The sequence below is a fragment of the Peromyscus maniculatus genome, chromosome 5 (genome assembly GCF_049852395.1).
Source record: "Peromyscus maniculatus bairdii isolate BWxNUB_F1_BW_parent chromosome 5, HU_Pman_BW_mat_3.1, whole genome shotgun sequence".
Taxonomy (NCBI): Eukaryota; Metazoa; Chordata; class Mammalia; order Rodentia; family Cricetidae; genus Peromyscus; species Peromyscus maniculatus.
The window spans coordinates 21,040,257-21,100,418 of record NC_134856.1 but is presented as its reverse complement, the minus strand read 5'-3'; the positions used below and the strand labels follow the sequence as shown (position 1 = coordinate 21,100,418).

Below are 60,162 nucleotides of genomic sequence, written 5' to 3'. Positions count from 1 at the left end.
AAAAAAAAAGTTCTAGTCTCTTAGAATGTAAGATGTTTTGTTTGCTTGTTTGATTTTTTTTTTTTTTAATGCAGGATTTCTGTGTAACAGCCCTGGCTGTCCTGGAACTCGCTCTGTAGACCAGGCTACCCTCAGAGATCTGACTGCTTCTGCCTCCAGAGTGCTGGGATTAAAGGTGTGTGCCACCATTGTCTAGGGAGAGGTTTTCATAATAATACATAAGGGGGGTGGGGCGCATGCTGTGTGATTAATTTGTTAGAGTGCCTTGCTTACATGCTCAAAGCTTTGAGTACTGTATAAACGATGGGGGGTGTGGGGGGTGTGGGGGTGTACACGACTTTAATCCCAACACTCAGGAGGCAGAGGCGGATGGATCTGAGATTCCAGATTCTTGGAGCCAGGCAGTGGTGATGCATGCCTTTAATCCCAGCACAAGTTCCCACATTAAAAAGCACACAGTGTGTGTCTATAACCTAGTGCCGGGGAGGCAGAAACAAGGATCGCTGGGATTCAGCAGCCAGTCGATCCAGCCAAGTGCGGTGCAGTCCAAACTCAATCTCAAAACATAAGGTAGAGAGGCTGGGTGTGGTGGCAAAGGCCTTTAATCCCAGGACGCAGGAGGAAGAGGCAGGCAGATCTGAGTTTGAGGCCAGCCTGGTCTGCAGAGCGAGTTCCAGGACAGCCAGGACTATACAGGAAAACACTGTTTTAGCAACAACAACAGAAAAGATTCTTAGCTATATATCAAGTTTGAGGCCAGCCTGGGCTATGAAAGACCCTATCTCAAAAAACAAAAACATAGTGGGGCCGTGGTGGTGCACGCCTTTAATCCCAGCACTCGGGAGGCAGAGGCAGGCGGATCTGAGTTTGAGGCCAGCCTGGACTACAGAGTGAGTTCCAGGAAAGGCACAAAGCTACACAGAGAACCCTGTCTCAAAAAACAAAAACAAAAAAAACAAAAACAAAACAACAAAAAAAAAACATGTTGAGTGGAAGGAGATAGCGCTGAAGAATTGTGTGTTGATGATTCTATGCCTTGGGAAATTCAAGAATAGGATCATTTATAGTGATGGATCTTTGGGACGAGGCCTGTGAAGGGCACAGCAGAATTTAAGGTAGAATAGGTTGAGTAAAGACAAAAGGGTTAAAAATTGGATCTTATGGAAGAACTCTTTTTTTTTTTTTTTTTTTTTTTTTCTCGAGACAGGGTTTCTCTGTGTAGCTTTGCGCCTTTCCTGGAACTCACTTGGTAGCCCAGGCTGGCCTCGAACTCACAGAGATCTGCCTGGCTCTGCCTCCCGAGTGCTGGGATTAAAGGTGGTGTGCCACCACCGCCTGGCATGGAAGAACTCTCAACCAGTGAATCATTTCTCCAGTCCCTGTTTTTGTGGTTCTCATGTAGCTGAGGCTGGCCTTAAACTCACTCAGTAGCTGAGGAGGGTGAGCCAAAGTGGATGATTTTTTTTTTTTAAGACAGGGTTCCCAGGGAGGCTATATAGCAAGGGGGACCCTAGGATGACTGTGGCTTATAATAAGTTTTGGTTTTACTCAGTTATTGGGCAAACCTCAATGAAACATTTCACAATTAGGATAAGAATTTATACTGTATCAAGCTGATAATAGAAAAATAAAAATTTTAAAAAAGTGAAAAAAAAAAAAAGACAGGGTTCCTCTGTAGGCCAGGCTGGCCTCGAACTCAGAGATCTGCCTGCCTCTGCCTTAAGGTGGATGATCTTGAACCCCCGACCCTCTGCCTTCACCTGTAAGTCCTGGGATCCGCCTTCCATCGCTTTCCATCTGCTCCGTCTCTCGACAGAAGCAGCTGCTGTGTCTGCTGCTGCCCGTCCCCATCTCACCATGCAGAGGCTCGGGCACCCGTGCTCATGCCCAGGTTTGTGCATGGGTGCGGCCCGTTCCCCATCTCACCATGCAGAGGCTCGGGCACCAGTGCTCATGCCCGGGTTTGTGCATGGGCGCGGGGACATGAAGTCGGGGCCTCACGCTTGCAGAGCAAGCTCTCTTACACATCAAACCATCTCCTTTTTAAAGACTTGCATGCAGAGAGGAAAGGGTTGATTTCTTTTAGGTTTATTTTTATTTCTGTGTCTGTATGAAGACCTCCTGGGAGCTGGGGTTACAGTCACTGAACATGGGTGCTGGGCATCAAACTGTGGTCTTTTCCAAGAATGGTCAAACTCTTAATCGATGAGCCACCTCTCTAGTCCCTGCTTTATTTGTTTTGTTTTGCTTGTTTTTTGAAACAAGGTTTCTCTGAATATCCCAGGCTGGCTTTGAACCAACACCGTACCTCCAGCTTCAGCTTCTGGAATGCTGGGATGACTGCCCATGCCACTGCGCTGAGCTTGGTATTTGGTTGGCAAAGAACTTTATCTCGGGAGCAATGCAACCTCATTCAGCTCCACCCTGATAAGAACTTTCTGTTTTTCACTGACTCAGAGTCTAGTTCAAATACCATGGCAGTGTCCTGGGCTATGTGGCACTGCTAGACGCTGGCCTCGCATGCATGAGGCTGTGGCTTCCTTCCGCCTCTGGAGGAAAAACTGCCCTGACACATGGAGCGGAGCTACTGTCTCAGGCACCACGGCCTCTCCTCTAACAGGCCAGCCTGTACCCACAGCCACACCTCCGTCAGACACAGACCGGATTCCAGCGTGTCCCCATGTTCCTCTTTCCAGTCACTTGGCAGCTCTTTTTATTGTTGTTATTTATCTTTTGGTGGTTCTGGGCATGGATTCCAAGGTCTTCCACATGCCAGGCAAGTGTTTTTACCATTGAGACATGTCCCTAGCTGGACTGGAGGACTCTAGGCAAGTGTTCTCACCTCTGGCAGTTATTGACTAAATTTCTAGTACATTCTAGACTTCATTGAACAAGATAAACCCTAATGTCAGAGAGACAAGGAGCAGCAGAGAAAAGTTATTAACCCTTGGTGGGTCCTAGTGGCACAGGTCTGTAGTCCTGTTACTCCAGAGGCTGAAATAGGAAGCTTCCTAGTCTACATGGTGAGTTCAAGGACAGCCTGCGCTAGGTAGCAAGACTGTCTCAAATAAAAGTTGGGGCCGGAGAACTGGCTCAGCAGTTACGAGCAGTATTCTTGCAGAGGACATGAGTTTGGGTCACTGCACTCATGTCACAACCACTGTAACTCTAGCCCCAGGAGATTCAATGCCCCCTCTGGCTTTGGTGGACACCTGTACATGTACACAATTTATGCGTGTATACATAAATAAATAATTCTAAAAACCTTTTTTTGCCGGGCGGTGGTGGCGCATGCCTTTAATCCCAGCATTTGGGAGGCAGAGCCAGGCGGATCTTTGTGAGTTCGAGGCCAGCCCAGTCTACAGAGCGGGATCCAGGAAAGGTGCAAAACTACACAGAGAAACCCTGTCTCAAAAAACAAAAACAAAAACAAAAAAACAAAAAATCTTTTTCCCCCCAAAGTCCTCATTATCTATCTGAATGCTGGGAAAGTGGTTCTTAGTTGTTTTTTTAAAGATTCATTTACTTATTTTGTATATAGCATGTATGACTGCAGGCCAGATGAGGGCACCAGCTCTCATTACAGATGGCTGTGAGCCACCATGTGGTTGCTGGGAATTGAACTCAGGACCTCTGGAAGAGCAGTCAGTGCTCTTAACCTCTGAGCCATCTCTCCAGCCCAGTTCTTAGTTTTTGTTGTTTTGTTTTTCTTTAGAGACAAGGTTTCTCTATGTAACCACTCTGGCTGTCCTGAAACTAGATTTGTAGATCAGGTTGGCCTTGAATTCATAAAGATCCACCTGCCTCTGCCTTCCAAGTGCTGGGATTAAAAGGGTATGCCACCACAGCTGGCTTTTTTATGGTTTGTTGTTGTTGTTTTGAGACAGGGTTTCTCTGTGTAGCCCTGGCTATCCTAGAACTCTGTAGACTTAGCTGGCCTCCAACCCAGAGATGCCCCTGCCTCTGCCTCCTGAGTGCTGGGATAAAAGGTGCACCATCACTGTCTGACTCATCAAGAGTTAAGAGCGCAAACTGCAGGGAGGGGAGCTGGCTGGATGGTTAAGAGCGCTGGCTGCAGCTGGGCGGTGGTGGCACATGCCTTTAATCCCAGTACTCGGAAGGCAGAGCCAGGTGGGTCTCTGTGAGTCAAAAAACCAAAAAAAAAAAAAAAAAAAAAAAAACTAGAAAAAGCACTGGCTGCTTTTCCAAAGGACTTAGGTTCCATTCCCAGCACCAACAGTGGGTCACAACCTTCTGTAAACACAGGTAATCTGATGCCCTCTTCTGGCTTCTGAGGGTATCAAGCATGCATATAGTACACAGATATGCATACAGGCAAAAAACCAGACATGCATGCAGGCAAAAACCCAGACATGTAAACTAATTTAAAATAAAACGTTTTTTCAGGAGAACTGAGGTTATAGCTGATCAGTAGAACACCTGTCCAGATGCACAAGGCCCTGGGTTCAGTCACAAGTACCACATATAGATGTTTGTGGGCACTGGAGAGGTGGCTTGATGGTTAAGAGCACTTGTTGCTTTTGCAGAAGATCCAGGTTTGGCCTCCAGCACCCACTTGCTGGTCCACAACTATCTATAACTCCAGTTCCAGGGGATCTGATGACCTCTTTTGACTTCTGCAGGACCAGACATGTATGTGGTACACTGTAAATGGATGTTTCCTGTCCTGAATGCCTGGTCCCAAATAACCACTCAGAGGCTTATATTAATTGTAAATGCTTGGTCCATAGCTCAGGCTTGTTACTAGCTAACTCTTACACTTAAATTAACCCATATTTCTATTTATGCTTTGCCACATGGTGCTACCTTTATTAGCATGGCACGTTCATGTCCTGCTCCCTCTGTGTCTGGCTGGTAACTGCCCTTCTCCTTCTTATCCTTAGTTTGGTCTCCCCGTCTGTACTTCCTGCCTGGCTACTGGCCAATCAGCGTTTTATCAAACAAATTCGAGTGACAAATCTTTACAGTGTACAAGGGGATTATTCCACAGCAGTACACAGACATGCATACAGGCAAAACACTCATGCACAGAAAAGAAAATAAATATATAATTTTCAGGGTAGAGTTGGAAGGGCGGGATGGGGCTTGTTCTAGGTGAAGGTGACAGAAAAGGTCTGGCTTAGGAAGTGGCATTTGAACAAAAGTGGGAATGAAGATGAAAAGGAACAGTGTTACAGATAGAGGGAAGAACCAGTTCAGGGTCCTGAGGTCAGAACAGGCTTGTCTTGCCCAAGGAGCAATGAGAGGCCCCTATGGCCAGAGTGGACTGATGGAGGAGAGAGGTAGAAGACGGGGGACAGAGGAGCCAATAATATCCCAGAACTTCAGTGTTTTCCTTAAGGATCCCTGCACCTCTCCCCTGTTACTCTTTTTTGTTTGTTTGTTTGTTTTTTAAGACAGGTTTTTTTTTGTGTAACAATCCTGACTGTCCTGCAACTTGCTCTGTATACCACGCTGGCCTTGAACTCACAGAGATCTGCCTGCCTCTGCCTCCAAGTGCTGGGATTAAAGGCGTAGGACACCAACGCCTGGCATTTTTTTTTTTTTTTTTTTTTAAGATAAGGTCTTACTATGTGGCCTGGCTGGCCTCTCAAATTCACACAGATCTGTCTGCTTCCACCTTCTGGATTCTGGGATTTTCTAACCATCAGGCACATCTCTGCTCATTCTTTAACACTCAACTCCAGGGCCAGCTCTGAGAACCCTGGCCCGGCTCATCCCCCACCATGGTGTGGTTGTCTTCAGGCCTCCATAGTGTTAATGTTCCATTGCTACCTCTCACTGTGTCCACTTCTCCATTCTACAATGGAGAGAACAAGGCCTGTGAGCTACTGTTCTGTTTATGAATAGACATCATGACCAAGGCAACTTATAGAAGAAAGTATTTAACTGAGGTCTTGTTTAGAGTTTCAGAGGATTAGTCCATGACCATCGTCATCATGGGAAGTGGTGCAGGTAGGCATGGTGCTGGAGCAGTAGCCGAGAGCTTACATGCTGATATACAGGTACAGTGCAGAGAGAGCAAGTCTGGACCTAGCATTGGCTTTTAGAACCTCCAAGCCCACCCCCTGTAACACATTACCTCCAATAAGGCCACACCTCCTAATCCTTCCCAAACAGTTCATCAGCTAGGGACCAAACATTCAAATATATGAGTCTGTGGAGGCCATTCTCATTCAAACCAACACAACCAGAGCAGAAGGCCTTTGAAAATTAAGTCAAACCATGTCAAGGACTGGAGATGCAGACTCAAGCCATAGGGGAGGACTGTGAGGGTCTCAGAATGGTGATATGTAAACAGTTGATTAAAACAAATAAAAAAATATTTAAAATAGGCCAGTGACAGGCTGGAGAGATGGCAGCAGTTAAGGCTCATAACTACCTGTAACTCCAGTTCTAGGGAATCTGATACCCTTTTCTGGCCTCTGAGGGGACCTAGACCCATGTGCACATATCTACACACAGACATACACACACATAAAAATACATTTAAATACAATTTTTTTTTTTAATTTTCCGGAGCTGAGGACCAAACCCAGGGCCTTGTGCTTGCTAGGCAAGTGCTCTACCACTGAGCTAAATCCCCAACCCTAAATACAATATTTAATGTAATAAGAATTTAAATAATAAATTATTTAAAAGAATTTAAATAATTGAGCACAGGGGACCAGCCTTGGGGAAATATGATGGAAAGACATTTTAGACCAGAGAACAGCCTGTGCAAAGGCCCTGTGGTTGGCAGCAAGAAAATGAACCAGAGTGGCTGCACAGACTACCTTGAAGGCCAAATGAGGGTGAGAAACCTTTTCTAAGGCTGCTGCAAAGACAGGACTAGACTTTCCAGCATAGAGAGGCAGACCGTGGTGAGACCTAATGTGTCTGAGATTTAATGTGTTTCCAGGCCCCAGAGTAGATTGGAGAGAGGCCAGGGATGTTTCAGGAATCTGCTGGGATTTTTATCATTGTTATGTGGAGCCATTCACAATGAGTTCTTTGTCCCTTTTAAAGCCTAGAGTACAGCTCTGCTTCCACTGCACCCAAATCCCTCGCAGACCGTGATAAAGACTCACTGAGTAAATGAATGCTGGAAGGTTGAAGGAGAATCTGGCTGGATTCCCAAGCTCCATCCCCAGAGGCCGCTCAGAACCTGGCAGGCAAGGCCCTGGGCAAGGGTTTTCCCTGCCAATCCCATGCCCTCCTCAGCTGTGAAATGGGTGGGTTCCTTGCACATGATGCAGGGCCCGTGAACATCCTGTCTTGATTATGAAGGCAAGGAGTTTCTCTCTTTTATCAGTCTGTAAAAAGGAAGCTAGATGACTAGTTTGGCAAGCTATTTAATTCACCCAGCCAACATCTGAGGTATAATTAGGATGTCAGTTTGCTGAAGGGGTGAGTGAGGAGAGGTGTAGAGAAGGCGAGGGCAGTGTCACACAGGCCCCCTTGGGCTGTGGTTGGAGAAGAGACAGTAGGAGGAGGCTGGGAGACAAGAAGGGTTCCACTCTGTCCAGAAAGATCAGTGATGGTGCACTAGGCCTGTGGAGGACTTGGGCAAGGTGCGGAGGGAGTGTTTCCCCACCTCTGTAACTTTCCTCGTCTCTGTTAAAATACCCAAAAACCTGGCCCAAAGAGAGACTCCACAGCTTTGTCCCTGGGAAGACAGAGACACGTAAGATACTCTTGTCCTCCTGTGCCAGTGCCCATTCCTGGAGGGCTCCCATTGCAGGCACTGCCTCTACCGAGTGTGTCCTGCCTGGAGCCCTGGGGACCAAAGTCTGGATCCCTCACCGGGTTTCTGCGTGAGAGGTCCTCACAGCTACCACAATACAAACTACCTGCATTACTCTGGTCCCCCAAGAGAAATCCTGCAGAAGCCTCTACATTCCATTTGGACACTAGTGTGCATTGATGGTGACCATCTGAATGCAGCATCCAGGAAAAAGAAGCCAGCAAAACTTCACTGAGGGCAAAAACTAGAGCCCTCGGGGATCCACAGGAGCCAGTGCATCAGAGGCCATGCTGAGGTTCAAATCCCTTAATCAATAGTGGCACATATATTAAAAGTGACCGATGTCCAGTGAGAAGGCTCAGCAGGTAAAGGCACTTAAGGCCAAGCCTGATGACCTGAGTGTGGGCCCCCCCAAAACGATAGGGCCGAAGAAGAGAACTGACCCTGCAAGTTGTCCACTGGCCGCCACACATTTGCCTTGGCTTGCGCATGCGCGCGCCACACACACACACACACACACACACACACACACACACACACACACACACTAAACAAATAGAATAAAAATTAAAATAGGGGTTGGAGAGATGGATCAGTGTCTAGAAGCAATACTGCTCTTGTAGAAACCCAAGTCTGACTCTCAGCACCCAGGTGGGGCAGCTCACAAACTTTATGACTTTGTTCTAGGGGATCCAATCATCATCTCCCCTACCTGGTAACTTTATGGAGATATTTAATCCTCCCTACCCAGTAAAACAGCCCCCCCCCCCCCCCCCCCGCGCCATTCTAGGAATTTGATGGCTTGGACCAGTGACCCTTTCCCCTTCCTCCTCCACTTCCTCTGCACCAAGTTTTTTCAGAATAGCCAATTGAATAAGATTGTGAGGTCACCTGAGTTAGAATAAAAACCAAATGTACTTCCTGTCTCCGTGTGTTCGCTTTTCCCCAGCACTGTCTTGATCAAGCAAATTTTGTCTTGTTCAGACATTTCAGTTAGAATGGTGGTCTCTTTCCTGGCCACCTCGAACTTACTTCTAACACACATAAAATAAAATCTTCAAAACAATGAACGTGACAGCTGCTGGCATTTTTTTGTGCGCTTGGCCCACTCTTCCTCTTTAAGTTTTACGGACATCCTAGCCCTGAGGGTACGGTGGTCTCCAAAGGCCCGGGCCCTGGGATTTGAAGTCCTGTTCTCCCAGTCGCTTGCCTCCGGGGAAACGGGAGGATGCGCCTGTGCCGCTAGGCGCTGGGGAGGTGGATCGTGATTTTTCTTTCGAGGGGTCCGAGGCGGGGAGCAAGGCCTCTGCAGCTCGCGGCGGCTCAGGCCTGTTCAGAGTCCTGCACGCTTCGGGCGGTGCAAGCCGCGCGGCACAGCGAACGGGACCCCACTCCCCGCTGCAAGCCCCGGGGGCCGCCGGGAGCCCCGCCCCCGCCCCGCCTCCTCCCCAGGCGCGGACCTCGGCGCTCACGTGACCCGTCCTGCAGCCGCTGGGGCCGGAGGGCGCAGCTCGGCGGAGGCCTGGCCAGGCCGGGCCGAGCGGAGCAGGCCGGAGTGCGCCGCGCGCCAAGGAGGGTCTGGGCATCGCGCCTCCCGCCGCGCCCACTCGCGCGCTCGCAAGCCCTCCCTCGGCACTGGGACCCCTGGCGGGCGGCCGGAGGACATGGCCGGCGACGCCGTGCAGGTAGGCGACTTGTCCGCACCCGCGGGGCGGCCGGACGGCGCGGAGGACCCCAGGCACGGGGAGAGCCCGGGACGAGGTCCCCATCGGGAGCCCGCGCGGGCCCTGGTAGCAAGTGGAGGCGCCGGCGTGGTCGGAGGGAGGGGTGCTGTTCGGGATTCTGCCACCGCACCCCCTCCTCCGGCCCTCCCCGAGAAGCAGCGGGCGCAGCGGGGGCCCCACCTCGGGGTCTGAGGCCAGCTGCGGGCTCCGGTGCCACTGGTCCCCACGCCCTGCTCGGCTGTGTGCTCAGCGTTTGGTTTCTGGCAGGTACCGCTTCACCTGGAGCAGGTGCCTGGCGCCCTGCCGCGGACCGTGCCCCTCCCCCGCACAACAAAGCCCGGGCCACCCCCGCCCGCAGACGTCTTTACGATGGTCTTGACGCCACCCAGATGGGCACCTGTTGGAGGAAGTGCCTAAGCCACTTCATTAGGCCAGAGGCCGGGTTCCTCCTCCCGCTCCCCCACTCCCCCCCCCACCCCCGTAGCCACCCTTCAGGCTGACAGATGGAGCTGTATCCCAGGTGGGGCGTGTCCTGTCACACAGGCAGGAAGGATTTTATGTCTGGAAAGCGACAGGGCTGGGTCACCACTCCCCCACAACAGACACCTGTGACTGGCATCTGCCAGCCACATGGCCTTCCCTGTGTGACCTGTTGGGCGTTACTGAACTCACCTTCCCAAGAGGAAGCGGGGTCGGGGTGACTTCCCACCCTCTAATTCAGTGGCCCAAAGCTGAGATCTTTGTATCTTTGGGGCTCCGTCAGTGCTTCACCGTGCAGTCCATTGTCCTGTGTAACTGGTTCTCATCTTCTACACCTGCCCCCATGTCTCCCCTGTACTCTTCTGTCCCTCTTCCCCAGTCCTGCTGATGGCCTGCCGGCCTTGCCGAGGAGCTGGGCGTATCTGGTGCTGCCGATCTCACAAGGTCAGACCTCCAGGCGTGATGCACTGGGTGCCGGCTCCCCTTCAAGCCCACAGAGGCTGTGTAGGGCTCTCCCAGTGCATGCATGTGCTTGGTGTGGCCCACACGGGGCACATACGGAGGCTGCGAGTCCCAGAATGAGGCTGGACCCACATCTCGGTCCCCTTCCTGTCTTCTCCCTTAAGTTCATTCCTGCTTGGACTTGTTGCCCTGTCCCACCACCTCCATGCCTGTCTGTCTGTGTCTGGCAAACGGATGTCCTGTCTAGATTCTGGAAACGCCCCAGGCATTGAAATCTCAGGATGTGGGGTTCTGGATCTCTAACTGCTTTGCCAAGACGGGTTCCTTGAGGTGAGGGTTCTTGGTCTGGTGTCTCCAGGTCTGTGAGGGCAGGTGGAGAGGCCCAAGTTCTGATTCTTCAAGACCAGGCCAGGCCTTTGCCCTGCTGCCCTCAAGTGACTCCTTGTCCCTGGGCAGAAGTGAATCACCCAGGGGAGGAGGACCCAGGAGGCCCTGCCTCCTTCCCTGCATGCTTTACATAGTCTCAGGCCTCCTCGGCTGGAGGGGGGGCCCAGGGCCTTCACTCTTCCTCTGCCTGTATGCTCCCCATTTGAGCTGGCCCTGCTCCTGGCTGTGTACCTGCTTTGCCTGCTGGTGGTGGGGGTGGTGGTGGGGGACAGTGGGTGGGGCCTGGTCACATCGGAGTGTTGATCAGTGAGGCTGGGTGTCAGTCCCAGTGCCGTCTGTCCCCCCTGACCAACTCTCGGGTCAAATGCCATTTTTCTTTCTGAGTCTTGTTCCTGTTTTGGAGGAGGGAGTGGGGTTGTGAATGGTTAGGAGGAGAGAGGCGGAGCCTCAGCCAGTGCTCTAAGGACTTCTGTGACATCTTTACCTGTGAGCTGGGAGCCCAAGCCCCTTCCCGAGGCCCCGGCAGTGGCGTTTGGGCCTGGATCGGTCATTTTGTGGTGGGGGGCTGTCCTGTGCACCTCAGGATGTCGAGCAGTAGTGGCCTCCACTTGACAGGTGTCCCCACAGACCACAACCCGACATTGACATGTATTTCTAGAAGTGATGAGAAAACAACCCCGCCTTCACTGAGAGCCAGCCTCAGTTTCCCCCATGGTGACCACTCAGATATATAAAGGGGAGGTGACAAGACAAGCTCTGGGCTGTCAGCCTGCAGTCCCAGCTACCCTCCAGGGACTTAAGAGCCTCAGAGGACTTGGCTCACGGGGCTGCAGGGTGTGATGGCCCCAGGATGCCTCCCGGCTAGTGTTGGGAAGCTTGGCCCTGTCTCCTGCTGGCTGTGGGGCCTTGGGCGAAGGGCCTCAGCTAGTTTCTTCCTTTCTTCCATTCTTCCTGTTTTTGTTCTTGGTGGGTTTTTTTGAGACAGGGTGTCACTGTGTAGACCAGGCTGGCCTGGAACTCAAAGAGATCCTCCTGCCCCACTTCCTGAGTGCTGGGATTAAAGGCATGTGGCAACAAGCCTTGCTGGGCCTCAATTTCTTCATTTTGAAGATAGTTTGATATCTGCCTATGTATCTATCTATAGCATCTGCATCATGCCATGCTAGGCACTAGCACTGGCAAGGGGGAAGCAGGAGGGTCAGGAGTTCAAGGCCAGCCTTAGCTGTGTATTGAATTCAAAGCTGCCCTGGGTTACATGAGATCCCAGCACAAACCAATATGAAGCAGATCAAAACAAATAATACCTTTAACATGGAATGCATTAGTTGAGACCTGGACGGGATTGTAGTAGCTGCTGTTATTGTTACTTTTGAGGTACAGAGCTTGTACATGCTACCAAACTCCACCTACTGCCTATAGCTGCTCTTATCACCGTTACTACTACTTTTATTGATTTTATTGTTTTTAATTATGTATGTTAGGGGGTATGTACATATGCCCACAGAAGCCAGAGACATCAGATCCACCTGGAACTGAAGTTACAGGCATTCGTGAGCCATCTGGCAGGGCTACTAGACGTGAACTCAGGTCCTCTGGAAGAGCAGTGTGAGCCCTTAACTGCTGAACCATCTCTCAGCAACTACTACTATTTTAAAACATGATTTTTTTAGAGCAGCGGGAAATAGCATGTTCTCATATACACCTTGTCCCTGATATGTACAGCCTGGCAACTGCTATCACCGATAGTTGAGATTTAGTGTATATTTGGCAAGCAGTTGTGAGCTGCTGTTTGGGGCCACTCAGGGCTGTCTCCTCCTGGTGTTAGCTTCAGGGAGCTACTACTAGGCCAGGTGGATCCCCTAGGCCTCCAGGCTGTGATCAGTGCTGGTGGACATCTGGGGAGGAGGAAGCAGGAAGTTGATGCTGCCTGTCTGCAGGAAGCTGTATGCGCGCATGCACACACACACACACACACACACACACACACACACACACACACACACACTCCGTCCGCTACAGAACTGACTGTTCTGATCCTTAAGGGGAAGTTGGGGACAAGGGGCATGACATGAACAGACAGTAGCGAGGCTGAGGGCCTGAGGGACCTCAGGGCTGCTGTGGGGGCATGGGCAGGCGGTGCACCTGAAAAAAAAAGGAAAAGAAGTGTGAGCATGTACAAGCCCTGCACCTCAAAACAAACAAACAAAAAGAAAAAATGTGTGAGCACACCCATGTGCATAAGCTTGTGGGCTGTGGCCACTTGGCAGGTGGAGTGAGTCTGAGCAGCTTCCAGGGGGATCTCAGACGCGCTCACGGCTGCTTTGTCTATAAGCGTCTGTGCAGGCAGGCATGGAGTGCACACACTTGTGAGTTTGTGTTCCACCCGAGTGCTCAGATGGATGGGAGTGCAGTATGTGTGGGGCTACTCTGTGTACACATGTATTCCAGGCATGCACCTGCAGGTGGAGAAGTGCATGTTTATGTGAGTCAGTATTCTGTGCACACAGTGAGCGAGGCACAGACCTGCAGAGCCAAAAGCTGCACACCCTGTGACCCTGTGTTCTACCCACGCATCCTGCAGGTGGGGATTGGTCTGGTTTGCTTTCTGTTGCTGTGGTAAAAGACTGACCAAAAGCACCTTGGAGAAGAAAGGCTTTATTTGGTCTTATAGTTCATTATAGTCCGTCATGAAGTGAAGTCGGGGCTGGAGCTCACGACAGGAGCTGAAAGCAAAGCCGCAGAGGAACGTTGTTTACTGCCTCACTTCCTCTGCCTTGCTCAGCTCCTTTTCTCGTACAGTCCAGGCTCACCTGCCCAGGGGTGGCACCGCCCACAGGAGCTGGGCCCCCTACATCAATTAGCAATCAAGAGAAGCCCCACAGACATGCCCACAGGCCAGTCTGACAGAGGCAATTCCTCAGCCGAGGTTCCCTCTTCACAGGTTTGTCAAGTTGACCCCTGAAACTAGCTGTGACGAGGGGATACATGTATATGAGCCTGTACTGTGTGCGCGTATGTGAGCCTGTGTGCAGATCTCACGCCTGCAAAGCTGGAAATGTGATCATATCTATGGTCCATACATATGCTGTGTACCATGTGAGATCCTGTCTGCTGCATACATACTGTGGGTGTATATGTCCAGGGTGTGCTCTCAGGTCAGGAATTGAGGGCTGCCTGGCCCTGGCTTGCCTCCAGAGAAGCAGGCATGGCCATTTAGGGGGTGATGTGGGAAGAACCTCTTACATGGCACATGCCTTTAATCCCAGCATCCAGGAGGCAGAAGCAGGTAGATCTCTATGAGTTTCAGGCCACCCTGGTCTCCGTAGTGAATTCCAGGACAGCCAGGGCTACATAGAGAGACTCTGTCTCAAACAAAACAATCCCCCAACAAAATAACAACAAAAAACCCACAACAGAACAAAAAAAAAAAAAAAAAACCCAGGCCCTAGAGCTGTCCTGGCGCAGAGGATGCTGGGACCTGACAGGAAAGAGGAAGTGGCAATCCAGAGGCCCTGGCAGGGCTGAGGTTCAGGAAGAGGGCGTGGCCCTCAGACCAGACCCAGGACCCAGATGGCTGCTGAATCCCCTTTGGAGCTGGAGCTGGAGCTGGAGCTGGAGGTGGGGGCTAGGGTCTCCGTGGGATGGGCAGAAGGAGGCCCCAAGTGGCCGAGGCTGGAGGTCCTGCTCTGGGTGCCTCACACTGGGGACTAAGGGTAGGAAGGAGATGGGGCACAAGTGAGAATTCTCAAGGGGAATTCTCAAGGGGAGGGTGAAACTTCTGGGTGCCATGTCAGCTCTCAGGTTTCGAGATGTGGAGGAGATGAGCGTTGTTCTTTGGAGTACCAGATAGAGAGGACAGGAAGGCAGGGCCGGCCCTTGGGACCTCCTGGTTTGGGAATACCGAGGAGAGAAGTCAGGATGTGTCTCTAGGGTTCTCCTGGATTTGGAGTCTGGCAAAGGAAACATGTAGCCTGCCCTTGGGACCTCCTGTTTAGGGGTGCAGGAAACTGGAAGGAAAGAGGGATCTTTTGGAACCTTCCTGCCAGAATCCCATTGTATAGGTCACAAACTAAGGGAGATAGGGTCCACCTGTGGCGAACCTGGTCCGTACAAACGGGAGGAAGGAGGCCTTGGTCTTGGTCTATTCTTTGGCCTCCTATTTATTTATTTATATCTATTATGCATATGTATCTGTGGAGGGGTGTGCACATGCACACCAGTGCTGCAGAGGCCAGAGTCATCAAGTCCCCCTAGATCTGGAATTAGAGGCTTGACACTGAATTCAGTTCCTCTGCAGGAGCAATACATGTCTTTATGGAGTCATTTCTCTAACCCCTATTTATTTACTTGTGTGTGGGGTTGTAGTGGAGGTCAGAGGACAATTTTCAGGAGTTGGTTCTCTCCTTCCACTATGTAGATCCCTGGCGGGGAGGGGGTGAACTCAGGTCACCGGTCTTGGCAGCAAAGACCTTTAGCTCCTGAACCATCTCTCTGGCCCAGATATCGCCATTTATGAGGGTCCTGGAGGAGGATCAGGCCCCTGTTCTTGGAATTCTAGGGTACAGTAGGCTGGTGAGGCCACCTGTCCTGTAGCCCCTGACCTGTGTGTCTGGTCCCTCCCCCTGCAGAGTGAGCCTCGCAGCTGGTCGCTGCTGGAGCAGCTGGGTCTGGCTGGGGCAGACCTGGCAGCCCCCGGGGTGCAGCAGCAGCTGGAATTAGAGCGAGAGCGGCTGAAGCGGGAGATCCGCAAGGAGCTGAAGCTGAAGGAGGGCGCCGAGAACCTGAGGCGAGCCACCACTGACCTGGGCCGCAGCCTGGGCCCTGTGGAGCTGCTGCTGCGGGGCTCTGCTCGACGCCTTGACTTGCTGCACCAGCAGCTGCAGGAGCTGCATGCGCATGTGGTACTGCCTGACCCTGCAGCCGGGAGCGGTGAGCAGAAAGCTGGGGAGCAGGCAGGGGTTCACTGACCTGGAGTTGCACTCCATCAGGATACTGTCCTGGGTCAACAGAAGCCATGGCAATTGCCAGACTCACAGGGCCAGTCACACCAAGATGTGGTGTCACCCAGATGCCACCCAAAGCTGTCTTTGGCATTAGGCATACCTAGATATCCCTACATCTAGATAACACTAAAGACCTACACACTGTCACCAGATCCCGAGGACACAGCTACAGCTATTCCCAGACAGCACCTGTCATGTGAAAACCCAGAGACTCAGTCACACTAACACCCAGACAGTGCACGCTGTCACTGTCCTCGCTTCCTGCGATCATCCTAATGCAACAGCAGCTATCGACTGTTTCTCTGTTGTTCTTTGATTTAATACTTGCCATCCGGGGAGAAAAAGAAAAAAGAGAAGCCACTCCGGATAAAAACATTCATATACGAATAAATAAAAACAGCCAGGTAGTAGTGGCTCACACCTTTAATTCCAGCACCCGGGAGGCAGAGGCAGTGGATCTCTGTGAGTTCTAGGCCAGCCTGTTCTACAGAGTGAGTTCCAGGACAGCCAGAGCTACACAGAGAAATCCTATCTTGAGAAATCAAACAAATAAAAACAAACAAACAAACAAACAAAAAACCAACAACAACAACAAAAAAAAAAAACCCAGAGCCTTACTGGGTTTAGTGGTCCAGGCCTATAATCTCTGCTACTCATGAGACTGAAGCAAGTCCAAGCCCTGCCTGGGCAACTTGGTGAGACTTTGTCTCAAAAAACAGGAAAAGAAAAAAGAAAATGAGAAGAGGACTGGGATATAGCCCAGTGGCACAAAGCCCACTCGGTGTGTAGCCCCGAGTTCCTGCCCAGGACAGCATTAGATTAAAATCTTTAAATGCTGCAGCAGAAGTCTGGGGCTGGAGGTGAGCCTCGGCTGGTAGAGTGCTTGCCTTGTGTGCACAAAGAATTGGCTGCCATTCCCAGCACTGCGTAAACTGGGTGGAGCTTACCAACCCGTAATCCCAGCCTTCCAGCTGGCAGGAGGGTCAAGAGGTCAAGGCCGTCCTCAGCTACACTGAGTTTGAGACCAGGCTAGGCCTGTCTCAAGTGGCACATGCCTTTAATCCTAGCACTCGAGAGGCAGAGGCAGGCGGATCTCTGTGAGTTTGAGTCCAGCCTGGTCTACAGAGTGAGCTCTAGAACAGCTAGAACTACATAGTGGGACCCTGTCTCAAAACCAAAAAACAAACAAGAGAGAGAGAGAGAGAGAGAGAGAGAGAGAGAGAGAGAGAGAGAGAGAGAGAGAGAGAGAGAGAGAGAGAGAGAGAAGAGGAGAAAAGGACTGGCAGTAAAGAATGCATGCTGCTCTTGTGGAGGACCAGGTTAGAGTCCCAGGACCAACATCAGGTGACTCACAGTCACCTATAATCCAGTTTCAGGGACTCCAATGCCATCTTCTGGCCTTCATGTGCACCAGACATATACACATAAAGACATCCAGGCATACACACATACACATAAATAAAAATTAAAATATGTTTTGCTTGGTTTTGGTTTTTAGAGACAGGGTTTCTCTGTGTAGCCCTGGCTGTTTTAAAATTTTTTAGTTTGAGAAACCCTATCTAAAAATAAATGAATGGATGAATAAGTGAATATTTTAAATTTTTAAAAGTTTTGATCATAGTTAAAGTGAAATAAAACCCCACAGGTTGAGAAACTGACTTAGCCAGTAAAATGTTTGCTGTGTAAGCATGGAGACTTGGGTTTGGAGTCCAGAGAGCCAAAGTAAAAGCCAGGTGTGGTGGTAATCCTAGTGCTCGGGAGGTAGAGAGGGGACTCCAGGGTCAGTCAGCCACACCAGCTGAGTCAGAGAGCTCCAGGCTCAGTGAGAGAGCCTGTCAAGAAGGGGAGGGAGGGAGGGAGAGAGGGAGGGAGGGAGGAAAGAAAGTGGGTAGAGAGCAATTGGGGAATTTACCTGTTGTTCCTCTGGCTTCCATGTATACACATGTATGCGCGCGCGCGCGCGCGCGCGCGCGCGCGCGCACACACACACACACACACACAGAACCCACAACATAATTTACCATTGCCAGAGTTCAGTAGTGTTATGTGTGTTTATGCAGCAATAATACAAGGCCACAGCTGCCTCCTCTTGTACAAGGTGCATGGTCACAGGAACACAGAGGATACCCAGAGAGTTCACATGCACAGTCAGTGATGCCTTCCGGGCGACACAGCAAACATGACTCGTGATCCCAGAGACAGTTCCATAGTCATGTCAGTATCCACTGTTTACACCTGGAGAGACACACCAGTGTCACCAGAGCTCGTCCACCTGGTCACACCAACCCCAGAGGTGCCTCACCGTTGTCCCGTCCACAGCAGACACTACACACAGCCAGCAGACTCAGCTCCAGCCCCTCTACATACAGCTGTGTCCACTGTTGGGGTCCAGTACCATCCATCAGCACTGGGTGGAGTCAAGCTGAGACTCATAAGCCCCTTCTGCAGCGAGTCCTCCCTGACCCCATACATCACTCTGAGGTGCAGACCTCACCTCTGACTATAACAGCTAAGCCTCCAACCAGAATCCCAAAAGGCCCTAGCGATCAGAACTGAGTTGTACCAACAGAAACAGTGACCGGAAGCTCACACAGACCTCCTGAGCCTGTCACACCCACATCTAGGGTACTACACTCCTGCCACCCCCCTGAGGCTTACAGACATAATCACACTCACACCAGTGGGCTTACACACCCTTAGGTAAATGGGGGCGTTTATTCCAGCTAACCCAGGTGACCTGCATACCTGGTCACTAGCCCGCCTTCCTTCATGCTGGCCCACTCCTGCACTGAGGGCCATGTGTCTCCTGCCTGTGACTGGCCCCAGGCTCTTTTCTGGGACAGCTCTGAGGCTGGGCTGGGGCAAGGTCTCCTGGGCACCCTGAAGTGGCAGGTGTGTGATTCTCTTGCCCCTTGTTTCCTCAGATGCTCCCCAGTCCCTCGGAGAGGGCAGCCCTATCTGCTCATCCACCAACCTGAGCCGAGTGGCTGGCCTGGAGAAACAGCTGGCCATTGAGCTGAAGGTCAAACAGGGGGCAGAAAACATGATCCAGACCTACAGCAATGGCAGCACCAAGGTGGGACAGTGTTCTAGAATATTCCATCGCTGTGACAGGAGGCTGTGTCCCAGCTAGCAACTACTAGTCCTCTTCCTGTCTGGTTTGGCCTGCTCTAGGCATCTTACATTACTGCAGAATACAGCCATTTGTCTGTGGCTCTGCAAACACCCAGATGTTCTGAGAGCTGAGGAGGATGTAGCTCCAGCTGGTCCGAACTGGACAGTGGAGATCCAGACTTTGCAGATGAGGGAGGTGAGGCCCAGAGAAGGGGGAGAGCATGGTTGAGGTCACAAAACTCAGCTGTTGGTGGCAGAGCTAGAATCGAAGCCCCTGGACTATCTATCTCACTGTTCTGGCCCCGGGACACTGGAGTATGTGTTCTTGTATGCACACACAAATGCTCTGTCTTACCCAAGGCCTTCCTGGCATGGCAGCAGGGTTGGTGGTCAGACTTGAGTTCCCTGTCTTCTTGCCACCTTGCATGTCTGTCTCCAGGACCGGAAGCTGTTGTTGACGGCCCAGCAGATGCTGCAGGATAGTAAGACTAAGATTGACATCATCCGCATGCAGCTTCGCCGTGCGCTACAGGCTGGCCAGCTGGAGAGCCAGGTGGCTCCTGATGAGGCCCAAGGTGAGACCTTCCTCTGGACATTCCTGGGGTCAACTTTCACCCCTTAATGCTTTGCTGTGGAGGGCAAGGAGGCAGGAATTAATTTCACTGTGAATGGAGCCTATTCCTGCCCATTTCTGACTTTTCCTTTTGTCCCATTCAAGGTTTGGGCTGGGATAGTTGTTGCCAAATGCCACCCTCAGGCCAAATGCGCCCACTGGTTTGTTTGGTTCTACTTTCTTCCTTTTCTTTCTTCCTTTTGTTGTGTTCAGCATAGAGTCCAGATTTCCTATATTCCAGGCCAGTGTTGTATTATTAAACCATGCCCCAGCCCTTCACTGGTAGATTCTATGTAGGCTCTACCATTCAGTCACACCCTATCCCCCCCTTTTTTAAAAAAATGAGTTGCTTATTTTAAAGAGTTTTTTTTTTTTTTTTTTAATGTGTGTGCACGCACATTATGTGAGCAGGTTCCCCAGAGGCCTGAAGAAGGCATCAGATCTCTGGAGCTGGAGTTACAGATGACTGAGTCACTCAGTGTGGGTCTGGGGAACCAAATCTGAGTCCTCTGGAAGAGCAGCAAGCTCTGCAATGATTAAGCCATCTCTCCAGCCCTGTCCTTGGTTGCTTTTAGTTTAGTTTAGCTTAGTTTTGAGACAGGATCTTTCTATATAGCCCTGCCTGTCCTGAAACTCAGTCTGTAGACCAGGCTGGCCTCAAACTCACAGGGATCCTCCTGCCTCTGCCTCCTGAGTGCTGGGATTAAAGGTGTGCATTACCATGTCCAGCCTGTTTTTGTGTTTTGAGACAGGGCCTCATTATATAGCCCTGGTTGGCTTTGAACTCTAGGTGTAAACCAGGCTGCCTCTAACTCACAGAGATCCACCTACCTGCCTCTGCCTCCTGAGTGCTGGGATGAGTGTGCCACCATTCCCTACGCTATCCCTTTTATTTTTATTTTGAGGAAAGGTTTCACTGTGTGACCTAGACGAGACTTGAACTTTCAGCCCCCTGCCTTCACCTTATGAGTGAATTACAGGCTTGTGCCAGCGGGCCCGGGTGTGCTTCTGTAAACAAAGTTTTACTGGCACACAGGTATTTTTTTCATGTTTGCTTTTCACCACATCCACAGAGCTGAGGAGTGGTGATCAAGCCTCCGTGAGCCAGGTGTAGTGACACAGGCCTCTTATCTTAGCATGCTGGAGGCTGAGGCAGGGGGGTTTTGAGCCCGACCTCAGCTTCAACTACACAGCAAGATCCTGCCTCAAAAAGGCTACAAAGTTTAATATATCTCCCGTCCAAGTCCTTATGGAAATGGGCGTAGGAGTCTGGGTCATGTGGCTCCCTTGTCACATTAGTCTGTGACACATCTGTCCAAAGCTGTATGTGTTCCCAGTGTGGTTGCATATTACTTGTGTGTGCAGGCCCAACGCTATATCTATTTATTAAATATATTTTTTAAATATTATTAAATACATATTATAAATGAATGTATACATATATGTTATGAGGGCCTGGAGAGATGACTCAGTGGTTAAGAGCGCTGACTGCTCCTCTAGAGCATGCAGGTTGAGATTCCCAGCGTCCACATGGTGGTTCACAATCTATAACCAGTACCAGGGGATCAGTACTTTTTTCTGGCTGATGTGGGCACCAAGCACATGACAGGGTGCACAGACATAATGCAACCAGAACATCCATACAACATAAAAATAAAATACAAAAGAAAGATTTTTAAAATATCCCAACAAAAGCAATTTCATGAAGAAAGGGCTTATTTGGCTCACAGTTCCAGGCTTCTGTCCATTAGGGACATGTTGGCAGCAGGAACCTGAAGAGGCCGGGAATCACAGTCACTGCCAAGAGTAAAGAGCAGGAACGACACACGCGTGCTGGTGCGCAGTGAGGGTGCTGGAGCGAACCCTCACACGATCCAGTCTCCCCTGCCCAGGGAGCGAGACTGCACACAGCAGGGGTCTTCCTGGTGATCAAGACCCCCCCATACACACACAGAGGCCATCCTTATCTAGACAATCCCCCTTGAGACTCCCTCCCTAGATAAGTCTAGATTGTGGCAAGTTGTGGGTAAAACCAACTTTATCAGCGCTAGGCACCTGGGTGTGGCACACTCCTTTAATTACAGCGTGCAGGAGGCAGAAACAGGCAGAGCCTTGTGAGTTCCAGGCCTGCCAAGGCTACACAGGGAGACAAAACAAACAGAAACAGCATCACAGATGCCAAGAGCGAGGCATCTGTCGTGGTCACTGTGAATACTGTGTGTCACTCCGACAGGCAAAGGAGCATCAGCTGCTGACGAGCTCTGTCGGTAGTGTCTGTCTGCATCACTGTGTGTACGCTGTGTGGCAGAGGATGTAATAGCCAGGGTGTGATTCTGTGTAAGGCGACCTGTCCCTGCAACCCTGTGGCTGTGTTCGTGACGATTGTTATATACAACTAAAGGCAGAGGGCGACTGTCTACACTGCGTGAAGACGTGTCTATGTTTGCCTCACCTGCCTAAGGCACTTGATTGGTTTTGTTTTTGGTTTTTCAAGACAGGGTTTTTCTGTATTGTTTTGGTGCCTGTCCTGGATCTCGCTCTGTAGACCAGGCTGGCCCGGAACTCACAGAGATCCGCCTGGTTCTGCCTCCCGAGTGCTGGGATTAAAGGCGTGCGGCCCCCACCCCCCCACTCCCCACCCCCACCCCCACCCCGCCCCCGCTACCTGATTGGTTTAATAAAGAGCTGACGGGTCAATAGCTAGGCAGGGGAGGTTAGGCAGGATTCTGGGTAGAGAGAGGAACTCTGGGAAAAAGGGACCAGTGAGACACAGAGGAAGTTGGATGTATATTATAGAGGATAGGTAACTAGCCACAGAAAGTAGATTAATAGAGACAGGTTAGGCTAAGTTATAAGAGCGAGTTGGGAACAAGCCTAAGCTAAAGGCCGAGCTTTCAGAATTAATAATAAGTCTCTGTGTCATTATTTGGAGGCTGGTGGTCCAAAGAAAGTCTGACAAGAAAGTCCAGCTACCAGTGACTGAGTCAGGGTGACAGTGGCTCTGTCCCCAAAAGGCCATGAATGGATGTGATGGTCTTATGTCTGTGAGTGACAGACAAATGTTCTATGTCTGTGTACAGCTTGTCACCCCTGTGCCACCAGGGACCATGCTTCACGTCAGGCTTGGTCCCCTTGTGCCTTCATCATGGGGATGACCCCACTTTCTCTACCAGTGACACTGGGTCCCCCCATGTTGGCACTGGGTCTGCTTCCGTATGTGTCACGTGGTCGCGTTTCCTGTCTTGGCCCTCTGCCCTGTCCATATGGCAGTGAGGTGGTGTGCCTGGGATTCTCCCAAGGCTCGAGTTAGACAACTCTTCCTCCTCCTCTTCCTCCTCTCGTCTTCCTCTTCCTTCTCCTCCTCTTCCTCTTCTCATCTTCTTCCTCTTCCTCTTCCTTCTCCTCTTCCTCCTCTCATCTTCCTCTTCCTCCTCCTCTTCCTCTTCTCATCTTCTTCCTCCTCTTCCTCTTCCTTCTCCTCTTCATCCTCTCATCTTCCTCTTCCTTTTCTCCCCTCTCCCCTCCTTTTTTCCTGTTGCCCCTCCCCCTTCCCTTCCTCTTACTGATTTATTTTATGTGTGCACATGTTTCACCTGCATGTCTGTGCACCGTACATGTGTCTGGTTCCTGTGGAGCCAGAAGAGGGCATCGGATCCCCTTGAACTGGAGTTATAGTAGATTATGAGCCACCATGTAGGTGCTGGGAACTGAACCCAGGTCTTCTGGAAAAACAGAAAGTGCTTTGCACCACCATCTTCTTTTGGGACAGTCTTTCACTCTGTAGCCCAAGCTAGCCTCATACTTGCTAGGTAGCCCAGGCTGACCTAGAACTTGTGGTCCTTCTGCCTCAGCCTCCTGAGTGCTGGTATCACCAACCAGCACAACTACACCCACCTTAGCCCTAGGACTTTGGCCACATTATGACTACGCCCATTTTCTTCTTTCTTTTTTTTCTTTTGTTTGTTTTGTTTTTGTTTTTGAGACAAGGTCTCACTATGGAGCTCTGGCTATCCTGGAATTCACTGTGTAGTGCAGGCTGACCATAAACTACAGAGATCCATCTGCCTCTGCCTCCTGAGTGCTGGGATTAAAGACGTGTGCCACTATACCCATTGGATTTGACCCTGTGCTTGGGCATAAGGGTGTGTGTGTGTGTGTGTGTGTGTGTGTGTGTGTGTGTGTGTGTGTGTATGGGCACACGCACGTGCGCCTGTGTATGCATGTGTACACATAGCTCTAGAGGCCAAAGGTTAGCATCAAATTGTCTTCCTGTATCAATCTCCACTTTAATTAACTAATTGATTTGGTACAGGATCTCTAACTGCCCTAAAATTCTTTGTTTGTTTGTTTTTTGTTTTTTTTGAGACAGGGTTTCTCTGTGTAGCTTTGTGCCTTTCCTGGAACTCACTCTGTAGACCAGGCTGGCCTCGAACTCACAGAGATCCGCCTGGCTCTGCCTTCCAAGTGCTGGGATTAAAGGTGTATACCACTACCGCCTGGTGCCCTAAAATTCTTTTTTAATTAAAAAATTACGTGTGTGCCCATGTGCCCATGTGCCATGTGTGTGGGTGCCCAGAGAACGCAGAAGGGGGCACAGATCCCACTTGGAGCTCTAGTTACAGACAGTTGTAACCTGCCCAATGTGGGTGCCGGGAACTGAACCCAGGTCCTCTGCAAGAGTAGCAAGTGCCCTTCACCACTGAGCCATCTCCCAAGTCACTATTCTTGATGTTTTGAGACAAAGTCTCACTCTAGTCCAGGCTGGCTTTGAACCTTTGGCAATTCTCCTGCCTCAGTCTCCCATGTGCTGTGATTATAGGCTTGTGCTACTATGACCATTTTTTTCTTTTTGTTCATTTTTTTCTATTTATTTTTGTGCATGTTTTGGCACAAGAGAATGAGGTCAGAGGTCAACTTTTGGGGGTCAGTCTCTCTCTCCACCATGTGGGTTCTGGCAATCAAATTCAGGTTGCCGGTCTTGTTAGCAGGCTCCCTGCCCCTTCCCCGCCCTTTGCTTCCTTCTTTTGCTTTCTTTTGTTTTTGGGTAGGGTTCATGTAGCCCAGGCTAGCCTCACTATGGAACTTTAACTTCTAAACTTCTGGCTCTGTATCCCAAGTCCTGGAATTACAGGTGTGCTCCATCACATTCGGTTTTTGGTTCGTTTGGTTTTTTAGTTTCTTATTTGTCGTTGCTGCTCGTGTGTGTGTGTGTGTGTGTGTGTGTGTGTGTGTGTTACACTGCTAGCTCTGTGGCTTTTTCTCTTGTGACCTCATCTAGCCCAGAGGCCCCATCTCCAAATACCATCTCATTAGAGTTGAACGCCACATGTAAACTGGTGCAGGACACACATTCAGTTCCTTGCTGTGCCCCCATGGGTGGCGGCTCACTAGGACGTGCAGGGGCCCCACATCTTAGGAATGTCTGAGTTATGTCTTGATGACAGTCCCTTGGTGAAAGATGTCAGGTATGGGTGATGGCCACTGGGTGTAGATAGTGTCTGCCCTTGTAAATTATAGTGTTCTCTTTGCCCTGGGAATGACGAGGGCCATTACAGTCTGTCTGTCCCTGAGTCTGGATTATCAGTGTGCCTGTGTGCCATTTCTATGAATGTGCTTGGGTAACCATGTCCCTAGGGTTATGGTGTTTGAGTAGGAGTGACTGAGTTTGGGTGGGAATGTGACAGTCCCTTCCAGTGGAGAAACCATGATGCACTTTTGGTGGTGCGTCTGTGTCTGCACATGGTGGTGCGATGGGATCAGGCTAGTCTGAAGGATGTCTCACTGTCACATGGCCCATGCCTCTAGGGGGTCCAGACCTGGGGGCGGTAGAGCTTCGAATTGAGGAGCTGAGACACCATTTCAGAGTGGAGCATGCGGTGGCGGAAGGTGCCAAGAACGTCCTGCGTCTGCTCAGTGCTTCCAAGGCCCCAGACCGCAAGGCTGTCAGCGAGGTGACACCGAGGGCCTCTGCTAGGGGAGGGGCATTCAGGAGAGGCGGGAGGATGGGGCCTGGGACATAGAGAGAGGGGGAATTCAGCAGGGCTTGGTGAGATGGAGCCGCCACCCAGATGGCCTGCCTCAATAAGAAAGAGGAGCGCATCAGGATAAATCCTAGGAGCAGGGCAGGGACGGGGAAGGGTGGGGACGAAACTGGGGCCTGTGAGGGGTAGAGCAGCAGCGAGAGGCGGGGCTTTAAGTGAGGTGGTGGGCACTGGTGAGAAGCAGACGGGCCTCCAGGAGGGAAAGGCTTTGGAGAGGATGGAGCCTCAGTGGGTCCTGGCTCTAGGAAGGGCAAGGCCTGGTTTTTAAGGCTCCATTTGATGGCACCGAATAGGTTTGAGGTTTAGGCCTGAGGGAGAAGTTGCTGGGGTCGGATGGGTTCTTGGGGATGGGCCTCTCCATGCCTGTCTTCAGCTCTCTGCCTTCTGTCTCAGGCTCAGGAGAAATTGACCGAATCTAACCAAAAGCTGGGCTTGCTGCGTGAGTCACTGGAGCGGCGCCTCGGGGAGCTGCCGGCTGATCACCCCAAGGGGCGGCTGCTTCGGGAGGAGCTCACTGCCGCCTCCTCAGCAGCCTTCAGCGCAATACTGCCCGGGCCCTTCCCCGCCACGCACTACAGCACCCTGAGCAAGCCCGCCCCACTCACAGGTGAGCTCCAGACTGCCTGCACCCTCGGGGCCTCCTCCCAGACGCCTTACCTGGGTCCCGGCTTCTCAGCCCCGAATGCTGCTTATCCCACTGTCCCCTTCTTATCCTGGTCCCCATCTCTGCCTCTGCTAGCCAAGCCACCCCGTCCTCTTGCTCTCTTCTGATTCTAGACTGTTGACCTCACCCCTCCCTCTTGGCCCTGCCTCCCTCTGCCCAGTCACCTCAGCCCCCCACCGACTCTCTTCCTCGGGCCTCACTTCTGGCTGCCCTGAGCATTTTTTTCCTCCCAGAACGTCAGCACCCTGAGCTCCCTACACCGCTTGTCCTGTCCTCGGCCCCTGTCAGGGCCCCACTGGCTTTCTCCGACGCAGTGGCGTGCGCCGAGGTCCTCTCCCTGCTGCCCTGTCTCCTCAGCCTGCCTTCCATGAACTTGCCCTTCCTGCAGGGACCCTGGAAGTACGAGTGGTGGGCTGCAGGGACCTCCCAGAGACCATCCCCTGGAGCCCTTCCCCCTCAGTGGGGGCGTCTGGGACTCCCGACAGTCGACCCCCTTTCCTAAGCCGCCCAGCTCGGGGCCTTTACAGCAGAAGTGGAAGCCTTAGTGGACGGAGCAGCGTCAAGGGGGAAGCTGAGAACACAAGTGAGTGGATGGGTGGGGGGTGTCTGCGTTTGCGGTGTTTATCACTGATTGGTCCATTTGTTTATCTAAGGCCAGGGTTTCACGTGGCCCAGGCTGCCCTCAGATTCTGGGCTCAGCTGGGACCACAGGGGCACCGACTTTTGTACTATTAAATGGGCACCGGAGAGGACCCCAACCCACATCAGGTATCTCCTAACTGCTATAACTGCAGTTCCAGGGGATCTGATGTCCTCTTCTGATCTCCCTGGTCACTACACTTATGTGCACAAACTCCCACTCAGATATACATATATATACATAATTAAAAAATAAAAATTAGCCAGGCGGTGGTGGCGCATGCCTTTAATCCCAGCACTCGGGAGGCAGAGGCAGGCGGATCTCTGTGAGTTCAAGGCCAACCTGGGCTACAGAGTGAGTTCCAGGAAGGCGCAAAGCTACACAAAGAAACCCTGTCTCAAAAAACAAACAAACAAACAAACAAATAAATAAATAAATAAATAAATAAAAGTTAGGGGCCTGAGAGGCGGCTCCGCAGTTGAGAGCACTGGCTGTAAAGGACCTGGGTTCGGTTCTCACCATCCATAGAGTTGCTCACAGCTCTTCATAAATTCAGTTCTAGAATCAGATCCCTAGAGAGGTCCTCTTCTGACCTCTTCAGGTACCAGGCACACGACTAGTACACATACATACAAGCAGGCAAAATATTCATACACATGAAAATACAAGTAAATAAATTAAAATTAAGATAAATACATAAAATACAAAATGAGGGTGCAAAATGAGGTGACATTCATTGGCATGATTTACCAAAACAGTAACAACAAGACAAAACAAAAACCCCACAAATGTAAGGAAGGATGTAGAGAAATTGGAACCTGTGTACATAGAGTGTGGGAATAGAGTAAAGCAGCCACTGTGGGAAATAGCACAGGGCTGGGGACATGGGACAGTGCTAGAGCTGCCTGGACTCCCCCAGTGGCCAGAGTGTGACTCAGTGGTAGGGCTCCTGCCTGTAATCCCCAGTGAGGGGATGGGATCACGGGCTGGGGTAGAGCCCTTGCCTAATATATTTGAGGCCTGGTTCCATCCTAAGCCCAGCAAACATAAAAAGGGAAATTAGCAATAACCACGTGACCTAGCAATTCAGCTTCTGTGTGTCCATCAAAGAATTGAATGAGGGTCTGAGGTGTTAGACACCCAGTTTGTGGCATTATTCATGATGGTAGAAGGAGAAGCCATGTCCATGGATGGAGAGGCACACTGTTTTATGCAAACAGTGGCCTAGGATTCAGTCTCAAAAGCAAGGAGACCATGTGCCATGCCGCAGCATGGATAGACACCAAAGACTGTGTGGTAAGTGAAAGAAGCCAGTCACAAGAAGACAAGGACCGCCTGATTCTACTCATAGCGTGTCACAGAGCCATCAGACCCTCGGAGACGGGAAACAGAATGGCAGGTGCTGGGGTAGAGAGTGTTCAATAGGGAAAGAGTTTACATCTTGTTAAACTAAAGCTCAGAGCCCGTCTGAAGGGAAGGAGATGAATGGTGTTGGCGGGGCACAGCAGCAGGCTAGGGACAGAGGTTGTGTGTGGTGCTCACCTAGCAGATGTGAGGTCGTTAGTTTGATTCCCAGCACTGGATAAACCAAGTATGGTAGCACACAGCTGTAATTCCAGCAGGCTTGGAAGTAGAAATGGCAATAAAAAGTTCATAACCAGCCTAAAAGTGGTTAGCCTGAACTACACAAGACTCTGTCTCAAAAACAAACTAACCAGACGCATGTCTGGTATCATATAAACCCCCCAGAATTTAGGAGGTAGAAGCAGGAAGGGTAGAGAAGTTCAGGGCCAGCCTGGGCTACATGAAACACTATCTCAACATAAAACAAAAATGAGGACTGACATGGTGGTGCGTGCCTGTAATCCTCACACCTGAGATGCTAAGGTGGGAGGATTCAAGGCCAGTCTGGGTGACATAGTGAGTTCTAGGCCAGCCTGGTCTTTGGAATAAGGTTCTATCTCAAAACACACAAAATGAACACACAAAATGAACACACACAAAGGAAAACACACAAAATGAACAATCTCTTCTCCCAAACCCACCATGAGTTGGAGGCTTTACTGTGCAAGGCCAGCTAGCAGAGTGTTGAGGGAGGTGTTTCGGAAGACACGGACAAGATGTGGAGCGAGCACTCCTCTCCCCCTCTCTTCCTCCCTCTCCTGCTTTCAGCTGAGGTCAGCACCGTGCTTAAGCTGGACAACGCAGTGGTGGGACAGACAGCCTGGAAGCCATGTGGCCCCAATGCCTGGGACCAGAGCTTTACCCTGGAGCTGGAGAGGGTGAGCTGAGCTGGGGGACAATGGGATTAGAGGAAGAGGAGTTTGGGCTTCAGACACCCGAAATGATGGCCCCATTCTTCTCCCTCGAGGCCCGGGAGCTGGAGTTGGCTGTGTTCTGGCGGGACCAGAGGGGCCTGTGTGCACTCAAATTTCTCAAGTTGGAGGACTTCTTGGACAACGAGAGGCATGAGGTGCAGCTAGACATGGAACCCCAGGGCTGCCTGGTGGCTGAGGTACGGCCTGATGACCCCTGACCCCTTACCCCTGGTCGTCCAGCTTGGGGAGATTCTGGGAAGTAAGGCTCCTGAAAACTGGGAAGGAGGCCAGAAGTAGCATTCTCCGCTAAGACAGGCTCAGCAGTCACAGACCACATACGTGATGTGTTCCCAGAAGGTTGCGCTCAGCAGATTACATGTTGATCTGGTGACGGGCTCAGTGGGTGGAGTACTTGCCTAGCATGCACCGAGCCCCAGGTCCCATTTCTAGTCCAGATAAAACTAGATGGGGGGCCGGAGGGATGGGTCAGCAGTTGAGGGCACTGGCTGCCCTTCCAAAAGACCTGGGTTTGATTCCCAGCACCTACATGGCTACTCACAGCTGTCTGTAACTCCAATTCCAGGGGTTCTGACACCCTCTTCTGGCCTCCGTGGTCACTAGGTACACATGTAGTGCACAGACATACGTGAAGGAAAAACACCCATACATGAAATAAAGAAAAAAAACCAGCTGTCATAACCTCAAGCCACATGGTGAGCAGGAATATAAAAGATTTACCAAAAAACAAACCCAAAGCCAGGTGGTGGTGCACACTTTTAATCCCAGCACTCTGGAGGCAGAGGCAGGTGGATCTCTGAGTCTGAGGCCATTCTGGTTTACTGAGCAAGTTCCAGGACAGCCAGAGCTACATAAAGAAACCCTGTCTCGAAAAACCAAGGAGAAGAAAGAGGGAGAGAGCCTGCCTTAAAAACAAACAGCTGGATGTGGTGGTGCACACCTTCAATCCAGCACTCTGGAAACAGGCAGGCAGATCCGAGTTTGAGGCAGCTGGATCTATAGAATGTGTTCCAGGCTAGCCGGGCCTACATAGAGAGACCCTGTCTGGAAAACAAAAACAAGCCCCAAACCCATGTTTTCTGCCACTCCAGCCTGGGCTATATAGTGAGGTCTGTGTCAAAAAGCCAAACTCTGTGGTGAAGCCTACTGTGGAGCATGAGGCTAGCACACTCAGCTCTGGCTTCCATCCCCAGCACGACAAGACAGCAGCAACAACCATCTAAACAGCGGCAAGGGGCTGCTGGCGGCCTAAGCGAGTGGAGGCTGCACCTCACAGAACGTTCTGGAGCTCCGTCTTCACCGAGCCTATCATGTTGAGTTCCCTTGTGGATAGAATGTTCTGTCTGAAGTGTAGCTAGTGTAAGTGGAAACCAAAGTTTTTACCTCACTGAAGTTTTGAGTAATTTAAATTTTGATCTCCACACATGGCAACTGTACAGGAACACTCTGAGTCTAGAATTCAATACCTATAACGTGTTGGAGTTGGGAACACTAAACTAAATCATCATGGTTTCCCTTCATGGGTGATTCTGTCATCCCTGGGGGCTTCTGAAACAAAGAGCCAGGCTCTATCCTTCATGTTTCTGATTCAGTCGAAGAGATATAGGGGCCTGAGAATATATTTCTAGAAGTTCCCAGGTCCATAGGCATTGTTCTGTCAGTGTGACAAATGCCTGAAATAATCAGAGAGGGTTTATTTTGGCCATGGTTTCTGTCCTTGGTCCCTTAGCCCCACTGATCTGGGCTCATAGCTCAGCATGTTGTCCAGCAGGACCAGTGCAGGAGGCCTGTGCACCTAATGGGATGCCGAAGCAGAGAGACAGGAAGGAGCTGGGCTCCTGATATCCTGTATGAGGACATGCCAAAGACATCACTTCCTCCCACTAGGGCCTGCTCTAAAGCTTACCCCACCCCCCAGCTAGAACCACAGGCTTGTGACCAAATCTTCAATACACAGGGCCATTTGGGGACATTGCTCAGCTCAACAACAGTGCCAGATGATGCCAGTGTGGCCAACCTGGGACCACACTTGGGAACCAAGTCAGTAGATGATGTACACTGGTTTCTGGACTGTTGGTTCAGACCCTTCCTTCCCTCCAGAGGGCGTCTAACTGCCTGCTCCCTCCGTTTCCAAAGTGGAAGCCTGTGATGGTTTGACTGTGAATGTTCCCTCTTAAGTACTCTTCCTGTGGCTGTGGTAAACTACCCTAACAGAAGCAATTTAAGGAAGAACGGGTTTCTTTTAGCTCACAGTCCATCATGGTGGGGAAGCCAAGACAGTGGGAACTGTAAGTAGCTGGTCCCTTGCATAGGAAGAAGTCAGGGAACAGAGGTGACTGCTGCTCCAGGATCCCCACCTAGGGAAAGCTGCCTCTCACATCGGGTGTGTCCTTCCCTGCCAGGCATAACCACCTTGGGCAATCCGTCACGAGTGTGCCTAGAGGCTGGCCTCCCTCACGAGTGTGCCTAGAGGCTGGCCTCCCTCACGAGTGTGCCTAGAGGCTGGCCTCCCTCACGAGTGTGCCTAGAGGCTGGCCTCCCTCATGAGTGTGCCTAGAGGCTGGCCTCTCTCACGAGTGTGCCTAGAGGCTGGCCTCCCTCACGAGTGTGCCTAGAGGCTGGCCTCCTAGGTGATTCTAGTCAAGTTGATAACTAACACTAACTATTGCAACCCCCACGAGGGCTTGTGTTTGCACACTTGCTCCCCAGCTGGTGGCTGTTTTAAGAGGTTATAGAACCCTCGGGAGGTGGAGCCTCACTTAAGGAAGTGTGTCACTATGGACAGACCATGAGGACTATAGTTAGGCCCTCCTTCCTGCTGGCTTTCTGCCTCCTGGTCCTCTGAGAAGTGTCTGCTTCAGTCTTGCGCCACTATGGACCTCACTGCCTGAGCTGCCATGTCTCCTTCCGTGACGGACTGTGGTCCCTGAGCTGTGCACAAGGACAGACCACTCTGTCAGAGTGAGGGGAAAGCAGTGAGCTGCGCTGATCCTCTGTCCTCAGGACAACAGACCTGAGGACAGAGACGCAAAGGCAGCAGGTTTCCTTGGGTCCGTGGTCTCAGGTCACAACCGCGTGACCCCGTTGCTTCTAGGTTTGTGGCGAAGCATGACATGGAGTAGAGCTGCTCTCTCTCATGCTGACAGGGAGACGGGGAGAGAAAGGAGGAGGAGGTCTGGTAGCGACGACACCTTTCCCCTTCCCACCAATCCATCGCGCTCTGAACGCATCAGGAGATGAATCCATGAGGGAGGTCATTGCCCTGTGCGTAGTCACTGCCGAAGGCTTAGCTTTACACGTTTGCTAGAGTCAAACCACTTGCCCTCAGAGACGCCTGGTGCCCTGTACTTAAGGTCGTGAGTGCCTCTGTCCCTGAGACCACTGCAGCTGAGCATGTCCCCACAGGTCACCTTTCACAACCCCATCATTGAGCGGATCCCTAGGCTCCAAAGGCAGAAGAAAATCTTCTCCAAGCAGCAAGGTAAGGAGAGGCCCTAGAGCGCTGGGTGGGACAGCGCGGGACCCTCAGGATGTCAAGGTGGTGACCCTAGCCTTGCTATCCTAGGGAAGGCATTTCAGCGTGCCAGACAGATGAACATTGATGTGGCAACTTGGGTGCGGCTGCTCCGGAGACTTATCCCTAATGCTGTCACCACGGGCACCTTCAGTCCCAATGCATCTCCAGGTGCTGAGGTCCGGCACACTGGGTAAGGAAGGAGGATGGTCCCAGTCTAAGCTGTCCCTCCTGTTTCCGGGGTGCTAGGTCCCCAACTCATCCCCCTCCCTCTCCTGCAGAGATATATCCATGGAGAAGTTGAACCTCGGTGCTGACTCAGACAGCTCGTCCCAGAAGAGCCCATCAGGGCTGCCCTCCACCTTATGTAGCCTGGTGAGTGTCCACCTCCTCTAGGCAGGGCAGCCTAGGGAACCAGCTCATTTTTCAGAAACCTCCAGGAACTAACCAAGGATCACACAATAGGACCAGGCTTTTTGTTTGTTTGTTTGTTTGTTTGTTTGTTTGTTTGTTTGTTTTTGTTGAGTATAGTTTCGGGCTTTGAACTCTTTGAACTCCTGATCCTCCTGCCTCTGTCCCCTGAGTGCTGAGACTACCATGCCTGGCTTATAGGGTACCGATGATGAAATCCAGGGCTTTCTGCATGCTAGGCAAATAGTCTGCCAACTGAACTACATCCCAGCACCTCAGTTGTTTCTGTCCTAGCTTCAGGATGTCAGCTGGGAAGCTGGGCAAAGTGATGTGAGCACAGCATCCCAGCAAGGCGCAGCTGAGGCAGAGTGGTCGCCACAAGTTTGAGTCCAGCCTAGACTAAGTAGCAAGTTCTAGGCCAGCTTGGGCTACACACCCAGACCCTGTCTCAGAAACCAAAGCTAGGGGGATGTGAGCTTGGGGGCTAGAGATTCTCTAGCAGAGCTCTTGAACAGTGTGCTTGCAGCTCTGGGTTCCATCCCCAGACTGAAAAAGAAAAAAGAAACACAAACCGTGAGCTAGTGAGCAAAGGGCAGAAGAGGTGCCGCCTGCCTGTGATTCCTGCTCCGGGGCGTCGAGAACTCAGGTCCTCCTCAACTATGGAGCAGATTTTTGTGTGTGGGGGGGGGCATTTTTCTTTTCTTTTTGAGATTATAATTTAATTATACCAGTTCCCTCTTCCTTTTTCTCCCTCCAAGTCCTCCTGTAGACCCCTCCTTGCTCTCTTTCAAATTCATGGCCTCTTTTTTCATTAATTGCTGTTGCATGCATATATGTATGTACAAACATTTATATGTTCTTAAATACAACCTGTTCAGCCTTTATAATGTCACATATTTATATGATTTCAAGGCTGAGTGAGCATTTACTATGGGATAACCAGTTATTATACTTTTTCCTGGGGAAGACTCATTCTTTTACTCTAAGCATCCCTTAGATGCCTGTAGTTCTTTGAATAGTGTTCAGGCCTCCTGGGCTTTTCCCCATCCACTTTGGCATGTCTCGTTGTTACTGTCCTTGTTCAGCTCACAGCTGGGCAGTCATGCTGTGGAGACTTTACAGGTGTAGCTTCTGACACCTCTAGGAGACAGTCCCATAGCAAACTCCCCACCCTCTGGCTCTTAGAGTTGTTCCACCTCCTCTTCCAGAGTCCCTGAGCCTTAGGTGCAGGAGAGTTTTGTAGATGTGTCCACTGGGACTGGGCCCCACAGCTCTGGATTCTGATTGGTTGTGGTTTTCTGTAGTGGTCTCCATCTGTAGCAAAGAGAAGTTTCATTGATGAGAGGTGAGGACTGCACTCATCCGCGGGTCTAAGGACAAATGTTTAGAGTGTAGTTAGGGATTCTGCTGGTTTAGTAAATGGGCGGTTGTAGGTTCTCCTCCAAGATCCACGACTTCATTAGCCCTGGGCAGTGGGCTGGGTTTCTAGTACCCGGCGTGGTTTCCCTCTGGTTGAGTGGGTCTTTCTGTCAAAGACAAACTGTTGCTCTCTTGGTGGGGGTCACCAAAAGAAGTGGTGGTGCGGCTGTCATGACTCCTCCAGCTCTGTGGTGAGCCTGTTGAATGCTGTGTGGGTGAGTGGTTACAGCCAGGCTCCGGGGCTTTACTCTGGATCACATAGTGGGAATGTCACAGATAGAACTTGTGTGGGTTACCAGATACTCCTGTTCTTTTTTCCCTTGTCTTTGTTAGGGTTTCTATTGCTGTGAAGAGACACCATGGCCATGGCAACTCTTATAAAGGAAAACATTTCATTGGGGCAACTCACTTACGGTTCAGAGGTTCAGTCCATTATCATCATGGTGGGACATGGTGGCTTGCAGGGGACATGATGCTGGAGAAGTAGTTGAGAGTCCTATATCTTGCAGGCAACAGAAAGTGGTATGAGTATCACTCTGAGTGAAGCTTGAACAAAAGATTCTTCAAAGCCCGCCCCCACACTGACATACTTCCTCCAACAAGGCCACACCTTCTAATAGTGCCACTCACCATTTTATTTCACATTCCCTCCCACCATTTCTAGCTCTGGTAGACTATGAATCCATAGGCTGGCCCATCAATATTCAGTATTTATCTATTTTCCTCTTATATTCATTTATTTATTCATTTATTTGTTTTGGGTTTCTCTGTGTAGCCCTTACTGTCCTGGATCTCACTCTGTAGACCAAACTGGCCTTGAACTCACAGAGATTGCCTTCTCTCTCCTGAGTGCTGGTGTTAAAAGTGTGTTCCACCACACCTGGCTTCTTTTTAAAGTTTCCATCTTTCTATTTATTTTGTGTGAACGTGTGTGCACTCATGGAGGTCAGAGGACAACTTGCAGGATTCAGTTCTCTTCTTCCACATGTGGGTCCCAAGACTCAAACTCACGTTGTCATGCTTGGCAGCAAGCACCTCAGCCTCCTGGGTGCTGAGACTGTGCACCACTGTGCCTCTGGGTGCTGAGACTGTGCACCGCTGTGCCTCTGGGTGCTGAGACTGTGCACCACTGTGCCTGGCCGCTCAGCCCTCTGGGTGCTGAGACTGTGCACCACTGTGCCTGGCCGCTCAGCCCCCTGGGTGCTGAGACTGTGCACCACTGTGCCTCTGGGTGCTGAGACTGTGCACCACTGTTCCTGGCCGCTTGGCCCCCTGGGTGCTGAGACTGTGCACCGCTGTGCCCCCTGGGTGCCGAGACTGTGCACCGCTGTGCCTGGCTGTAGCACCTCCTTGTCCCCTTTTTCCATTTGGAAAGGAGGCGGAGGATGGAACCTGGGCTCCCGCATGGCTAGGCCAGTGTTGTACCACAAACTGCACCCCCAGCACCTGGTTCTCTCTCTTTCAGTGTATATGTTTGTATGCTGTTGTTTTTTGGGGGGTGCACATATGTTACACCTCACAAGTGTGGATGTCAGAGGACAACGTGCAGGAGTTGGTTCTCTCCTTTCACCGTGTGGGTGCTGGGAGCTACCTCAGGTCACCAGACTTGGTATAGTAAGCACCCTCCCTTATCTGAGCCATCGTGAAGGCTGCCCCAGGCCTGATCCTCTTCAGTTATGTGCTCATGTGGCGTGGTTAGGCTGGGATGAAGCTCTGTAGGAGAGCATTCACCTAGCAGGTGTGAGGTCCAAGGTTCCATGCCCAGCAGTATAAATCAATCAATCAATCTATCAGTCTGTCCAGGCTGAAACCAGAAAACAAAATAATCAGAAAAAAGGTATTTGAATATGAAGTATACTGGGAGGAAGATGGAGCAGAGATGGACAGGGTGTTCTGAGGAGCTCTGTTCTTCAATAAGGAGTCAGCCGATACTGCCCAGGGTCACAGAAGGAGGGAGACCTGGGCCTGTTGATGCATGCCTGGGGTCGAAGTTACCCTGCAGGCCGAGGCAGAAGGATCACAAGTCCAAGGGTAGCTTGGGCAATTTGGTAAGGGCCTGCTCAAAGAGAATGAAGAGTGCCAGGGGTAGCATGTGTGAGGGCCCAGGTTCATCCCTAGTCCTGCCAAAAAATTGTGTGAATGTGAAGGCAAAGTAATTTGAGAAGGAAAAGGTCCTGGGTAGGCGTGGGCCGGGCACAGGGAGGGGAGGGAGTAACTCGGGGCTCTGTTGGTTCTTGGGGATAGCTCTGACTTGTGGCTACTGTGACCTCTGCACCACAGAGTTCTCCAACCCATGAATCCACCACCTCTCCAGAGCTGCCTTCAGAGACCCCGGAGACCCCAGGCCCTGGCCTGTGCAGGTGATGCCCCTCCCAGCCCCCCTGCACTCCTGCCTACTCTCTGAGCTCACCAGCCCCCTTTCTCCTCAGCCCCCTGAGGAAGTCACCCCTGAAGCTTGAGGACTTCAAGTTCCTGGCAGTGCTGGGTCGGGGTCATTTTGGGAAGGTGAGGCAGGGGAAGGGCCTGGGGCTTGGTGCTCTTTCTTCAAGGGCCCAGGCTGTCCACTAAGGCCTTGTGCCCACTGTGTGCCAGGTGCTGCTGTCCGAATTCCGCTCCAGTGGGGAGCTCTTTGCCATCAAAGCCTTGAAGAAAGGTGACATTGTAGCCCGAGACGAGGTGGAGAGGTGAGGCCCTGTCCTGGCCCTTGAGGATTTCTGGGAAACAGACCAAGAGTAGTCACTGTTGAGCATCTCAGTGAGAGAGACTCAGGTGACTAGAACTTACGACCCTCTTCCCCAAGAGCAATGACTTAGGAAGTCGTTACTGTGACTCGTTTGTGCCCCTTCTCTCCTCCCCGAGTGAGCACAGTTACTGTCTTCCATTCTGCCCATGGTCTGACAGCCAGAGGTCACACAGCAGGCAGCAGGAGGTTCAGGACTCAAATGTAGGGATGTGGGACCACCTCCGTTCAGGGGTCAGGGTCCCAGGTTAAAATCATGGCTCTGCCAGCTGTGCTTCTGGATGCTGGGAAAAGCTGGCCTCCCTTCAGAAATTAGCCTCCTCATCTATCCATCAAATACCCATGGAAATGCCTTCCTTGTAGGATTGGTGGATCGAGGAAGAAGGTTTATTTAAAGTATTCTTCACAGTCCTCCATCCCTTTAGAGGCGTCAGGCTGTCCCTAGACTTCCCAGTCACCTTTGTAATAACCAGGAGCCTGATTCAAAGCTGAAATGAGTAAGAGGAGTTTATTTACTGATCTGGAGAGAAGCCGTGGTGCCTGCCTCATGGCGTTGCTGTGCTCTGGTGCTTGAGGACGTTTCTGGTTGTGTGCTCCTCTGTGGGCTGAGCTTGCAGTTCTCCCACAGAGACAGAAGCCTTTCCACACCAAAGATCAGATCCGGTTCAGTCCTAACCCAGTCCCCACCATGGACTTGGACCGCTCTGATCAGCCTGAGCCTGGGCCCTCGCCTGCTTCCCAAGACAATGCGTAGATGCTGGATGTGTAGCAACCCAGGCTGCCCAGACTGAGAGCGAGCAATGCAGTTGCCCAAAGCTGCGCAGCAATGCAGGCCTTCCAGAGACTTGCTGAGCGAGCCCCAGAGGGCATGGGCATGGGTCAGGGAGCAGCTGGGCCCTCTGACTTCTGCCTCCTGCCCAGCTTGATGTGTGAGAAGCGGATTTTGGCGGCCGTGACCAGGGCAGGACATCCCTTCCTGGTGAACCTTTTCGGCTGTTTCCAGACCCCCGAGCACGTGTGCTTTGTGATGGAGTACTCAGCGGGCGGAGACCTGATGCTGCACATCCACAGTGATGTGTTCTCAGAGCCTCGGGCTGTGTGAGTCCTTCTCCAGCACCCGCCTCTCTCCTACCCGTCCCTGGAGGCCTCGCCCTCCACTCTGCCCCGCCCCTCCACCCCGGCCCCCGCCCCTCCACCCTGCCCCGCCCCTCCACCCCGCTCCCGCCCCTCCATCCTGAGGCCTGACTCCCACACAGCTTTGGGACCCCAGGGGTTAGGGATCCTGGCTCCTGTGGAGCCAGGCTTGTGTGATGTTGTACGTCTCTGCAGCTTCTATTCGGCCTGTGTGGTGCTGGGGCTGCAGTTCCTCCATGAACACAAGATTGTCTACAGGTGTGTACATGAGCGCATGCTCTGCCCAGAGACTGGACATGCTAAGCTCTGTGTGGAGCCCCAGTCCCCACTGCCAATCATCCCTCTTTACATCCCCTGACACGCCCATTCCCCAGGGACCTGAAGTTGGACAATTTGCTCCTGGATACTGAGGGCTACGTCAAGATCGCAGACTTTGGCCTCTGCAAGGAGGGTGAGGGGCTGCAATCCCGGGATAAGAGGACTAGGGGTGGGCTACCTTCTGGTGAGGCTGTACGTAGGTGCTCAGGTGACATTTTCTTCTCGGTGGGCTTTGTCTGCAGGCACCTTCTCTCCCTAACAGCTTCAGGGTAGTTTCCCAAGTGTAGTCGCCTCCCCACCCGGGTCACTCCCACCCGGGTCACTCCCACCCGGGTCACTGATGGGGGTAGGGCCGTCTCACGCTCTACTCCCCCGACCGACCGACCACTAGTGGCTCACATGGCTTTGTGCTCCACTCCACCCAGGGATGGGCTATGGAGACCGGACCAGCACATTCTGTGGAACCCCAGAGTTCCTGGCGCCGGAGGTTCTGACAGACACGTCCTACACTAGAGCGGTGGACTGGTGGGGCCTGGGCGTGTTGCTCTATGAGATGCTGGTTGGCGAGGTGAGGCCCAGGCTGCCTTTTGTTTCTGTAGAAGGCGTGCGTGTGTCCCGGCCTGGGAGGGGAATCTGCCCCTCTGTGTCAGCTTCGCCTCTGCGATCTGTTTCTGTAACTGAAATGGGACACTTACCCCCTGCAAGCCAGCTCTGGTGCAAGGGTGCACCCCAGGGTAGGCCCTTTGTTAGCGCCGGGTGAGCTGGATTGGCTAAAAGTGGGATCTTATTCAACCTGGCTCTCTGCCCTCCAGTCTCCGTTTCCCGGGGACGACGAGGAGGAGGTCTTTGACAGCATTGTCAATGACGAGGTCCGTTATCCCCGCTTCCTGTCGGCAGAGGCCATTGGCATCATGAGAAGGGTAAGCACACCCCCACCTCCCCACCACCAAGTACAAGGTGGGCAGGAAAGGGGCTTGAGGGACGGGAATCGGATACACATTGACATGTGCGTCGTCCCACAGCTGCTGCGGAGGAACCCAGAGAGGAGGTTGGGATCCACTGAGCGAGACGCAGAAGATGTGAAAAAACAGCCTTTTTTCAGGGTGAGCAGACTCCCTCCCCACCCTGTCAGTCACCCCAAGGACCTGGATGTTTCTCCCAGTTCATCCCCACCCCAAATCTAGTTGCTCCATCTCAAGAGTTTTGTTGCTCCTCCCCGCCCCCCATCTGCCATGATTCCTCTCAGACGTTAGCTCCTTTTGTTTGCACCCCTCATTACCCCCACCCCTCACTCCCTCCGCTTCTCCATGCCCAGGGCATTCCAGGGCTATCCTGAGCTACCGCAGACTCCCTGGCTGGTCTGAGCTTCAGTCCTTCTGCACCCTGTCTGTTTCTTGCTGCTCTCCAGACTCCCCTCAGCCTCCATCATGACTCTGTCCCCCTCTCCACAGACTCTGGGCTGGGACGTCCTGCTGGCTCGTCGCCTGCCCCCACCCTTCGTGCCTACACTTTCGGGGCGCACAGATGTCAGCAACTTCGATGAGGAGTTCACTGGGGAGTCGCCCACGCTGAGCCCACCCCGGGATGCCCGGCCCCTCACAGCTGCCGAGCAGGCGGCCTTCCGGGATTTCGACTTTGTGGCAGGAGGCTACTAACCCCAAGCCCCTGCCTTGCCCAAGAGTTCTTGGTTTTTAAAAAGGCCTTTGGGGTTTACCCAATACATGCATTTTCAGCCTCTGTGTGCAGTCTGGGGTAGGGTGTGCCTGGAGCAGGTGACGAGGCAGGCCGACTCAGGGACAGAACTGTGGTGAGGCTCATTTGAAAGGTCGAGCTGGGAACATGCATTAGTGGGAAGCAGGACAGGACTCAGGGCTGTGTTGCAGAGCCTTGGGGCTGTAAGGCTGTAGTGGTACAGGGTGTGGAGACTGTTAGGACAGTTAGGGACCAAGATGAGCAGAATGGTTGCAAGAGTCTATTGTGGCGGCAGCAGAGACGGGAAGTGAATCCAAAACGTTACTGCCTTTATGGGCAGCTCCAATCTCAGCACTAAGGACTCAGCATTGTGCGCATGCTATTGGAGCTGCTGACCTGGGGACCCATCCCACCTCTGATATTTGGAACGTCCTGTGTGTCTGCGCCATCGCGTGGCCAACGTTAGAATTGTACTCGTCTGGGTGGAGCCTCTTGCACCAATGTGCTGTCAGTGTGTGCTGCCGCCCCACAGGACGCATCGCCCATGGCACGCTGTGTTTGAGGCTCCCTATACCCTTGAGGCCTGCGCAGTGGTTTGGCTTAGCTTCTGGGCACGTTCAGAGGTGGCTGAAGCCACTGTGCCTGGAGCTACGCAGTGAACTGGCTTCCCAGGCACTCTTGGTTAGGCCCAGCTCCGTTGGGCCATCCTTAGCACCAGCCCTCAGGGGTAGGAGGCGAAGCAGCTGGCGCAGCACGGCCTGGCGCAGCAGGATGTACACCCATGGGTCCAGGATCTGGTTCCACGACGCGAGGCGCACAGCCAGAAAGAGCGGCCGCTGCAGGGAGCTAGAATTCCAGCCCCCGACGGCCAACACCACCAACACCTGCGAGAAAAGCAGGTGTGAGCAGTGGAGCCCGTGTGAGAGGAGGGGTGGGGTGTAAGGTTAGGATACCGGGGTGGGCTATGCAGGGCAAATACTGTGTGGGAAGGAGAGCGACTAGGCAGAGATCGTCAGTGAGTGCGGAGTCTGGCTAGAGAAGCCCCATTATACCAGCACACAGGACAGAAGAAAGGTCAAAAAGCTGGGGAGGAAGAAGGCTAGGAAGGAAGGAAGGAAGTGGAAGGACGAATTGGACAGGCTTGAGTGGGTGGGAGTAAGTTACAGCGATACAGAGGGCAAAGGTAGAGCCCGGGCTAGCAGAGGGAAAAGACAAACGGTTGGCTTTTTGTGCTGGCAGGGTCTTAAGGGGGCGGAGCCCAGGAGGGGGCAGGAAGGAGTGTGGCTTGAGGAGCGGTTGCGCCCCTCACCAGCAGAGGGCTCCAGCAGATGCACGACACCACCATGATGCCCACGAGCTGGCCCACCATCTCCACGTCGTGTGCGCGAACCCTGCGCGCCGAGCTGCCGCCCCGGGAGCTGCGGAGGGTGGCGGAGGCTGAAGCGATGGAAGAGGCAGACGAGGTGGAGGCCAAGCGGGGTCCACGGGACCCCCAGCGCCGGCGATCATCGGGACCTGTGGTCTCGCGGAGACGTCGAGAGCGGCGACGCCTCCAGCGGGCTCGCAGGAGCGCCAGGCCGCTGAGTGTATTGCACACAAGTGCCGCGAGGAGCGCGGCCAGGCCGAGGCCGGCGAAGAGGCCGGCGAGCAATGCCTGGCGCCAACCTCCAGGAGGCCCAAGGCTAATGAAACACCAGGTGCCAGGGTACTGTAGCTCGTAGCGACCCACATGTGCTAGCGGCAGCAGCGCCACAGCCAAAGCCATGGCGGCCAGCGTGGCCAGTGCCAGGCGTGCGTGGGCCACCGACACGCGCGCCGCGTGGAGCAGCGGCTGTGTGACACCCACGCAGCGCTCCACGGCCATGCCGCAGCCAAGCAAAAGTGGGCACAGGCCGAAGAAGACCATGCAGCCTCCCAAGAAATGACAGGCCCCGCCAGCAGGTGAACGTCCCGCAGCATACAGGCGAAGCACCAGCGCGCCCGGGATCACATGGCCTGCCAGGTCGATGGCCAGCAGGCTGGCAACGAACAACAAAAAGGTGGCAGCTGAGTGGCGCCGCCGCAGACGACCTGCAGCTTGTGCCAGCAGCGCCAGCGCCAGCACGTTGGACACTGCACCCAGGGTCATGGAGAAGATAGGCAGCGCTGGTGATGTGCCGGAATCGCCTACTGGTAGCACCGCAGACGTGTTGGGGACCCTGGGTGTTGCACACGTTGCCTCGTCCACTAGGCTCGCGTTAAGCCCGCAGGGGCTCATATCAGTGGCCAAGAGGGCTAAGTAGATAAGAGGAGGGTGCAGTGAGGCTAGTGTCCCACCACCCATCACCAGGATCCATGTAACAATGTGGCCTCTGTGCCCAGGGCACCTCCACAGGACCCTGGCTGCTCCATTTCAGATCCCACTTCACCTTTCACAGCTCCATCCCTTGTGCCTGACCTCACTGCCCCGACATCGACAGACAGACAGACGTGGCAGAGGTCCTCAGTGTCTGTCCTTGTCTCCACCCCCCACCTCCTAGCACATCAGATTCCTGGTCCATGGCCCCATGGAATAGATCCTGACCCACTTTTGATCCCAACTCCAACCCTCACCGTGTCTGCCACCCCTTCCTTTTTTTGTAAGTCTCCTTGGCTGGCCCCAGAACTGGCCGTGTAGACTATGCTGGCGTTAAACTTAAAGCGATTCCCCCTACCTATGCCTCCTGTGTCCTGGGATTAAAGGTTCACACCACCATAACCAGCTGTTGGTCACCTTTTAATCCTACCCTTGATGTCCCATGTCCCAACAGCTCCATTACTATAGCCCGTCTTTTCCAATGTCCCTGCCTCCAGAGACCACTGTTGGTCTCCAGTTTCATCTCTCCCCGAACAAGCCATCTCCGTACTTAAAGACTAATTTCTGTGCCCCAAGGTTGCTATCCCTGTAGTGCATCCTCTTGCCTCCATGGTCTGTCCTCAGACCCCTGCTTCCATGGACCTATCTCTGATCTCTTCGGTGCTCTTGGACTCCAAAGACCCACCTCTCTCCCCAGAGTCCCATGTCTGTTGCCAGAGTTACACCTGTCTCCATGGCAATCTCCGCAGTATGTCATTGCCTCATTCAGATGCCCACCCCATACTCCTACGTGAACCAGCCTCTGGCTCGTTCTTCGTTTTCTAGTTGAGAGGGCTAAAGCAGACCTAAGGGATAGGCAGCCAGCCTTGGGCTGAGAGCCATGAACACAGTGAGCCCAGGATGGCCATAGCCCATCTTTAATGCTTTCCTTTTCCCTGCCTGTGGACCCTCAAGTCCCAACTCCTTACCCAGTGCTGCTCAGGATGCAGGGTCCCCATGGCCCGGAACTAGGATCCTGCTGCCCGCGCCAGCTGCTCCCTGGCTCCCGGCAGGCCGCTCCCTCTTCCTGGGGCGGCTCCTCGGCTCTGTGCCGCCTCCACCCGCACCCCACTGGCCTCCAGGGCCGCTCCACCCTATGCATGTCTGCCCGCTAGGGCTGGGAGCCTTGAGTGGGAGAAACCTCTGCTGCTGGCAATGGTCAGGGCCACTTGGGATTAGCTTCTTCCTGCCAGGGACTGAGGTTCTCTGAATTGGTCTGGTGTCTGTGACCCCCTCCTCTCATCAGGGCAGAAGCAAACCCCCACACCCTCACCCGGGCCTCTTGCCTGCCTCATTAATAAAGTGGATAAAATCTAAACACTGGAAAATGTGAGCATCGCCTGGGGCAGGCTGGGAGGTCTACGCACTCTCATGGGGGTGGGGTGCTGTCCCCGTTGGGCTTGAGGATTTTGGAGCTGGCTGTGTGACGGGACCTGGCAATGTTGCCTGCCCTTAAGCCTTTGTGGATGTCACAGTGGGGGCGGAGGTGAGCAACCCAGACCAGGGCAACAGGGAGTCATCCTAGAAGAAAGAGAGAGGGCTGATCTGCTCTGAGGAGCCAGGCTAGCATCTGCACCCTGTCTTAAGGTGGAGTAGGCAGTTCTTAGGGCACCTGAGCCACATCCTGCACCCACAGCTACAGCCTCACTTCACGTCTTGAGAAGGGGAACATGCAGTCACTGTCAGGTCAGTCATGAGGGCAAGTAAACACTGGATAGCTCCCACCAATGCTGACTTTAATATCCACTCCTTTAATGTTCCCAAATACCGACCCCTTGAAACTGATGCTCGCTCACACCTTAGCATAGGGTGTAAATCTCACTTGGCATTGTAAGTCTATTGCAGTCCTGGAGCACACTTCCTGGAGATATTCCCCCAAACCAATGCCCATGGGCACCCAGACCTTGTCCCACCTGAGCCACATAATCACGTCTCTAGACACTCTTTAAGACCTAGCTGTTTACCCTGACCCCCAAATAAGGATACACCTGAGACCTATGTACACATTGGGCACCCCACAGCTCCCTGAAACTCAGAGGACCCAATGCTTACCCATAGTTAGTCACAACCCTGGTTCAGCGTGGTTACCAACCACCCACTACTCATAGTTCCACTCAACAAAGCCACACATTCCCAGGGGCTCCCATCAGACTTGCAGGACCCCAAAGGAGGACTTGAGGCGTAACTCAGTGATAGAGCGCATTCCTAGCACGTATGAGGCCATGGGTTCCACCGTAAGTACTGAAAAACGACCTCAGTGATCAGGGAACGCAAGTCATCCCGACAGAGGCTGTCCATAGGGCTCATGCACATAAATGTCTGGTATCCAGAGCACTCATCTCCTGCCTGGAATCAGGGACCAGGCCTGCTCAGCCTTCCTGCAGTGAGTCTCCGCTGCGCTCACCCCCAAACATTCCTCCTGGGCGCTGGAGAGGGACCTCTGGCCTGGCTTCTCTTGCTCTAACTGCCTCCGTTCTCTCCAGGTCTGGCCAGGGTCCCACCCCACCCTTTCCTTGATCTCCCTAAATCCTAGGATGAAATGGACTGTCAAAACAAGCTTGGCAGGTTTATATCCCTGTGAAGCATTGTGCCATGGATGCCTGTGCCCAAAGTACAACCAGCCTCAACCAGGGTACCGCAATAGGTACTACACGGAGGCGCTGACTGTGCCTCCTCGTACGAGAGGGGCATGTGAGGCCTTGGTGAGTGGGGAACCAGGTCTGAACCTCAAGTAAGCCAGAATCTCCACCACTGCCTGGAAGCTAGATGGCCTCGAGCCAGGGGGAGGGGGCAGTGGGCCGGCCAACTCCTAATTCAATTTGGATCCAGGAGATAGATTTCAGCTGCTGCATTCTTTCCCTGGCCACCCCTCCTATCCCAAAGCCAAACAGCTCCCAGAGGAGTCTCTACATCCAGAGTGAGGGTACAGGGCCACCGCCTTGCTCACCCCTCCTCTGGCATTGGCTAAGGGAGATGCCGAAGGACCAGAGTTCATAGCAGTGTCCACTCAATGGAAGGTAACAGAACCCAACTTAGAGGACTCCTCTCAGGTGGGAGATGCCAAACGGGATGGTTTTATTGCCTTTACTAGGGGGGCTGTGCCCCCTTTCTACATTTCTGGTGTCAAGAAAGTTGGGAGAGTTAGGCGTGGTGGTGCACACCTTTAATCCCAGCACTGGCAATGTAGATGCAGGCAGATCTCTGTGAGCTGGAGGTTAGCCTGATCTACATAGTGAGTTCCAGGACAGCCAGGGCTACATAGTGAGATTTTGTCTTGAAAAAAACAAAGCAAAAAAGTAAAGTAGGGAAGTCATGACCCCAAACAGAACTGAGGTCCAGGGAGACAGAGGAGCAGTTTGCCAGCCGACGGTGGAAAGTGTCAGGGACAGAGGTGGCTGCCCAGTGCTGGTCCCTCCCCACGCGCTTACTCTACTGAGGTAGGTGGGGACCCGGCAGGGGTTGGCCGGGGACCCTAACCAGGCTGGGCACCGTGGTGACAGAGTGGGTCAGGGCCACTTCTACCCCGTGCCATCCCCAGGCTGCTGCGTTACGTGCCTAAGCTGGATGCTCAGGTCGTGGCTGTGGCACCCCTTCTGGAGGCCCCAGCCAGGCCACGCCCACGTTATCTCAAGGTCCAGGTCATTTCCAGTCTTAGTAGCGGCCAACCTTGGCATCCCCGATGGCTCCCCAGACGTCAAAGACGAATTCGTCTGGGAATGCAAAGTCACCAAGCCGTTCATCCAGAGCCTCTGCCAGTTCATCTGGGTTCCTCTTGTCCTTTCCCAGCTCCACCATGGTGGCAGCTGTCAGGGAGGAGAAAGATGGAGACACAGACGGTATGAGGGACGAAGGGTGCCACTTCACCTCAGCCTGGGTGAGCCCTGAAGCCTGTTCCTACCTCCCAGGCATCGGGGGCCCCACTCACCGAGTTCTGTGTCTCTGATCCCCATGTAGCTCTCTAGCAGGTCATCCACTTTCTCAATGGCCTTTTCCTCAAAGGCCGATGGCTGTGGAGGCGGGGACAAGACAGCTGTACAGCAGTGTCAACAGAACTGCTGTGAGGCACAGCGAGCGTCTACAGTGCTGGGCACAGTACCCAGCCCCATGCAGGCCAGGCAACAGCTCTGCCAATGAGCTGCACCCCAGCTGTGTTCTACGTTTACTGACTGTATGTGCAGCAGTGTTTTGCCTGCATGCATGCATGTGTACTATGTGTGTGTCCATGGAGGTCAGAAGAGGACACTGGATGCCCTGGAGCTGGAGTTAATGGGTGGTTGTGAGCCACCTACTGTGGGTGCTGGGAACTGAACCTGGGTCCTCTGCAAGAGCAACATGTGCTCTAAACTGCTAAGCCATCTTCCCAGTCCCAACATTCAGATATTACTATTCTTATTTTGAGACATTTTCTACATTGCTCAAACTGGCTTCGAACACTAAACCCTCCTGGCTCGGCTTCCCAGGTCTCTAGGATTACAGGTGCCATGCCCACGCTGGGCCGGCCGGCTTCCAAACATTTTCCTTTTGGTGACAAGCTCTTGTGGTTTTTGTCTGTGTTACCAATGTCCCCTCTGATAAGGGGTACTAAGACTTCTATTTTACAGGCAGGAAGACCAAGTCTCACTTGTCCACGGAAGGTCCCAAAGCTGGGAGGAGGAGACCTAAGCAGGTGTCCAGAGACCTTCAGGTAATGGGAACACTGTCACTGGCCAAAGGTGGCCCACTTACCAGATCCTCCACTGTGGCAGGGCCCCGGGATCGCAGCCTGAGGGTCCCTCGGCCAGTGCCCAGTTGTGGGCCCGAGCCAGGGTGGCCACCCGCTGAACGCTGGCTGATCATATCTACGGGAATTTCAGCAGTCAGTAGAGCACAGGGCAGCTAGGCTTACACAGCCCCTCTCACCATATCCGAGTTCTGCCAGATTCCAGGACAGGACTTGGCATGAATGGAGAGGGCAGCGGGGGTCAAGCATAAAGAAGCGAGAGAAGAGAATCAAGGGCAGCTTCTACTTCTACTTGAAGGGGCAAGAGCTGGGAAGGGGTGGGTACAACTGCTGGGTCCCAGATCAGTCCTATCTACCCACACCAGGGGCGCCTCAGGCCAATTCCTTAGAGTTAGTGAAGCCAGGTAGAAACGGGGGCAGGACATGGGAGTTCCACAGGGCAGCCAAGCCTCACTTCTCCAGGCTGAGGGGGCTGGCCAGGGTTGGGGGCACTTGGCTGGGCTAATAGCTCCTGGAAGTTAGGTGTGGGGGCAACTTCCTTCAGGCCAGGCTGCCAGCCAGCACCCAAGTCTAGGGTAGGGTGGGGCTGTCTCCACTTTGTATTGCAGGCTTGGGTGCCACCTGCTGGTGTTTCCCAGTACTGCAAACCACATTTTCAAGAGTTCAAGGTCATCCCAGTGGGTGGTCCAAGAACTGCTCACCAAAGGCTTTCCGAGGCTCTGTGAGTTTGAGGGTGAAGGTGCGGCCTCGGGGCAGCTCCTTGAGGAGCCTGGCAACTTCATAGTGCCGACAGCCCAGCAGGCTCTGCCCGTTGATGGCTTCAATCATGTCACCCACGCTGATGAGCTGGATGTGGTCTATCACACTGCCTTCCTTGATGCGCTGTGGAGGGGCAGGCATCAGCCCTGGAAGCTCCACTTTAGGTCCCATGACAGACCCTGACCACTGACTAAGGGTGTGCCACCCACCCGGGCACCTTAATGAAGGCATAGCCGGCCCCATTGTCGGTGATGGTGAGCCCCAGCGCCTCCTCAGACTTGAACACTTCCACCTCTTTGCGCTGCCCCTTGACGTGGGCAAAGATGAAGTCCTCCAGTCCGATCTGGCCCCCTAGGAGCTTGTCCATATCCACTTTATGGGTGTTGAGGGTGCAGAACATCACCTGCAGAGGTGGGGCGAGATGCTCATCCCCCTCCTCCGGGGGGTCCCCTTTCCTAACACTTGGGAGAGGAGGGGAGTTCGGAAAAGATACCTATCCCAGGGCTTGGTGATACCCAGAGCCAGGGCAAGGTCCACTAGTACATCAAATGTTATGGGTAGGATCTCTGACCTGGTAAGAACTCAGTACTAGCCTGGTACACAGTGAGCACTCAATAAATGCTGAGGAATGAATGAAGGAGTCTAGATTCCCACCCAGCCTTCCACCTGCCTCCACTCGATGCTCAGCCCCACTGTTACCCTCACTGTGGCTTCTCTGCTTCTGTCTTGGGGTCATGCCTCCAGTGCATCATGGAGAAATATGAGCAACTCCCATAGTGCTCTAGGGCACAGGCCTCCTAATGCCTCATAGAAATCCAGCTCCCACCTGTGGCCATCAATCCCCCGCAACCTACCAGGCTACTCCAGACATGATGGGAAATCAGCACCTGCACCTCCTGCCCCCCACAACCTACTAGGTTACGAGCCTCTCAAGGCCTGATGGGAAACCCATCCCCATATACCTACTGGAGTACAAGTCTCTCAAGGCCAGATAGGAACTCAGGATCCTGCTGCAGCCAGACCTCCTAGATTCAGGGGCTGCCTGCCAGCAGGGAACATGAGCACCTGAGCCCTGGCTCACAAGAATGCAAGTCCAGGCCTGTGGCTTGCTCTCAGGGGACCCTGGCCCCACTGGTACCTCAGCAGCTGGTAGTCGGAAGGCCTCAGCGATCTTGCCATACAGCTCCTTGACATTGGTGAAGCCCTCGATGCGGCCCGTGGGGCTACCGTGGGCCAGCTGGGTGTGGAATACAAGGCGAGGGCGGAGGGCAGCAGGAGGTGGGGGCAAGCCCATCTGGGATTCCCCTGCTCCACTTCCACCCAGGGGCCCGGGTTCCCCGACTCCCAGTCCGCTCCGGCCTGGCTCCGCCTCTTCATTTTCCACCAGAGGTGGTGCCTTTTTCCGCCGCCCCAGTCCCAGTGGCATGAGCAGCCGGAAGTGGGGACTCGGCCAGGAGACCTGCAGAAAGAGAGTTGGGCTTCATGCTCTGAGTGACAGCCTTGGGTGCCACCACAGGACACCAACACCAACCGTGTCCTGTTTTGCAGAGCAGGCATCCTTAACCCAGGGGCCTGGTGCAGGCTGGTGCTCCCCCACTGAGCTTTAAACCAGCCCTGATGATGTGACTCTGGGGTCCCAGGCACAGGGCTCCGGGCACCTCCAGAACCCTGTCACACCGGTGTTGTGCCTGCATCTGCTGAAGGTGTACTTCTTTTCCCCACACTTAGCTAGCCTGGGCTGCAGGGCTGCGGCCCCTCCCCTGCACCAGAATCAGCTCTACAGACCCAAACCTATGGAAACGCTTGATCCACTGCATTATCTAAGGGGTAATAACAAAAAACCTGTCCATGTTCAGCACAGGTGCAAGGCTCTCCCCGAATCCACCAATTCTCCTTCCTCCCTCCATACTGGGGTTAGATTTTGGCCGCACACCTGTATACCCACGCTACATGCCTAGACTGCTTCTTTTTATTTTGAGACACTTATCTCTTAGTTGCTCAGGTGATCCTTGAACCTGCAATCTTCCTGCCCAGCCTCCAGAGTGCCTGGGATTACAGGCCTAGGCCAGCACGTCTGCCTGGCCCGAGTGTGCTCCATCTGCAGTGGACTCGAGCTGGGCATCCACCACAAATGGGAAGGTAAAGAAGGGGCTGACTCTACGTAGAACCCAGATGCTGGGGTGCAGTTCAGTGGAGGATCACAGGCTAATAAAGCCCCAGGTCTCATCCCAGCACCAGACTGAGGCTTCACCCCCACAGCAGTAATCACAACAGCTGACACCTAATACAGCCCCACACTACCTGCTGTGACCTCATTCAATCCTCATTCCTTGAGAGCTCCTTAATGCCTCCTGCTCTAGCCACGCCCACTTAAACAGATAAGTGAAGGGAGGACACAGTGCTGGTACCTCCCTTGGTTTTTCATTTCTCTGAGACAGGGTCTCACTCTATAGTCCAGGCTGGCCTAGAACTCACAACATCCTGCTCTCAGCTTCTCAAGTGCTGGAAGACAGATGGACACCACCACATTCAGCTTCCTTTCATTTTTCTATCATCTGCGATTATTAATGCTATGTGCAAAAAAACTTCTTCATCTTTGGCTGGGGAGACGACTCAGTCAGCAAAGTGCTTCTAAGCAATGGAGTTCGATCCCCAGAATTTACATAAAACTCAGGTATGGTAACATGCACTTGCAATCCCAGAGCTGGAGAGAGGATCCTCAGTGTTCAAACCAGCCTAACCTCCTTGGTGAGTCCCAGGTGAGAGCCTGTTTCAAACACCAAGGTGGGAGGGAGACTGGCAAGATGGCTTGGTGGGCAAAAGCAGTTGGCATTGGGCCGCAGTTTGGTCCCCTGGACCCACATGGTAGGAGATGCAGGTCAGCATCTGACCCTCAGGTGTAACTGTTCCTTATGTGCCTACACACATGCATATGCACATGGAAGAAACACTACATCAGTAATAAAGCACACCGCAGAGGAGACAAACCCTGAGGACAGGGCAGGCTGATGACTAGCTCCGCCAATGAGTTCTAAGAGGAAGTAACATGTGACACATCCCCACAGAAACATAACTACTGCAGCAAAATTCTCCCGAGCAATATAGCTCCTGGACAGCAGGACCAGCAACGGCTGACGTGGTGGTAACGTCACCAGGCTGGATGGGTCTTTAGTGACAGCAAGTGTGGTGGTCTGAATGAGAAGGCTCCCATAAGCTCACACATTTGAATGTTTGGTCCTTGGCTGACAGGACTGTTTTGAGAAGGATTAGGTGTGACCTCGTGGAGCAATGTGTTTAGAGGGTAGGCTTTGAGGTGTCAAACACCCATGCCAGGCCCAGTCTCTTTCTCTCTGCCTCTGAACAGAATATGCTCCGGCACCATGCCAGTCAGCCTGCCAGCCTGCTGCCATGCTCTCTGCCACGATGCCCATGGACTTGCCCTCTGAAACTGTAAGCAGCCCTTAAATAGTGCTTGCTCTGGTAAGCTGCCTTGGTCACGGTGTCTCCTCACAGCAGCAGAACAGTGACTAAGACAGCAGGTATGGATTCTGACAAGGTGCAATGGATGTGCCACAAGAGCATAATAAGCACCAGCCAGGCACAGGGGTGCAGCATGGATTCAGACTGAGGTGGGACTCAGCCTGAGGCCAGGCTGGAGTACAAGGTGACTGCTGTCTGAAAAGCAAGGACCAGGGAGTTTAGCGAGTAAAGCTCAGTGTAAGTATGAAGACCTAAGTTCAAATCCCCAGAACCCACATAGCAACAGATGTGATAATCCCAGCGTTCTTACAGGAGAGGTGGAGACAGAGGGTTGAGAAGTTTATGGGCCAGCTAGTCTGGTATGTGGACTCTGCCTCCACCAAGGTGAAAACTGAGGACCGAGGTTTTCCTCTGACCTCCACATAGGTGCCAGGGCACACACGTGCCTGTGTCGGGTCAGGTCAGGTCAGACTTAGTAGCAAACACCTCTACCTGCTTAGCATAAAAGTGGCCCTGTACCTGTTTTCATCCTTTTAAGAACATATTGTACATACACGCACATGTGTGAAGGTGAGTACTCAGAAGGCAGAGGCAGGTGGATCTATGTGACTTCAGGGCCAGCCTGATCTTCTAGAGTTCCAACCACAGCTGTATAGAGAAATCCTGTCTCTCTACCCTACCCCTGGCAAAAGAAGTGTGGGCCACCATGTTTATTTTTTAGTATGTGTGTGTCCCTGTGCTCAGGTCAAAGGATGCCACGTGGTATTCTCTATCACTTCCCACCTATTCCTTTTTCTTTTTTCTTTGGCTAGTCTGGCCGCCATCAAGCCGCAGCAATACTGGTCCCGGGATCAGAACTCCAGTCTTCACACTCAAGCGACAGCTATCCATCTCTCCAGCCCCTCCCCCTTTCCTTCTTTCTCCCTCCCTCTTGCAAACAAACTATCTGGGGTAGTACTATATTCATGCACTTGTTTTATTCATTTTTACTTATTGATTTGATTGTTTTGCTTTTCTTTTTTCTTTTGGTTTTTCAAGACAGGGTTCTGTATAACAGTTCTGGCTGTCCTGGAACTCACTTCATAGACCAGACTGGCCTCAAACTCACAGAGATCCACCTGCCTCTGCCCTTCTCAGTGCTGGGATCAAAGACATACATGTACCACCACTACCCAGCTTTATTTTATTTTGAGTCAGGGTCTTGCTTTATTGTCCAGCTTAGTCTTGAGTTCCTGGTCCAGTGATCCTCCTGCCTCAGCCTACAAGCAGCGTCTGCCACCATGCTTGGGCCTCTTCTATTTTATGAACCAGACCCCTGACTAGGAACACCACACCCAGTTGCAGGTTGTTTACTATGCTGCAGACACAGTGGGTATTAAGGTGGCCAATGGGGTGAACCCCTACCCACGGCTGCCTGCTGAGCTGTCGTCCGTGTGTCGTCCCCCCCCCCCCCCCCCCCCCGTGCCCTGTGCCTCTGGAAGAAAGCTATCTTTCTGATTACTTACAAGAGGTGCAATAAGCCAGCTGGAGCTGACGTCCACTGAGAACAGTGCAGTGCTGGAGCAGGGAACGCGGCCCAGCAGCAGTGAAAGAAGCTTGGCATGCGAGAAGCCCTGGTCCATCTTTAGAACACCCCCTCCTTGACCTCCCCCACACAAACATCTGTGCTAAGAATGTCCTAGGTAGATGGGAACAGTACAAAGGCCCCGAGGTAAAGTAGTTCACACTCAGCACATCTTTAAGTGTGGCTGGAGGGAGTGGGGGAGGGAGAAGGAGGCAGAGCCTTCTTTCTGGTAGCGCTGGGATGGAACCAGGCCTCTGCACACAGGTAAACAATTACTGAACCACACCCAGCCCGACTTCATTTTCAAGTCACATGTCCAAAGCAAAAAACGCCACATGCTCCCTCAAGGGTGTCTGATTTGTTATCCCTTGAGGAAGCTCCTTGGCCTTGACAACTAGCCACAGTGACATTTTACCCACCTCACCGGGGATCATGTAGCCCAGGCTGGCCTCAGACTTGTGACCCTCCTGAGTGCGGGAACACAGGTGCACATCAGCACACCTGGCTCGGTCCACCTCATCATTTCGAGGCAGGGTCACACCAAGTGGCCCAGGCTTGCCTTCCACTCCTGACCATCTTCTTCAGTTTCCCATGCCCTAGGGACTTCTCGTGCTCTGCAGACTCCCCCACATCTTCCTGAGAGGGTTCCCTGGTCAACCCGCCATGCGGTCCTCTTCTGACCCACAATGCTCCATTCCCACCCCACCCACCTACACTACAGCTGCCTCTGCTTTTCAGGCACCCTTTACCCTGCAGTTTCCTGTCAAGACAGCAGCCACAATGACCCTCAAGTCACTTCATTCTCTGCTCTGCTCTCCCAGGAATCCCACTGTCACCCCCGACTTTTCGGCCCCACACCTGACTTTATAGCTCCTTCCCATCAGCCACTGGGGCCTCCTCCATGGATCACAGTGAGGCCAGGGCTGCCTCAGGCCTTTGCACTGCTCCTCTCTGTACCCTCCTCACCTCCTTCAGCTGGCAGGGTATCTTAGGTCTTTGTCCTCTGTCTGCTGAGGGGAGAGATCTGTGTGTCACCAATGGCCACCCCTCAGTGTGTGGAACAGTGGCGGCACTGAGCAGCCACAGATAAGCCACGTTGATGGGTGAGTGTCCTGTGTGGCTGAGGCAGGAAGGCAGAACGGGCCATCTCCCAGGGGCGCAGAAGCCCCACCCATGGCCCTCACCTGTTCCGGGCGCTGCTGGGCAGGGAGACACCACCTGACTTCTCGCTGCAGGCTGCTTTTGCACTTGCCTGAGTCAATGGTGCCAAGCCCCTTCTACACACTTGTGGCGCTCCTGATGGGCTTTTCAGTGGGCGGCCTGTTGCTAACCTGTGTCGTTCACACTTACTGTCTGTCTGTCTGCACACTCAGTGTGTGTGTCAGCCTGAGAACACGCCTGAGTCACTTTGCCTCCACCGTGTGGGTCCTGGAGGGCAAAGCCAGCTCTTCAGGTTTGGGGGCAGCGCCTTAGCCACGGAGCCACCCCACCTTCTAAAAGACTGTATTTTGTATTACGTGTATAGGAAGGAGCCTGCAGAGGACAAAGGCACCGATCCCTTCAGTATGGAGTTACAAGCAGTCGCAAGCTACCCATGGGTGCTGGGAACCAAACTCAGGTCCTCCAGAAGAGCAGCAAGCACAGCCATGTCTCCAGCCCTTACCGTGCTCCATGGGCATGTGCTCATTCATGCCCACAGAGGTGTGGCATGTGGAGGGTAGAGGTCAACCTTGGGTATTGGCCCTCAAGTGTCATCATTTGACTTAAAAAAAGACAAAAACACCAATTCCTGGGGCTGGAGAGGTGGCCCAATGGTTACAGCACTGCCTGCTCTTCCAAAAAACCTGGGCTTGGGCTAGAACCCCTGGGCGGTGGTGGCGCACACCTTTAATCCCAGCACTTGAGAGGCAGAGGCAGGTGGATCTCTGTGAGTTCCAGGCCAGCCTGGTCTACAGAGTGAGTTTCAGGAAAGGCACAAAGCTACACAGAGAAACCGTCTCAGAAAAAACAAAACAAAAAACAAAACAAAACAAAACAAAAACCACAAAGCAATCGAATGCCAGAACCCACATGAAGCTGACAACTGACTTCAGCTCTAGCTCCAGGGAGGACCTGACACGCTCCTCTGCCCTGTGTGCGCAGACATGCATGCAAGCAAATATTCAAACACATAAAATAAAAATAAAAATATTTACTTTGAGGCTGGGCTGGCCAACATAAGTCCTAGGACAACCAGAGCTACATAATGAGACCCCATCTCAAAGAGAAAAAGTCACGTCTGTTTATTGTGTGCATGCGTGTTGCCAGTGTGCAGAGGTTGTGGGAGTCAGTCCTTTGCTTCCACCATGTGGGTCTGGGGATCAGACTCAGGTCACGGCTTGGTGGCACCTTTATTCTGCTCAGCCATCTCCCCAGTGCGCCACCCCTTCTGTACTGGGAATTGAACTCAGGGCCTCATATATGCTAGGCAAAGGCTCTACCACTAAGTTATATCCCATTTCCCCAGCCCCACTGTGTCTTTTTGAGACGAGGTGTCTCCTGGGCCCGAGCTCTCCAATTAGGCCGGCCGGCCAATGAGCCCCATAGGCCTTCCTGTTCATGTCCCCTGTGCTGGGGTAACAAGGCAAGCCACCATGCCCAGCATTTTCAAGTGGGTTCTGACTGTCAAATTCAGCCCTTTACCGAGTGAGCCATCTCCACAGTCTGCATGGCCCTTGCATGGTTTTCTTTTGCTTTGCTTTTCTGAGGAGGGTCTCCTAGTGCAATACAGAATGGCCTCAAACTGAAGATCTTCCTGCCTCCACCTCCCATGTCCCGGGATAATAGGCCTGCTCCACACCTGGCTGGCTGCCTTTACTTGGATGACCTTTTTATTATTGATTTGTGAGAACTCTTTATATATTCTGGGCACTAGTCTTTTCCTGGTTCCTTCATCTCGCTGCCCACAGTTCTGTATGCTAGTATACTACAGTCACTCACTGGCTATTTGACAAAGGTAAACTGAAATGAATTACATAAACTGTCCTCTAAAATTATGTCACCACACTCAATAGTGGAGAGCAGCAGCGGTGGCGGGGGCCTCCTTGGGACACTCTTTTGATCATCATTCCTTGCTTTGTTTTTCCTTTGAGGCAGGGTTTCTCTGTGTAGCCCTGGCTGTCCCAGAACTTGCTCTGTAGACAAGGCTGGCCTTGAACTCCAAGATGTGCCTGCCTATGACTCCTGAATGCTGGGATTAAAGGTGTGCACCATCACTGCCCAGTTTAGGCCAAGTGTCTTAACCACTCTGAGCTCAAAGGAAACCATATATGTGCCTGGGACAACTCTCAGAACACCATTGGAGGTGTGTAAGTACATGTGTGTGCCTGGGACAGCTCTCAGAACACTATTGGGGGTGTGTGAGTACATGTGTGTGCCTGGGACAGCTCTCAGAACACTATGGGGGGTGTGTAAGTGCATGTGTGTGCCTGGGACAGCTCTCAGAACACTACTGAGGGTGTGTAAGTGCATGTGTGTGCCTGGGACAGCTCTCAGAACACTATTGGGGGTATGTAAGTGTTGATGCTCCGCCTTTCCTCCCTGTCTTGGAACCCCACACCCCAGCCTCCTCTCTGTCTCTTCACATGTTCACGACTCTGCTTTATCTACTTTTGTGTGCCCTTTGGTAAGCAACACAGGCCATTGAGGAAAAATGAGTGACTAGTAAATCAGTGCCACAGACCAAGACAGTATGGCGGCCTGGTCAAGTTCCACCCTTGACACTCACCAGTGACACAGACAAAGCCAAGTGCTTAGCTTTATGAGGTCCCAGTTTCCTCATCTGAAAATCTGGCAGAGTTCACGTCTCTCGGGGTACTTACGTGTGGGGTACTCCACAGACTGTGCTGCATGTGACCTGCTCGGTACTTTAGTGTACCACGTCAGGAAGTGTTCTTTGCAGTCATGGACACAGAAGCTAGAGGCTTTCATCTGCTAGGAAGGCACTGCACTGCTGACCTCACCCTCCCTGCTGGATTCTCGGCAGGGCTAAACTGACCCACACCTCCAGACTGCCCCAGTCTGTATTACTGTCACATCTTCCTTCCCTGGCCCAGGAGCAACCCAGTTCCTCTGCCTGGCAAGGCCTATTCCTGACTTCTCCAGGCAGCTGGCTTGCCCAGCCCATGGGAGTTGCTCCACAGGACTCAGGCCTATGAACTTAACTGTATGCTACCCTAACAGAGCTCATCTCCCAATGTCCCGGCTGTTATTTATCATTGTGTCTCTATTTCTTAAGTTATTTTATTTTTATTCTGTGTGCATGTCCACCTGTGCCCCACTTGGGTGCCTGGTGCCCGAAGAGGTCAGAAAGAACTGCAGTTAGAGAGAGACATTTGTGAACCACCGTGTGGGTGCTGGGAATCGAACACCCAGCATGCACTCTCTGAGCTGTCCCCTGAGCCTGCGTCTATTTTAAAATGCAAGCCAGGTGGCATCACTCATCTACCTCCGACCTTACAAAGGGACCTCACCGGCTAGGAGAAAACTCGAAAAATAAAAAAATGTGTCCTGTGTACCAGGCACCCCAAACTTCTATAGAATCCATCTCTAGCGTCATCCTTTGTCCCAACTACTTTGCTCTGTCTGGGGTGTGTGTGATCCCCCTGCCCAGTGATGCCCAGGATCTGCAATGGCTGCCCATGTTAACTTGTTGCTTGTTCCCCACTAGAATGAGAATTCTGTCCTGCATTTGGAGGACAGTCCCCTCCAAACAAAATATGGTGCCTGGCACAGGGCTGCTTAGTATTTGTAGGTGATGGGGGTGTAGCTCCGAGGCAGAGCACCTGCCTGGCACATGAGGCCTCGGGTTCCACAAGGGCTGAACTGTAGAATGAATGTCTTATAGCCCTGACTGTGGCCCAAGCCTCACCAACAGGACTGCTAGAGAGCTTTGAGCACCTCCCCGCCGTCTGCAGGAGCTGAAGGGAAGTGGGTTGGATGGATTTCCGGAGTCCAGCGCTCTCATCCCAAGAAGGGCCTAAAACTTAGCAACCCGCAGTCACAGAAAAGCTAAGTGGGAGGAGCAGGAAGTAGGGAAGGGGGGTTCCCGGGGCTCAGATAACGCCTGGCTTAGGGGACACCACACCTGCTCCTCTGTCGTCCCTCCCTCCTAACCCCCAGCACTGTTCTGCTTTGGGGAGGAGGGCGGGGAGGCCTCTGATTCATTCTTGAAAAACCGGATCCTGAAGGTTTCATCTCTCCAGTGTTTCCGGGGCGGGGGCTAGGGGCGTGAACACACCGCTTGCCCGGTGCTTGCCCTGTCTTGGCCGCCGGTAGCCCCGCTCCCGAGACACCCAGCCTCTACACTCCCAGTCATTTCTCTCCGCAGTAAAGAGTGACAGGGTAGACGGAGAGGGGATGCCATTAAAGGGCCCACGGTGTTTGGGCCTTGCCTCTCCAGCTCAAGAAAAGGGACACGAGAGCAACTTGGAAGCTGTCTAGTGACCTGTGGGCGCGGGGAAGGAAGCAAAACCCAGCAGGTGCGGCTCCGAAGTGGCTATGGGGGCGGCGGTGTGCAATGCGTGCAGGGTTGGTCAGGGACGATCTCTGCGACTAGTTTCTGGACCCAAAGGCATGGGTCCCTCATCCCCACCCGCCACTTACTGGCTGTGTGACCTGGAGTGAGACACTCCACCTCTCTGGCCCTGATGCCTCACTTCTACAAGAAGTTAACTGCCCCTCCCAGGAGGCTGTTTTGATTCAGTGCTGTGCACCATAAGCGTCTGACGAGGAAGCGCTGGGTCCGGGCTAGCGAGGGGGGAGGATTCAAACTATTGCTGCGGTTGTTCTCGTTATCCGGACCTGGGCGGTCTCGGTGCCCCCGCGGCCAGCTCCTGGGCAGGGGCCCGGGAGGGGTCGGGACCCACCACCAACAGGGAGCGTCCCGGGAGCAGAGGGCAGGGCGGCCCGGAGGCCCGGGCCAGCGGGGAGGGGTCCGTGTTTGGGGTCCCGACGCGGCCAGCCCCACCCCGCCGCCACGGCTCCACGCCCGGGAGGCCGCCCCCGGCCGGGGGACACTCACCTGCGCCGCCGCCACCCCGCGCGCCCGGTTCGGTCCTCTGGAAACTCCGCCCGGCTTCTCCCTCGGCCTCCGGTACCTGGGCGGGGCCGGCGTCCCGAGCGGACCAATCAGCGGCGGCCGCCTGCACTCGCGGCCAATGGGCGCCTGCCGTCGGAACGCTCCGAGGGATCCCTCCGCCGCGCCTCGGCCTCCCCCCCACACCGTGCGCGCAGTGGTCCGACCTCACTTGGTCTAAATGGCGTCGGGCTGAACCATTGCGGGGCTGCGCGGGTGGGCGGACGGGTGATCGGACGGGTGGACGGGGCGGGAGCTGGCAGTAAGAGTCAGAGGACGGGGTTTGGAGGACTGCGCTCGGTATCCAGAAAAGCAGGATCTTTGGGAAGTCAGCGAGGGAGCCGAAGGCAACCCCCAGCCCAGCTTCCCTCCCAAAGAGATGCTTTGATTCCAGGGAGTGGGCCATAGTGAATGGGGAGGGTCCCGCGTGTCTCTGCTTCTTCCCCTCCACACAATAGACAAAGGCAATCGTGCTTTCATTCAGTCTTTCAGTCTTTAAGTGCCCCTGCCTGGTACCAGGCTCGGTCCTGGCTCTACTGACACATGGGTGGAGATATAGGGTGTGTAAAGGCTCCGAAGCTGCAGAGAGCTACAGAGCGCTTTGCTAGCAAAGCTGTGTAAGAAGACACTGTGGAGCATATTTAAATAGTCGATTTATCAGTCGAGCACCTACTGTGCAGAATCATAGATGGTGACCGACCAGTGCAGGCC

The 60,162-nt window shown here is 52.9% G+C and overlaps 3 protein-coding genes across 6 annotated transcripts; 1 reads left to right on the top strand and 2 right to left on the bottom strand.

Annotated features, from left to right (window-relative positions):
- The first annotated feature begins 9,219 nt into the window (after positions 1-9,219).
- Positions 9,220-40,484, top strand: Pkn1 (protein kinase N1). 3 transcript variants are annotated; one of them, XM_006993068.4, is made up of 22 exons: positions 9,220-9,432; positions 15,429-15,729; positions 18,728-18,879; positions 19,357-19,492; positions 25,336-25,481; positions 25,965-26,178; positions 26,624-26,818; positions 29,048-29,157; positions 29,247-29,390; positions 32,617-32,692; positions 32,777-32,918; positions 33,007-33,100; positions 36,836-36,915; positions 36,985-37,060; positions 37,148-37,239; positions 38,217-38,393; positions 38,625-38,687; positions 38,804-38,880; positions 39,173-39,315; positions 39,560-39,667; positions 39,770-39,850; positions 40,199-40,484. In XM_006993068.4, the coding sequence occupies exons 1-22, from the start codon at positions 9,412-9,414 to the stop codon at positions 40,400-40,402; spliced, it is 2,832 nt and encodes a 943-aa protein (XP_006993130.2). In that variant the 5' UTR covers positions 9,220-9,411; the 3' UTR covers positions 40,403-40,484. The 3 variants fall into 3 exon arrangements, with proteins under 3 accessions (XP_006993130.2, XP_076427950.1, XP_076427951.1); XM_076571835.1 differs by lacking the exon at positions 9,220-9,432 and adding an exon at positions 10,324-10,395; XM_076571836.1 differs by lacking the exon at positions 9,220-9,432 and adding an exon at positions 14,320-14,418.
- A 419-nt stretch (positions 40,485-40,903) lies between these two features.
- Ptger1 (prostaglandin E receptor 1) lies at positions 40,904-43,874 on the bottom strand. Of its 2 annotated transcripts, XM_076571837.1 has the most exons (3): positions 43,743-43,874; positions 41,749-42,713; positions 40,904-41,323 (listed from the first exon to the last, which is right to left on the bottom strand). In XM_076571837.1, the coding sequence occupies exons 2-3, from the start codon at positions 42,694-42,696 to the stop codon at positions 41,057-41,059; spliced, it is 1,215 nt and encodes a 404-aa protein (XP_076427952.1). In that variant the 5' UTR covers positions 42,697-42,713; positions 43,743-43,874; the 3' UTR covers positions 40,904-41,056. The 2 variants fall into 2 exon arrangements, with proteins under 2 accessions (XP_076427952.1, XP_006993131.1); XM_006993069.4 differs by lacking the exon at positions 43,743-43,874 and having other exon boundaries at positions 41,749-42,905.
- A 1,985-nt stretch (positions 43,875-45,859) lies between these two features.
- On the bottom strand, positions 45,860-59,490 carry Gipc1 (GIPC PDZ domain containing family member 1). The gene is made up of 7 exons (XM_006993066.4): positions 59,398-59,490; positions 49,431-49,751; positions 48,510-48,695; positions 48,235-48,415; positions 47,539-47,651; positions 46,739-46,820; positions 45,860-46,616 (listed from the first exon to the last, which is right to left on the bottom strand). Exons 2-7 carry the CDS (start codon positions 49,716-49,718, stop codon positions 46,465-46,467), a joined length of 1,002 nt encoding a protein of 333 aa, XP_006993128.1. The 5' UTR covers positions 49,719-49,751; positions 59,398-59,490; the 3' UTR covers positions 45,860-46,464.
- Between the last annotated feature and the right edge of the window lie 672 nt (positions 59,491-60,162).

Excerpts from the sequence above, each read along its gene's own strand:
- Ptger1 (XM_006993069.4), bottom strand. The coding sequence starts at position 42,762 with ATGGGTGGTGGGACACTAGCCTCACTGCACCCTCCTCTTATCTACTTA. Across the intron at positions 41,324-41,748 it reads TCTGCTGGAGCCCTCTGCTG|GTGTTGGTGGTGTTGGCCGT; the intron begins GTGAGGGGCGCA and ends CTTTTCTCGCAG.
- Pkn1 (XM_076571835.1), top strand. The coding sequence starts at position 10,339 with ATGGCCTGCCGGCCTTGCCGAGGAGCTGGGCGTATCTGGTGCTGCCGA. Across the intron at positions 18,880-19,356 it reads ACAGCAATGGCAGCACCAAG|GACCGGAAGCTGTTGTTGAC; the intron begins GTGGGACAGTGT and ends GTCTGTCTCCAG. Across the intron at positions 38,881-39,172 it reads CTTTGGCCTCTGCAAGGAGG|GGATGGGCTATGGAGACCGG; the intron begins GTGAGGGGCTGC and ends CACTCCACCCAG.
- Gipc1 (XM_006993066.4), bottom strand. The coding sequence starts at position 49,718 with ATGCCACTGGGACTGGGGCGGCGGAAAAAGGCACCACCTCTGGTGGAA. Across the intron at positions 48,696-49,430 it reads TCCGACTACCAGCTGCTGAG|GTGATGTTCTGCACCCTCAA; the intron begins GTACCAGTGGGG and ends CCACCTCTGCAG. Across the intron at positions 48,416-48,509 it reads CCGGCTATGCCTTCATTAAG|CGCATCAAGGAAGGCAGTGT; the intron begins GTGCCCGGGTGG and ends GCCCCTCCACAG.